This window comes from Triticum dicoccoides, chromosome 1A (assembly GCF_002162155.2).
Source record: "Triticum dicoccoides isolate Atlit2015 ecotype Zavitan chromosome 1A, WEW_v2.0, whole genome shotgun sequence".
NCBI classification, from domain to species: domain Eukaryota; kingdom Viridiplantae; phylum Streptophyta; class Magnoliopsida; order Poales; family Poaceae; genus Triticum; species Triticum dicoccoides.
In genome coordinates, this window is record NC_041380.1 from 508810696 (window position 1) to 508882784 (window position 72089).

General features: G+C 44.0%; 3 protein-coding genes across 5 annotated transcripts; 2 read left to right on the plus strand and 1 right to left on the minus strand.

Moving 5' to 3' along the window:
• The first annotated feature begins 29257 nt into the window (after window positions 1–29257).
• Window positions 29258–32688, plus strand: LOC119283798 (WEB family protein At2g38370-like). 2 transcript variants are annotated; one of them, XM_037563204.1, is made up of 2 exons: window positions 29258–29567; window positions 31036–32688. In XM_037563204.1, the coding sequence occupies exons 1-2, from the start codon at window positions 29397–29399 to the stop codon at window positions 32515–32517; spliced, it is 1653 nt and encodes a 550-aa protein (XP_037419101.1). In that variant the 5' UTR covers window positions 29258–29396; the 3' UTR covers window positions 32518–32688. The 2 variants fall into 2 exon arrangements, with proteins under 2 accessions (XP_037419101.1, XP_037419104.1); XM_037563207.1 differs by lacking the exon at window positions 29258–29567 and adding an exon at window positions 29611–30181.
• A 1805-nt stretch (window positions 32689–34493) lies between these two features.
• On the plus strand, window positions 34494–40152 carry LOC119283817 (DNA replication licensing factor MCM3-like). Its single transcript, XM_037563212.1, has 16 exons — window positions 34494–34658; window positions 34742–34854; window positions 34946–35154; window positions 35725–35855; window positions 35945–36183; window positions 36272–36508; window positions 36591–36745; window positions 36818–37026; window positions 37117–37279; window positions 37374–37579; window positions 38099–38158; window positions 38231–38323; window positions 38528–38721; window positions 39326–39397; window positions 39498–39639; window positions 39735–40152. The coding sequence occupies exons 1-16, from the start codon at window positions 34593–34595 to the stop codon at window positions 39789–39791; spliced, it is 2346 nt and encodes a 781-aa protein (XP_037419109.1). The 5' UTR covers window positions 34494–34592; the 3' UTR covers window positions 39792–40152.
• A 1541-nt stretch (window positions 40153–41693) lies between these two features.
• LOC119283828 (CBL-interacting protein kinase 28-like) lies at window positions 41694–44387 on the minus strand. Of its 2 annotated transcripts, XM_037563225.1 has the most exons (3): window positions 43840–44093; window positions 43641–43665; window positions 41694–43392 (listed from the first exon to the last, which is right to left on the minus strand). In XM_037563225.1, the coding sequence occupies exons 1-3, from the start codon at window positions 43888–43890 to the stop codon at window positions 41975–41977; spliced, it is 1494 nt and encodes a 497-aa protein (XP_037419122.1). In that variant the 5' UTR covers window positions 43891–44093; the 3' UTR covers window positions 41694–41974. The 2 variants fall into 2 exon arrangements, with proteins under 2 accessions (XP_037419122.1, XP_037419119.1); XM_037563222.1 differs by lacking the exon at window positions 43840–44093 and adding an exon at window positions 44102–44387 and having other exon boundaries at window positions 41694–43665.
• Window positions 44388–72089: the final 27702 nt, after the last annotated feature.

A 72089-nucleotide genomic window follows, 5' to 3' on the forward strand; every position in this document is an offset into this window, starting at 1 on the left:
CAGGAGAGCCTCGCCGCCGCCGTCGGCGCCCGCGACGGCAGGGGTAGGTTAGCGATCTGAGGTGTCTAGGACCGGCTGCTAGGGTGGCCTCTGGAGTCACCCTAGAGCGACCCGGGAGGCGTGGGCGGTTAATCTCTTCCCCCGACCATGTTCTACATACTACATAAGTTGAAAATAAAGAACCCTCGTAACTAACAAACGTTTGCTGGGAGAGATGACAATTGCAAACCATTTTCATGGCAATTTGTGTAGTCCGTGGATGGCAAGTTTAGCTGGCAAGCTTGGCCAATTCGTCTAGTTTATTTATTTTATTCTTTTTCCCAGAATTTGCCGTGCTTCCTAACTAAATTTGTCATCCTTGTGGCAACTAAAATTGCCACCATGCCCTGCAAGGAATGTCAGCACACTAACATTTCTCAAAATAAAAATGTCAGCACAGTAACATTTCTAAAAAAAACAAGTCTTGACCAGCTGCAACCATCCAATAACATGGGACCAGGCAGCTCAGACTCATACAACTACAGTCTGCAGCAGTTTAAGGCAGCTTCGGCAGAAGGCAAACGACCAGCGCCACACCCGTCCTGCTGCTTCTCTTTTCACTCCAGTCTCCAATCGCGTGATCACCCTAGCCCAACCATGCGTTCTACTGAAGGGTTCAGTTCCAGCAGTTCAGTTCTGCACACACGAGCTACAGAAATACGATTACACCCTCATTTGGCTCAGAAAAAGAAGTCGATAAAAGCCTCCAATAGAACGGCCATCCCGTTTTTCCTTCGAAAGGAAAAAAATGGCCTTCCTGATTTTCCTTTGACATAGTCCCGCCACGCGCATGCATGAACTAGTCCGCCTGGCAAATACTGTACTGCAGCCTGCAGGAACGTGCTGAAACATGCATGCACGCTCGACAGAGCTAGGCGGGCACGAAACCCTCGGCATCATCCGGAAAACATCAGCAAATTATCCCTCCATCTCTGCACCACTAGAACTGGAAGAGCACCTCAGCGGACAGCGATCGAGCGAAAGCCCGAGGCCACGCCCCATTTGCACGGTCCTGCGAACTCACTCGCCCCCACAAATTCAACTACGTGATCAATCTGTTGACAAACCGTTGAACCGGAGGACATCCATGCCGGCGGCCGCGAGAACGAATCTTACTCCGTTCCTACCACCATCTTTGCTATATTTTCGTCTAATAAAAGTAATCAAGCATGTGTCACGCCAATCATCCTGAGTATATATACTACGTGCCTGTAGAACCACTTCATTATTAGCCGCGGACAGAGTTTCACGTGTTAAAAAACAGAGATACAGGTACAGAATTTCTGCCTCTCGACGATCTTGAGCTTTGACCATCACATTTCGGATCTCGCTGTGCCTCCGTCTTTCGCATGCACGTGCGTACCGCATAGTCGTTGACAAACACATGCTTCACAGCACACGCGGGGTAATGACGGGCCTCACGGCGCAAGTGAATTGCCATCACGGTATGCAACTTGCACCTCATTTGGGAGCACATTCGATTTATTTTTCTGCAAAAAACTGACATGCTACATAATAATGGGCGCACAAGAACTTGTGCTAAAAGGTGACTTTTTTGTGTGTGCACAATTTATTATCTATAAATCTATCCACCAGTCGACTGGTGGTTTGCATCAGGCGCGTACGAAGCGATAGCCGTTCGATCCGCATCCAACGCCCCGCGTCGTCCCTGTTGCACGCAGCGCGCGTGGCGCTAGCTGTTACGCTTGTGCTGAGTCGATGACAGGTGGGCCCCTCCGAAACCGCCCGTCTCGCCCAATGCGCACGATCCCCACTCGCCCCCTCTCCCTCTTCGCCCACATTTATTTCTTCCTCCTCTGCTGCTGCGGTTTCCATTCCAGTCCCCTCTCGCTCCCCCTCCCCCTCGTCCGCGACGGTTCCTGGTGGTGGCGCGTTCCGGTTCGCGGCGGACGGCGTCTGAATCTGCGGTGAGGAACACATTCCCCACCTCTGTTTCCTTCCTGTTTTGCTCTGCCGCCGGTCCGCCATTGATTTAGGGTGCACGGAGCCTTCAAAACCGGTGGTTTGTTGTTCCCATTAGGTTAGATTAAGGCCGACTTCTAGTTTCTGAGTTGGCGTTGAGCAGCGCATCCCCCCTCCCCCCACCCACACACCCGCCCCGCTCTGTATTTCCTGTTGCTCCGCCTTCATGCTCCGCCGTTGATTTTTGGTGCTCGGATCCTTCGATTCTGGCCGTTGTTGTTGCTATTAGGTTAGATTAGGTCGCCTTCTATTTCCAGTTCAATATGGCCCGGACATCTCGTTTAATTTGTGGTAAGCGTGGGTGTGGATACGTGTTAGTGGTGGCAAGCGTGGTCGGTTCTAATAAGGATTTTGGTCTGGTGTTAGTGTTGTGGATGTGGATGTTTAGGAGATCCAATAGTGTTTGGTGTTTATGGATTTCAAGTTGTGCATCAGTGGCTGAGTATTTGAAAAGTAACCCTAAGTTTTTTCACATAATGTTGTTTTATGTTGGTTTTTATTTGATGCGGTGTGTCTATTGATTAGGCTTTGTGGTGCTCCAATTAGCATGTTTACAATGCTTGATTTTCTTGTGATGTCTTGTTATGTTCAAATATCATGATGTTTATATTGAACTTGCCAATGACATTTGCACTTAAATTACCAGATGCTGAATCACTGCTATTTATCGGTGGTGTCTTGTTATTGTTAAATTATCATGATGATTGTATTACACTTACCACTGTCATGTTACTGTAGTTATCAGTAGTTTACAATGCTTGATTTTCTTGTGATCTCTTGTTATGTTCAAATATCATGATGTTTATATTGAACTTGCCAATGACATTGCACTCAAATTACCAGATGCTGAAACACTGCTATTTATCGGTGGTGTCTTTGTTATGGTTAAATTATCATGATGATTGTATTACACTTACCACTGTCATGTTACTGTAGTTACCAGTAGTTTTCTAGTTTAACTACATGCAGCACAATGCTCATTTCTCATTCATTTGTCTGGTTGTTTTATTAATGAACATGTGCGAATGCTATTTTTTATCAGTGGTAATTTGGTTGTAACTTGCCAATTGCATTGTGCCTCAATTATCAGTCACACATGCTTTTGTATACCTGTGTCATCTGTTTTAATTTTTTTTAGCAGGTGTGATGAATCAATTGCAGTTTGCTTGTTTTCTTTTATCAGCTGTATTATTGCTTTGTCAAACACCAGTTTTATAAATGTTGCAGTTAAATGTGTTATCAGTGTTTCAAAGTCATCTAATGGTTTCATTCGCTTTCTTTTTTTCCCTATGTGTCAGGGAGACAATGCCGAGGAAGCGCAAAGGAGATGGTGACGGAATCGATGAAGTTCCTCCGAAAAAGGCGAAACACCCTCCTCCGCGGAACAGAGCCTCACCCAGTTCGCTTCTTCTAGCATGCAAGGACATGAATGATGACAGGAAGGCTGCCATTGATGATATGGATTTAACTAGCCTTCGGAATATCCAATGTGACCATCTATTCAACAATCTCATTGTGTGGCTTGCTGATCTCTACGAACCCAATTCGCGTGAGGTGGTCGTACCAGGCCGAGGTAGGCTTCCGGTCAATGAGGAATATGTGCATCGTGTTATGGGCGTGCCACGTGGAGGGAAGGATGTTCCTTACAACCTCCCTACTGAAGCTGATATTGAGTTAGGGCTTGAGTTGTTTGGTGAGCTTGGATATGCCCCTAAAATGACTAATCTCGTTGATCTCATAAAGGGTTCTGAAAATTCTGATGATACTTTCAAGCGTATGTGGCTTCTGCTTGCGGGGAATACAGTCATTGCCCCTACCACCTCCAACAAAATTAGCCCCCGATGGTATGCTGTGCTGGTAAGTTTTTTTGTAATCATGTCATTTTCTTTCTTGTGTGCCTGATAACTTTACTATATGTCAGTGTGGTAACTTTCATATTTTTTTGTGGTGCATTCGGTGAACTTCAGTTTCTTTTTGTTTTTTAACTTGCAGCGGGACATCGATGGTATTAAAAACCTCAATTGGTCCAAATTTATTGCTGATGAACTACACAAGGCGCTACTGAAACGCAAGCCTACCAGGGGTTGCCTTCTCTTCTACAATGTAAGTGACAATGCTTTCCTCTTACTTTCTCTTTTGTCATTTGTCATTTCTTTGTCATATTGTGTCTGATTTTTGTTTGTGTTTACCATGACGCTTGTATTTTTCTTATCAGCTACTGTACATTCATGTGATTGATCTTTCTGGACTTGGCATCGTATTGCCTGATGGTCCTTTTCCCATCAATGCCTGGACAAAGAAGCTGATAACACTTGTCCTCAACAAGGATGCTCAAGCTGACAAAGTTTCTTTCGGGAAACTACCGGTAATCTATATCTATGTTTTTCAGTTCACACACTGCTTTGCAACTGCATTTTCTTTTCATTGTTTTTTGTTGTTACTTATCTGACATGTCGCTACATTTTTTCCAGTTGAAGCCTGAGTTTGGCATGAATTTCTGTCTGTTTGGTGGTCTGGAAGGTCTTGACAAGTTTATGCATGTTCATACTGCCCCAAGCTGCAGTCATGAGGTGAGCATGTATCCTAGTTTCTTGATTTTTTTCCTGCTATTTTATGTTCTTTCATTGGCTAATAACTTATTTGTTGCACTAAATGTGGTGACCCTCTTTTGATGCCAACTTGACACTCTTTACTAATTTGTTTGTTTCCAATGTGGCATATCCTCTATAAAGGATAATAATTATGATGCAACCATGTGATAATTCTTAGTGTAATGCCTTGATAATTTTGTTGCATTCCTGTGATAACTTGATATCATGATAACTTTGGTTGCATTTCTTTGTGATGATTCTTAGATAACTTAAGTTTTTTTGCTGATATCTAACTGTGATGTTTTAGCTTTCTCGTATATTGATCTTCATTTTCATGGTGACTGAATTTTTGCTAAATCATGAATACATTCATTTGTTTACTGCAACAACACCACACGTTTGTTTTTGGTATTGTTCTTTTGTGTGTGCTTTTTTATTAACTCACGGTAACTTTTGTTGCATTTTGGTGATAACTTACTAGTTATTTCTATTTTTTGTATTTTTATGCTGAACAAAAATTTGCCAAATCAACTCAAATAGTTGCTCGGTTCACGTCCGCCATGGCTGGCATCATAGGTAATCTTGTGCAATCATTCACCGCTTTAGATGATGAGGGCCATTCAGATGCATCTCGTCAGCTAGACGCTGGATTGAACGTTCTCTCTTCTGCCGCCCGTACGACGTCAAGGACTACGCGCTCATCGCAAAGCAAGCGGCCAGAAAGCCCTGGAAAGAATGTTGCTGAAGATTCTGACAATGATGACGAGTATCACGGAGGCAATGATTCTGATTCTGACACTGACTCCGATGATGATGATGATGATGATGATATGGACTATCTGGTTGTTCGTCGTCGCAGTAAAGATCCTTTTGTTGCTTCGGGAAGTGGTACCCTGGATGTAGATACGGGCAGCGGTCTAGCTGATGATGACACCACACATCTAGATGGTGCAACTGTCAAAGCTCATGATGGCACAGGACCAGATGTTGAAGACACGCCTGTCCGCCCTGTCGATGATAACCTCAATGAGTCTCGGATCATACTCACTAGCACATCTCATGCAGCATCCATCGAATCAGGTGATGGAGGGCTTAGCCAGCAAGGTCTGACAGATACGCAAGCTGAGGCGGCCACTGAATCTTCTGTCAAGCGGTGTGGTACTCAGCTTGTGAAAAATTTGGCTTATCAGAGGCGCAAGAAACTGAGGCTGACATCACCGTCCCGTTCAGCTTCACCAACTGTGCCATCACCCCCCCCCTCCGTCCAACTTCACCAGTTGTGCCTCCCAGCCCATCGCAAAGGCCGTCTTCACCAATTGCACTGTCAGCATCTGAGATTCATTTAGATGTGAAGAAAGTTGTGGTCCAGGAGCTTGGTATACCTGTGGCTGAAAAGGGAACCGGTGTATCCGTCCCAATATCCATCGTGCGGAAGGAGGCCCCACGCAGGTGAATGATTATTTCCATGGACTTTTTTATCAATTATGTGCCTGAAACAACATGGTAAATACAATTGTTTGAGTAAGGTAGTTTGGGTAATTTCATGCTGGTAATTAACTTGCTTTTTTTCCTTTGCAGGGCACCCCGCAAACAATCTGTTGCTGCTAAGGATTCAGGGATTGAACCAGTGAAAAGGTATTCACATTCTTACTTTCGTTTATGTCCAGTAGTTCTTTTCTAATTTTCTATACTGTTCTCATGTGCATTGAAACTATATTTTTGTTTTACACATACCAGCAAGATGGTTATTTTGTTATTGTTGTCTGATAACTTATTTTGATGAACATTGATAACTCAACTTTGCCCCCCGATAATTTAGAGTTACCAATCTTTATAGGTGTATGTGCTTGTAACATTTGGTTATTTTTTTCATTCAATGCACCTATGAAACAAGTTGCTGTTGCAAAGGGTTCACCAAGTGTATCAGGAAAAAGGTGTTCACATACCTTTCTAGTTTGCAGTTATTCAAAACTAATTGCTGGTTTTTTGTTCATATCATTTGATAACTTTATATTTATAGTCCTTGATAACTCTGTAATTTTTTCCCTGGATGCTACTTATACATGAAGTATGTGACATCTTTTTTTGTTTGAAACATGTGGTAACTTAGGTTTGACAACATGTGTAATCTCACTACTACCCTTGTGTACCCATTTTTTCAGTCGTTCAAAAGATAAAACTGCTGTGAAAAAGGTGAAATTTGCCAAGACCAGATCCTCTCCATGACTAAGGGCAACATTGTCGCAGACAACATCATCGGAGACAACAGAAGTTATCCATCTTGATGAATCACCCATGGCGACATCTCCGTCTGAAAAAGCAGCAGGATCTAGCAAGGGTGCATCTGATGCTGTTGCGGCGACATCGGCTGGTGTTTCTGATGATGCTATTTTTCAGCTTGCTGCAGCGGCAACTGTTACTGCTGTTGTTGAAGATATCACCAGCGTGGCTGTGGCTGTTGAATGTCAAAATGAAGTCGTCCCAAATATAGTGCATGATGGAGGTGAAGGTATTTCTGTTAGCCATCGCCTTTGTTTTTTTGTTTCTTGTATTTTATGATGTTTTATGTTGACGATGTGTTGAATCTTTTTCCGCTGTAGCCGTTCGTGACACTGAGAAAGTTGTGGGAGGTACCCCAGTTAATATGCCTATTGATACGGCTACAGCTGGAGGTCAAGAGAATGATGCCCATAATCCTGTTGGCACAGGTTGGTAACTTAACTTTCTTATGTTGATAACTTGTCTATTTAATCCTTGATAACTCAAGTTAATGTTCTGGCACTAACAAATACAATGTCCTCTACATGTTTTCCTGATGCATTTTTTCCTTATTTGTGTGTTACTTGTGGTGTTTGAAGCAGTAGCTGACCCTACGTTGGAGTCGAGCACCCCTGGAGCTCGAGAATACAATGGTAATTTTATGCCACCCAGCTGCTCTATTGGGCTTGATGCCATCTTTGGTGCGAGTCCACAAGTGCCACCATCTACTAAAGCAACTCCAACGGCTCAAGCTGCACCAGCATTGGCTCAAGTACCACCTGCAGCACCACAAGCATCGGCGGCGGTGCCATCTGTTCAAGTACCATCTGCAGCACCAGAAGCACCTGCGGCGGCGCCATCTGCTCAAGTACCACCTGCAGCACCAGAAGCACCTGCGGCGGTGCCATCGGCTCAAGTACCATCTGCAGCATCAGAAGCACCTCCGGCGGCGCCATCGACTCAAGTACCACATGCAGCACCAGCTACTGGCCTTGTCGCCGTTCTAGGGCTCGCATCTCCTGTTGATGCTGGCTCGAAGGACAAGGCAGTGGTGAAAGTTACCAAGGCGCAACCGGTTGCTTGAGCTCCGCCACCCAACTCTGGTAAGTGAAGACCTTGTGTCTTCGCTTTTATGCAGCAAGAGTGATGGATTGAGATATGTCAGCGTACATCGTATTGTTCGTGCCTTGGTGTGCTCTTTTTATTTATGTGTTTGGAACTTGCTATCATTCCGTGTGTATGGATGAATGTAATACTACTTCTATGCTTTTTTGTGATGTAATTTAACACATGTGCTTTCAGTACCCGGAATGTATAATTCTGTTGTGCCCGCTACAATTTTTTGTACGATGCTAGCATAGACGATAACCCCATCCTCTTTCCCCCTGGTAACTTTGTCAGTTCCGAAAGCCAATGTTATCCGTTACTGACTTTTAGTAGGCGCATGATACGTACATCTCCTATCATTGCCTATTTATTTTCCTTAATTGATTGTCATGCTTACAAAACAATACTTCACTTTTAGTAGCAGGTGTGTACTCTTATTCTGATAAGTCTATATGACACTATCTTGGTAACTCAAATGTTCAAATCCTGACAATTTACGAACCATTGACACCATAACTCCAGCCACATATGCATTCTTTACCAATTATGGGCCATATAATTCTTTTTGGTCTTCTTTTTACATGTTATGATGATTTGTTGATATCAGAGTTGTTCCTCGTTGTGCACCAGTGATATCTAATTTGTTCCTTAAAAGGCCCATACATGTGTACTGGTAATCCACATTGAAATTACCTGGTACCTTCTATATTGTGTTCCTGATAACTTTGTGTATCTTGTCTCAATTTTCAATACTTGTTTTTTTTGCAACAATTTATCTTGTTTATCACTACTGTTTATGTCCTCATCGCTCTTTTTTATTTAAGTAACACCGGAAGCTGGTCGTGTGCAAGTGTATGATGTTGAGATTGACGATGATGAGGTTCTCATGTGGTGGGAAGAATTTGAGCATGGCAATCCAGCATTAAAAGGGAAATCTAATGTTTAAATAGGTGTTTTTTTCCTGCTCCATGAACATTGCAACCCTTGCACAAACCCCTTTCTTTATTTTTCAACTATGGACCACCACTTGATAATCAAAACATGTGGCAGTTGATAAGCTTTGACCCATCACTTGATAATTCCTTGCCCCATCTGCTGATAACTCATGTTTTTCATTGTTTTTTTGACTTTTTGTTTTAGTCATGTGCTTGTTACATTATACAGCTTAGTTATGTTTTTTCTGTTTTTACCAGACAACCCTCAAAGTCCAACATTTGTTACACCAGAGTTACCACCTCGCACAGAGCATTTAGTACGCAATTCAACCCCCAAATCCTTTATTCGGAAATTTAGGGTCACCCACCCGTCCAAATACCTGCTCCCGCCTTTTGCCACCCTCACACCGAGCGAGGAGGAAGAGTATGTTTACAATGAAGTTATCAAGCATACTACTGATTCCAACTCTAAGATTAAAGAGTATGTTTCCATCCTTTTTCTCATTTTTTAACACAAATCATTACTTGTGTGCCATTTTTTGAAATGTATTTTTTTAATCTTTTTTTTGTTTTTTTGTAGTGTTAGGGTTATCGACATTGATGGTAGGTGGGTCACCCTCGGTGAGCTTGCCAATTGTGTGAAGGGAGTTGGGCAACTATCAACCAGCATTGCCGAGTTACATGTTCGCATTCTCCAGTATAAGGAAACGCCAAACAGGCTCATCTTCCCTTGGCTGCTATTTGTGTATCTGTCGATAGGAGACTTCAAATCCAAGTGTGTATTGAAGTATTTTCGATGGAACAAGTCTTACATTCTTAGTCACCAGGATCAGGTATATTATGTTTGCTGGATCTGGTAACTTTACAGTTAGTGTCTTTGGAACTTCTTGTTAATATCATGTAACTTATTGTTATCTGGGGATATTGTTTTGTTCTTCATGTCATGATAACCTCTTTCATGCACACTGACAACTTTGACCTTTCTGCCCTGATAATTTCTTTTTCTAGTTGCCTCCCATGTGAATTTCATGACCATTTGTTATCTTGGTAATTTTGTTTCTTTTCCAACTCCTTCTATGCTTACTGCCTTTTAATTTTTTGCAGCTGCTATTCCCTGCTTTGCAAAAGTTGGGCCTCTGTCCAGATGACAGGCATTGGTATGTGTTGTCACTAAATCTTAGGGCGAGGCGGTTTGAAGTTCTTGATTCATTGCGTGAACAAGATAGTCCTTCTCTTCTTGAGCATGCGACAAAATACATGAACGCTATAAAGAAGGCTTGGTTGATAAATTACATGGACTCGCATAAGCAGATTCAGGACTATGAACTTGTGTACATTAATGTGTTCAAACAGGATAATGGGTTAGTTGTGTATTATTCACTCTCTTTTTAACATCCCACTATATGTTTCTCATCCCTGTTTATTGACCTGGTCGCAAACTCCAATTAAACTGATTTTGTGTTGTTTTTTATCACAAATGTTTCAGCATTGATTGCGGATTTTTTGCCTGCACGTACCTTGAGGTGTGGGATGGCAAAAGTGTTCCAGCCTTAACTCAGGAACAAATTCCAGCTCTCCGGAAAATTATGACATTCAGGTGGTTAGATCATTATCAAAACAAATGCAAACAGTGGCGTTATCATCTGTTCGGCAGCGGGTGATGAGGTGATATTTTTTTACTACTGTGTGATAACTTCTACCAAAATGTGTTGATAACTTTTTTATATGAATCTGTCATCGACAATGCCATGGAGCAAAGGGTGATGAGGTGATATTTTTTTACTACTGTGTGATAACTTCTACCAAAATGTGTTGATAACTTTTTTATATGAATCTGTCATCGACAATGCCATGGAGCAAAATGTTGACATGCTGTTTTACTATAGTATACACAGTCCGAAGTCACTAACTATATGATAAATTCACTACTGTGATTATATTTTGTTAATAAGCAATTTTTAGAAGTGCAAGCAGGCCTAATTTTTTGTTCATAAGTAATACAATGCAGTGCTGATAGCCTTTAAAAAATGTAGATATAAAAATATTGGATTTACAAATCCATGTCAATTTCATCATACATTGCTGGTAACTGGCATAATAGGGTACTGATAGCTTGCTTAAATTATATATATACACTTTTTGCATTACAAAGCAATTATAAATCCATGATACAATGCTGATAACTGGAATGTTATTGGGGCTTGTAGCTTGCACATTATGGTCCATGAAAAAATTGTAGCCACCACCTTTCCTTTTAATAGCACCTTCTTCATTTTTATCTTGCTAGGGGAGATTTGCATGTGCGTTTGTCATGTTCCAGACTCCCGCACACACCACATTTCCTTTTTGGCTTGGGTTTTGCAATCTCAAAACCTGACTGCTTTTTTTGACTTTGGCCGCCCCTTTGTTGTAGTCTTGGGAGGGTCTAGTATCAACTTTGTGTTTGAGGACGGAGCTGCATCAGGATGTGGGGGCTGGATGAAAAAAGCATGATTGTTTTTGCTAGCATGTATCGTCACACGCACACTTTCTTGCTGTGTGGCAGGGTTACCCTCTCGCTGCACATTAGTAGCACTTTCTTGTTGTGTGGCGGGGTTCTCCTGTCGCTGCACATTAGTGGCACTTGTTTGTTGTGTGGCTGGTTTCTCTGGATGTCTTGCATGGGGGGAGTTTTGGTGCTGTGTGACGGGGTTGTCTTCATTCATCCGCCCCACAGGTATCGAGCAGGGATCTGGCTATCCTTGAAACGATCCTTTTGCTTCTTCCTTTTCCTTTCTTGCTTTTTAAAGTTGATTGTTCTTCAGGGTTTCAAGATCCTCCTTGAAATTATACAGGTGTTTTCTTGCCAATCTGGTCCCGTCATCTGTTAGGCAAGCGTCTTTGGCCGATGCCTTAAATTCTTTAAGAATTGACGTGTATCGCATGTCGCTTTTCCCCTCCTCTGGCATCGACTTCTTAACTGTTGGCTGTTCGAAATCAGGTTGAATAAGATCCTCCTCTGGATCCCAGGTCCACCTCTTTAGGATGTACTTTTCAGGTATCTCGTATACCCCAATTTGGTCCATAACTCGTAGTACGTGCGCGCATAGTAGATCGTCACGATCAAACTTGCAGCAACTACACGAGTATGTCTCTTCAACCATGTTTGCTTGCACATGGTAGTCCCTGTCTCCATATTTTGGTATTATCCCCCGCACTGAGCTGACCTTAAAAGTACCATCATCCAATGCATCGCATCTGTATGCTGATTTCACCTTCATCTCCACCTGGAATTTGCAAAACAAGTTATGTGTGTACATCCCTCGCACCTGCATCTCTAGCGGGTTAATCGAGTACATTTCGGTTTCTTTGTACACTGTTTCCAACTGCTCTTTTGACACGCTAGCCATCACCTTATCCTGTATCGCAATGTACTGTCGTGCGAATTCGACCAGTGAGTTGTTTGGGTTGACATACTTCTTGAGCACAGAGTTAAAACCCTCGCTTCTTGCCGTGGTCTGCAAGAATGGGAAAAAATCGTGCATATAGTATACCGGGACCCAACACTTCTTGTTCTCCCACAACCATTGGAAATGCTCGTTGTCGGTCTGGCCACACGCTTCCATCATCACCCACCACTTGTGTTCAAACTCCTCAACTACATTCATAACATAAACATGGTAACATCAAGTATTTGAAGGATGGTAACATTGGTTCAAACATATTTGGTAACTAGGGAACACCACTATTGCTGATAATTCTGTCACACACACCTGGTTACTTTAGTTCAAGCATCATGGTAAGTACTTTGCACACAGGATAAGTTTTTTTTCCAAAGCGATTACCACTCTGTGTGTGTAGTAGAAGCATCATTTTTAACTAGCAACAAAAAGATACTCATATCAATCAGCACTAGCTGGTGATTGAAAAGTTTTTGTTGTAAGTAGTGGGGTGAACAACTGAAATGTGTACATCAAACATGAACATGATAGGGGTAGTACAGAAAGCAATTAATGTAGGTAATTTTGCTATAATCCTCTGGTAACTTGTCACCTTATTAGATGGTAACTGTTGTTATCATGCATCTAAACCCATTTTCTATGTGCCCATTTTTCTGTGTTTTAAGTTAGTGAGGGGTGGGAAGTAAAATACCAGCCAGGCTGTTGTCAACACAATCCTTGAATGCATTATTTAGTGGCTCATTGTCAGCCATCAGCTTCCCAAGCTTCTCTTGTACTTTTTTCATTATATGCCAGCGGCAATTCCTGTGTACTATCCCGATGAACACCTCATCAATAGCACTCCTCATTGCAAAATCTTGATCTGTTATTATGTTCTTTGGCGCAATTCCACCCATTGCATGCAAGAATGCATTAAACAGCCACACAAAGTTACCAGATAGTTTGTTTCGAACAAACCCACAACCAAATTGGATTGACTGCCCATGGTTATTAATGCCAATGAAGGGCGCACAGGGCATTTTGTACATGTTTGTCATGTATGTTGTGTCAAATGAGATGACATCATTGTATCTAGCATATGCCCTGCGCGACGCACCATCTATCCAGAATAAATTTTCCACTCTGTCCTCATCATCAAGCTTTATTCTCCAATAAAAATCTGGATCTTGTGCCTTCATATCTTGGAAGTACGAGATTGTGCTCCCCACATCAGCATTGCGGTACTCCATCCGGAATTTAGCTCGCTGGTTTGCGATGTCCTTTATTGTGTATGGTACATCTTTAGGATTCCCGTAGAACCATTGCATTAGTTGCATCTGTCTTGCTGTCTCTATGTTGCATCCGTGCAATATCTTCAAGAAGTCCTGCTCATCTTTTGGAATGTTCCTATGTGTTGATAGGAACTTTGTCAAGGACGGCTTTCTTATTAGAGGGTGGTTGTGTTCGTCGTTGAAGCGTTTGACTTTCCACCACGCATCCGTGTGGGTGATGTAAAGGTGGGCCGGACATCCCGGCCTCACAACCTTCCCTCTTTTCCTCTTCTTCACGATTCCTTTTGGGTCCTACACATCCTCTGTCTCCTTGTTTGTTTTTGGCTTGCCGTATTTCCCACAAACCAAGAGGACTCTGCTTACAGTATTGTCTTTAATTGTTTTTCTGTATTCCAGTCTCATTCCAAACCCATGTCTCAGTGCATATTGCATGTAGTGTTCATAAGCTTCCTCAAAAGTATCAAACTTCATTGTTTCATCAGGAGGTTTTGGTGTGGAGTATGCCTCGGTATTTTTGTCTCCCTATTCATCATTCTCTCCTCCTATTTCTGGACTCGCCGGCTCGCTGACTGAATGATCAAAGAAGCTTTCTCTCCCCCCTATGCTGCTAGTAGTCGGTTCTTTGCTTGTCTCTCGAACCACCGGGTTGCTTCTAGATGTAGCACCTGTAATGTGATTGAAAGTTGTTAATTTGTGTTATATTTTCTGCACGCCAAAACTAGTGGTATCTTGTACTCCAGTTGCTTGGTAAAGTTTGCATGCATTAAGATGTTTTTTGTAGCTGTAAAGTGAAAGCATGTAATTCCAATTGCAATACAGATTGCATGATAATTCGTATGCAGTAAGTGTGGTAATTGTACCTAAATTCATGGTAACCTGTGCGCATCAAGCTACGTGATTGATGAACTGTTTCATGGTGAATGTGATAGTTGTAAATAACATAGGGTGGTAGTTGCAATTCAAGTACGATGGTAACAAGTTTGTGTACAAAAATGTGGTGGCATGGTAAATATTTTACCTTCATCTGTTTTGGCAGAACCAAAGCTTGCCGTGTGTGCATATTCACACTCTTGGTTTGTCCCCACACCACTCATAATGATATCCACATTATCCCCGTTGTCATGCGCCATTTTCTTGTGTTGCAGCACCTGCTAGCACATATGATTGCATCCTTTAATTTTCCACACTTACAAGCAATTTTGATTATTTTTTCACAACAACTATATTTTTTTCCTTTTACTGCACTCATTACTTCTTTTTTATAACAGGTATCGTTTTGGCAGTAACCAGCATATGGGAGTATGACAACAATAGTTTCTACCAACCTCATTTCATGAACATCATTTCTTATCAAAAAAGTCTGGTGGCAACAATGTAAATCAACACATGGTATTCTTGTAGTGTTTTTAGCACCTTTGGTTCTGAGTTTTCCTGGTAATTTGTAATGAATTAGCATGGTAACTTGTTCTGACATGGGTTTGTTCGATATAAAAAGGAAGAAAAGGATCTTTTTTTATGTTGAATAAATCTTAAAGGATGCTGATTACTCAATGCACACATTCTGGTAATCTATATTCATTCGAGATGGTATGTCTGTTTTAATGAGAAAATTCATACATGTATTTCTAACATGCTCCAAAAAAGATAGCTTGACAGATTGATGATGATAACCTATATGTGTTTATGTTGGTAACTTAATGATGAGGTAAATCAATGATGTAATCTGTAGGTAGGAACATGGACCAATTTTACCAACTTTTTGGTTGTAAAAGAGGAAAATTTTAGTCAATCTTTTTGTTTGGTAACCTGACTGAATTTGAGTGGTAACTCAAATTACAACCGAGGAATTTGATTTTATTGGTATGAAATGCAAATGCAGCAGGTGTATAGAGGTTGAATCACTTACCTCCTTTCTTTTTTTCCTGATTATGACGAGATTGAGACGAACTGATGTAACCCCTATGATGTTGTTGTGGTAAACCGGGGCCCTCCCTCAAATCCTTGTGTTTTGGTGATGTTTTTCGCGGTTTCCTTTTTTTGGTGGATCAGATCTGGGGCGGAGGTCGCCAATGATGGAGGCGCGTCGGGGAGAGAGGAGAGAACTGATCGGGGCAGGTGGATGTTTCTTGCGATGGAGGTAAGAAACTAGGTTTTGGGGTGGTAAGTCACGTGCAGGAGGGGGGAGGTGGGCCAAAGGGGTTGTGTTAACAGTCTTGGGCCTTAATGCATTGCGCGCGGTGGGCCTCGCGAGAGAATGTTGGGTCGTGGGTGGCGCGAGAGAATGTTGGGTCGTGGGTGGCGCTGCCAAAGTGGGTCACGCGCGGGAAGGGACGCAGGTTTTCGATCGTGCGGATTTGTCGCTAACCACCAGTCGACTGGTGGTTAGTCGCATCCATTTATTATTACAGTTCACATATTTTTTTTGAAAAAGGAGATTGAACCCCGGACCTCTACATTCAAGGATGCACATAATCATCTTTATTATATTACTATATAATTATCTGTGTTACAACAGGAGCATAAACATTCTAATAGATTGACATGTGACTGCAGATCTATTATTACTTTGATGCGCTAAATTCTTATCAAGTTTTTTTTATGCGATCATCATGATTGACTTGCAAGAAACATATTTTGGTAACTCAATAAGACGTAGGACAATTAAGTTTCTTTTAGTGGAAAGTGTGGGAGAAAAAAAAGTCATAAAAAGAAAGGGGCATATATAGAGAGGTTGGACGAAGGAAAGGATGAAACGAGAACCATATGCTCTTTTGAAGTAAAATAAAATAGACATCTTTTTGAGTTGTTTGTATTGCTTACCACATGTGTCACGTGGTAAAATAGACATCTAGTAGAGCCTAACAAAACAAATACATTGATCAATCCAAAGCCTCTTTGCTGGAGACCTCTATCGCTACAACTATAAACTTGATGATGTGGCATGACCTCGCACCAATATACACCATCTAAATCGGTGGTCTCGTCAAGTCGCCCCAGATCGAGCGGATAACACCAACCGATCTAGCAAACACTCGCACACACACACTACATGTGCACGCTCTAGAATCCGCCATCACCATCTTTCGTCCTCCCATCTTTTGGAGGGCTCAACGCATTGACCTTATCAGGCCCAACTGTCGTCGACGTCAAATAGCGCCACCACCCCGCGTGCGTCCATCCACACACGTCCATCACCGAGACACCATTGTGCCACGCCACCGAGACCCGCCGTCATTGTTGTGGTAGATGCAACGCCGCTCCACCTCTTGGCCCTTCCAGCTGGCACCGGCTCCAAAATAGTGTCCTTAGGAGGGCGAACGACACCAATGTTGGAAATATACCCTAGAGGCAATAATAAAAGTGTTATTATTATATTTCTTTGTTCATGATAATAGTCTTTTATTCATGCTATAACTGTATTATCCGGAAATCGTAATACACGTGTGAATACATAGACCACAATATGTCCCTAGTGAGCCTCTAGTTGACTAGCTCGTTGTGATCAACAGATAGTCATGGTTTCCTGGCTATGGACATTGGATGTCGTTGATAACGGGATCACATCATTAAGAGAATGATGTGATGGACAAGACCCAATCCTAAGCATAGCACAAGGATCGTGTAGTTCGTTTGCTAGAGCTTTGCCAATGTCAAGTATCTCTTCCTTTGACCATGAGATCGTGTAACTCCTGGATACCGTAGGAGTGCTTTGGGTGTATCAAACGTCACAACGTAACTGGGTGACTATAAAGGTGCACTACAGGTATCTCCGAAAGTATCTATTGTTTTATGCGGATCGAGACTGGGATTTGTCACTCCGTGTAAACGGAGAGGTATCTCTGGGCCCACTCGGTAGGACATCATCATATGCGCAATGTGACCAAGGAGTTGATCACGGGATGATGTGTTACGGAACGAGTAAAGTGACTTGCCGGTAACGAGATTGAACAAGGTATTGGATACCGACGATCGAATCTCGGGCAAGTAAAATACCGCTAGACAAAGGGAATTGAATACGGGATTGATTAAGTCCTTGACATCGTGGTTCATCCGATGAGATCATCGTGGAACATGTGGGAGCCAACATGGGTATCCAGATCCCGCTGTTGGTTATTGACCGGAGAACGTCTCGGTCATGTCTACATGTCTCCCGAACCCGTAGGGTCTACACACTTAAGGTTCGATGACGCTAGGGTTATAAAGGAAGCTTGTATGTGGTTACCGAATGTTGTTCGGAGTCCCGGATGAGATCCCGGACGTCACGAGGAGTTCCGGAATGGTCCGGAGGTAAAGATTTATATATGGGAAGTCCTGTTTTGGTCACCGGAAAAGTTTCGGGCGATATCGGTATTGTACCGGGACCACCGGGAGGGTCCCGGGGTCCACCAAGTGGGGCCACCTGCCCCATAAGGCTGCGTAGGCCAAGTGTGGGAGGGGACCAGCCCCTAGGAGGGCTGGTGCGCCCCCCACAAGGAGTCCAAGGCGCAAGAGAGAGTGGGAGGGGGCAAACCCTAGTCCAGATGGGCCTTAAGGCCCATATTGGTGCGCCTCCCTCTCCTCTCCCCCCCTTGGCCGCCTCCCCTTTGCCATCTAGGGCTGGCCGCACCCCTTGGGGGTGGGAAACCCTAAAGGGGGCGCAGCCCCCCCTTCCCCCTATATATAGATGAGTTTTGGGGCTGCCATACACATGAGTTCTCTCCCTCTTGGTGCAGCCCTACCTCTCTCCCTACTCCTCCTCTCCCATGGTGCTTGGCGAAGCCCTGCGGGATTGCCACGCTCCTCCACCACCACCACGCCGTTGTGCTGCTGTTGGATGGAGTCTTCCTCAACCTCTCCCTCTCTCCTTGCTGGATCAAGGCGTGGGAGACGTCACCGGGCTGTACGTGTGTTGAACGCGGAGGTGCCGTGCGTTCGGCACTTGATCATCGGTGATTTGAATCACGACGAGTACGACTCCATCAACCCCGTTCACTTGAACGCTTCCGCTTAGCGATCTACAAGGGTATGTAGATGCACTCTCCTTCTACTCATAGCTGGTTTCTCCATAGATAGATCTTGGTGACACGTAGGAAATTTTTGAATTTCTGCTACGTTCCCCAACAGTGGCATCATGAGCTAGGTCTATTGCGTAGATTCTTTGCACGAGTAGAACACAAAGTAGTTGTGGGCGTTGATGTTGTTCAATATGCTTACCGTTACTAGTCCAATCTTGTTTCGGCGGTATTGTGGGATGAAGCGGCCCGGACCGACCTTACACGTACTCTTACGTGAGACAGGTTCCACCGATTGACATGCACTTGGTGCATAAGGTGGCTAGCGGGTGCCAGTCTCTCCCACTTTAGTCGGAACGGATTCGATGAAAAGGGTCCTTATGAAGGGTAAATAGCAATTGGCATATCACGTTGTGGTTTTGCGTAGGTAAGAAACGTTCTTGCTAGAAACCCATAGCAGCCACGTAAAACATGCAACAACAATTAGAGGACGTCTAACTTGTTTTTGCAAGGTATGCTATGTGATGTGATATGGCCAAAAGGATGTGATGAATGATATATATGTGATGTATGAGATTGATCATGTTCTTGTAATAGGATTCACGACTTGCATGTCGATGAGTATGACAACCGGCAGGAGCCATAGGAGTTGTCTTTATTTTTTGTATGACCTGTGCGTCATTGAAGAACGCCATGTAACTTACTTTACTTTATTGCTAAACGCGTTAGTCATAGAAGTAGAAGTAGTCGTTGGCGTGACAACTTCATGAAGACACGATGATGGAGATCATGATGATGTAGATCATGGTGTCATGCCGGTGACGATGATGATCATGGAGCCCCGAAGATGAAGATCAAAAGGAGCAAAATGATATTGGCCATATCATGTCACTATTTGATTGCATGTGATGTTTATCATGTTTATGCATCTTGTTTACTTAGGACGACGGTAGTAAATAAGATGATCCCTTACAAAATTTCAAGAAGTGTTCTCCCCTAACTGTGCACCGTTGCTACAGTTCGTCGCTTCTAAGCACCACGTGATGATCGGGTGTGATGGATTCTTACGTTCACATACAACGGGTGTAAGACAGTTTTACACAGCGAAAACACTTAGGGTTAACTTGACGAGCCTAGCATGTACAGACATGGCCTCGGAACACGGAGACCGAAAGGTCGAGCATGAGTCGTATAGTAGATACGATCAACATGAAGATGTTCACCGATGATGACTAGTCCGTCTCACGTGATGATCGGACACGGGCTAGTTGAATCGGATCATGTAATCACTTAGATGACTAGAGGGATGTCTATCTGAGTGGGAGTTCATAAGATGAGCTTAATTATCCTGAACATAGTCAAAAGACCTTTTGCAAATTATGTCGTAGCTCGCGCTATAGTTCTACTGTTTAGATATGTTCCTAGAGAAAATTATAGTTGAAAGTTGATAGTAGCGATTATGCGATCAGTAGAAAGCTTATGTCCTTAATGCACCGCTTAGTGTGCTGAACCCCAAACGTCGTTTGTGGATGTTGTGAACATCGGACATACACGTCTTGATAACTACGTGATAGTTCAGTTAAACGGTTTAGAGTTGAGGCACGAAAGACGTTTTCGAAACATCGCGAAACATATGAGATGCTTCGAGGGCTGAAATTGGGATTTCAGGCTCGTGCCCATGTCAAGAGGTATGAAACCTCCGACAATTTTCTTAGCCTACAAACTAAGGGAGAAAAGCTCAATCGTTGAGCTTGTGCTCAGATTGTCTGAGTGCAACAATCACTTGAATCGAGTGGGAGTTGATCTTCCAAATGAGATAGTGATGTTTCCCCAAAGTCATTGCCACCAAGCTGCTAGAGCTTCGTGATGAACTATAACATATCAGGGATAGATATGATGATCCTTGAGGTATTCGCGATGTTTGACACCGCGAAAGTAGAAATCAAGAAGGAGCATCAATTGTTGATGGTTGGTGAAACCACTAGTTTCAAGAAGGGCAAGTGCAAGAAGGGATACTTCATGAAACGGCAAATCAGCTGCTGCACCAGTGAAGAAGCCCGAGGTTGAACCCAAACCCGAGACTAAGTGCTTCTGTAATAAGGGGAACAACCACTGGAGCAGCATTACCCTAGATACTTGGTAGATGAGAAGGCTGGCAAGGTCGATAGAAGTATATTGGATATACATTATGTTAATGTGTACTTTACTAGTACTCCTAGTAGCACCAGGGGATTGGATACCGGTTCGGTTGCTAAGTATTAGTAACTCGAAATAAAAGCTACGGAATAAACGGAGACTAGCTAAAGGTGAGCTGACGATATATGTTGGAAGTGTTTCCAAGGTTGATATGATCAAGCATCGCACGCTCCCTCTACCACCGAGATTGGTGTTTGCGTTGAGCATAGACATGATTGGATTATGTCTATCGCAATACGGTTATTCATTTAAGGAGAATAATGGTTACTCTGTTTATTTGAATAATACCTTCAATGGTCTTACACCTAAAATGAATGGTTTATTGAATCTCGATCGTAGTGATACACATTTTCATGCCAAAAGATATAAGATAGTAATGATAGTACCACTTACTTGTGGCACTGCTGTGTAAGTCATATTGGTATAAAACGCATGAAGAAGCTCCATGTTGATGGATCTTTGGACTCACTCGTTTTGAAAAGTTTGAGACATGCGAACCATGTCTATTGGTGTATATGCATGAAGAAACTCCATGCAAATGGACCGTTCGGACTCACTTGATTTTGAATCACTTGAGATATGCAAATCATACCACATAGGCAAGATGACTGAAAAGCCTCGGTTTCAATAAGATGGAACAAGATAGCAACTTGTTGGAAGTAACATATTTTGATGTGTGCAGTCCAATAAGTGCTGAGGCATGCAGTGAATATCGTTATGCTCTTACTTCACAGATGATTCGAGTAGATGTTGAGAATATTTACTTGATGAAACACAAGTTTGAATTATTGAATGGTTCAAGTAATTTCAGAGTGAAGTAGAAGATCATTGTGACAAGAGGATAAAATGTCTATGATACGATCATAGAGATGAATATCTGAGTTACGAGTTTTGGCACACAATTAAGACATTGTGGAAAATGTTTCACAATTAATACCGCCTGGAACACCATAGTGTGATGGTGTGTCCGAACATCATAGTTGCACCCTATTGGATATGGTGCGTACCATGATGTCTCTTATCGAATTACCACTATCGTTCATGGGTTAGGCATTAGAGACAACCACATTCACTTTAAATAGGGCACCACATAATTCCGTTGAGATGACACCGTATGAATTATGGTTTAGAGAAACCTAAGTTGTCGTTTCTTGAAAGTTTGGGGCTGCGACGCTTATGTGGAAAAGTTTCAGGATTGATAAGCTCGAACCCAAAGCGGATAAAATGCATCTTCATAGGACACCCAAAACAGTTGGGTATACCTCCTGTCTCAGATCCGAAAGCAATAAGGGATTGTTTCGAGAATCAGGTCCTTTCTCGAGGAAAAGTTTCTCTCGAAAGAATTGAGTGGGAGGATGGTGGAAACTTGATGAGGTTATTGAACTGTCTCTTCAACTAGTGTGTGGCAGGGCACAGGAAGTTGTTCCTGTGGCACCTACACCAATTGAAGTGGAAGCTTATGATAGTGATCATGAAGCTTCGGATCAAGTCACTACCGAACCTCGTAGGACGACAAGGACACGTACTACTTCGGAGTGGTAAGGTGATCCTGTCTTGAAGGTCATGTTGCTAGACAACAATGAACCTACGAGCTATGGAGAAGCGATGGTGGGCCCGAATTCCGACAAATGGTTAGAAGCCATGAAATCCGAGATAGTATCCATATATCAGAACAAAGCATGGACTTTGATGGACTTGCCCGATGATCGGCAATCCATTGAGATAAATGGATCTTTTAAGAAGAAGACGGACGTGGATGGTAATGTCACCATCTATGAAGCTCGACTTGTGGCGAAGTGTTTTCCGACAAGTTCAAGGAGTTGACTACGATGAGATTTTCTCACTCGTAGCGATGCTTAAAGTCCGTCGGAATCATGTTAGCATTAGCTGCATTTATGAAATCCGGCAGATGGATGTCAAGACAAGTTTCCTTACTAGTTTTCGTAAGGAAAGGTTGTATGCAATACAATCAGAAAAGTTTTGTCGATCCTAAGGATGCTAAAAGGTATGCTAGCTCCAGCGATCCTTCTAAGGACTGGAGTAAGCATCTCGGAGTTGGAATGTACGCTTTGATGAGATGATCAAAGATTTTGGATTTATACAAAGTTTATGAGAAACTTGTATTTCCAAAGAAGTGAGTGGGAGCACTATAGAATTTCTGATGAGTATATGTTGTTGACATATTGATGATCAGAGATGATGTAGAATTTCTAGAAAGCATATAGGGTTATTTGAAAGGTGTTTTTCAATAGAAAACCTGGATTAAGCTACTTGAACATTGAGCATCAAGATCTATAAGGATAGATCAAAATGCTTAATAATACTTTCAAATGAGCACATACCTTGACATGATCTTGAAGGTGTTCAAGATGGACCAGTCAAAGAAGGAGTTCTTGCCTGAGTTGTAAGGTACGAAGTTAAGACTTAAAGCTCGACCACGGCAGAAAAGAGAGAAAGGACGAAGGTCGTCCCCTATGCTTTAGACGTAGGCTCTACAGTATGCTATGTTGTGTACCACACCGAAAGTGTGCCTTGCCATGAGTCAGTCAAGGGGTACAAGAGTGATCCATGAATGGATCATAGGACAGCGGTCAAAGTTATCCTTAGTAACTAGTGGACTAAGGAATTTTCTCGATTATGGAGGTGGTAAAAGAGTTCGTCGTAAAGGTTACGACGATGCAAGCTTGACACCTATCCGGATAGCTCTGAGTAGAGAGACCGGATACATATAATGGAGCAATAATTTAGAATAGCTCCAAGTAGAACAGTTGTTTGGAATAGCTCCAAATAGAGCGTGGTAGCTGCATCTAGGAGATGACATGGAGATTTGTAAAGCACACACGGATCTGAAAGGTTCAGACCCGTTGACTAAAACCTCTCTCACAAGCAACATTATCAAACATAAAACTCATTGAGTGTTAATCACATAGTGATGTGAACTAGACTACTGACTCTAGTAAACTCTTGGGTATTAGTCACATGGCGATGTGACCTGTGAGTGTTAATCACATGGCGATGTGAACTAGATTATTGACTCTAGTGCAAGTGGGAGACTGTTGGAAATATGCCCTAGAGGCAATAATAAAAGTGTTATTATTATATTTCTTTGTTCATGATAATAGTCTTTTATTCATGCTATAACTGTATTATCCGGAAATCGTAATACACGTGTGAATACATAGACCACAATATGTCCCTAGTGAGCCTCTAGTTGACTAGCTCGTTGTGATCAACAGATAGTCATGGTTTCCTGGCTATGGACATTGGATGTCATTGATAACGGGATCACATCATTAGGAGAATGATGTGATGGACAAGACCCAATCCTAAGCCTAGCACAAAGATCGTGTAGTTCGTATGCTAAAGCTTTTCTAATGTCAAGTATCATTTCCTTAGACCATGAGATTGTGCAACTCCCGGATACCGTAGGAATGCTTTGGGTGTACCAAACGTCACAACGTAACTGGGTGGCTATAAAGGTGCATTACAGGTATCTCCGAAAGTGTCTGTTGGGTTGGCACGAATCGAGACTGGGATTTGTCACTCCGTGTAAACGGAGAGGTATCTCTGGGCCCACTCGGTAGGACATCATCATATGCGCAATGTGACCAAGGAGTTGATCACGGGATGATGTGTTATGGAACGAGTAAAGTGACTTGCCGGTAACGAGATTGAACAAGGTATTGGATACCGACGATCGAATCTCGGGCAAGTAAAATACCGCTAGACAAAGGGAATTGAATACGGGATTGATTAAGTCCTTGACATCGTGGTTCATCCGATGAGATCATCGTGGAACATGTGGGAGCCAACATGGGTATCCAGATCCCGCTGTTGGTTATTGACCGGAGAACGTCTCGGTCATGTCTACATGTCTCCCGAACCCGTAGGGTCTACACACTTAAGGTTCGATGACGCTAGGGTTATAAAGGAAGCTTGTATGTGGTTACCGAATGTTGTTCGGAGTCCCGGATGAGATCCCGGACGTCACGAGGAGTTCCGGAATGGTCCGGAGGTAAAGATTTATATATGGGAAGTCCTGTTTTGGTCACCGAAAAAGTTTCGGGCGATATCGGTATTGTACCGGGACCACCGGGAGGGTCCCGGGGTCCACCAAGTGGGGCCACCTGCCCCAGAAGGCTGCGTAGGCCAAGTGTGGGAGGGGACCAGCCCCTAGGAGGGCTGGTGCGCCCCCCACAAGGAGTCCAAGGCGCAAGAGAGAGTGGGAGGGGGCAAACCCTAGTCCAGATGGGCCTTAAGGCCCATATTGGTGCGCCTCCCTCTCCTCTCCCCCCCTTGGCCGCCTCCCCTTTGCCATCTAGGGCTGGCCGCACCCCTTGGGGGTGGGAAACCCTAAAGGGGGCGTAGCCCCCCCTTCCCCCTATATATAGATGAGTTTTGGGGCTGCCATACACATGAGTTCTCTCCCTCTTGGTGCAACCCTACCTCTCTCCCTACTCCTCCTCTCCCATGGTGCTTGGCGAAGCCCTGCGAGATTGCCACGCTCCTCCACCACCACCACGCCATTGTGCTGCTGTTGGATGGAGTCTTCCTCAACCTCTCCCTCTCTCCTTGCTGGATCAAGGCGTGGGAGACGTCACCGGGCTGTACGTGTGTTGAACGCGGAGGTGCCGTGCGTTCGGCACTTGATCATCGGTGATTTGAATCACGACGAGTACGACTCCATCAACCCCGTTCACTTGAACGCTTCCGCTTAGCGATCTACAAGGGTATGTAGATGCACTCTCCTTCTACTCGTAGCTGGTTTCTCCATAGATAGATCTTGGTGACACGTAGGAAATTTTTGAATTTCTGCTATGTTCCCCAACAACCAAAGGCGCCGACATCATCAAATCCAGAAGACCCAAATGTAGGGTTTCCATCGGAGCAACCCCAGCGTTGTGACACAGACTACAACGACGATGCCTCGACAAGAAAACGTCGTCAAAGATGCCATCATCGTCTGCCATGACCGAAGTCAACACGACTTTCACCAGAACTCGCGCCACCCCGACTCCGCAACTGACTAGATTCGCGAGACCGCGTTGTGAAGATGCACGCAACCGCCTGTGACCTCCAGCCACCCCTCATTGACCCCTCCACTTGCCGCCAGCCAGCCAAGGGCCACACCACAACCGATCTGAACAGGGATCAGATGCACGACCGCCGCCACCATTCATCGCCTGAGAGCACGCCAGAGGCCGACCTCCACTGACCCTTTGGCCATGGAGGCGATCACCGCCACCGCCTGACCAGGGAACTCCGCCCTGGGCGCCGCGCTCGGTGGCTCAACGACCGCCACCCGCCTCCGCAGAGAGGATCCCCCGTTGATGGCCCAAGAGACCGTTGGGGATCAGATCCCCGCCGCCCCCATCGCGGGCACCGCTCGACCTTGTTCGACAGTGGCCTACGGGAGAGGTGAGGAGAGAGCGAGAGATAGGGAGGAGGAGGGTTGCGGGAGCAGAAGGAGATCAGGACGGTGACAACAGTCGGTTAGGGTCGCGGGAGGAGGAGGGTTGCGGGAGCAAAAGGAGATCAGGACGGTGACAACGGTCGGTTAGGGTCGCGGGAGGAGGAGGGTTGCGGGAGGAACTCAGACTAGGTTGCCACAGTTCATAGATGACCACGCATTTTGCTAAATAATGGGCGCATAGATTGCCGTGTATAGCCATACAATAGCCACTGCAAGAATATATGCTATATACCCGTACTGGTGTGCACCTACGATTGATCTACCGAAAATGATTTCCCGAAGTGGAAATTGCACAAACCACCAATGGTGTTGATTTTGCACATAACACCTACCATACGACTTTGTTGCATAGAACATCATATATTGGTGCCTATTCACTGCAGATAGGTCTATCTAGTGTGTAGATACATTGATGTGATTTCTGACATGTGGGTTCCACCGGTAAGTGCACGCGTGGTGCAGAAAACCACAGTAGTCGGTCAACTAATATGCCAATATCTCCAAAACCTTTGGTCCAATTGAGATGAATTTTCCTGGATTAGTATCGAGTACGTGTACGGTTTACTTTTTTAAAATGTTTTAGAAAATCATAAAATTTCAAACAAAAAATTGAATGAACGAACTAAAATTGTCAATATCTTCTAAACTTTTACTCCAATGAGTTCAGATTTTTCCCGATCAATGTCACATACATTTATGGTTTACTATACCTATAGGGTTTTTTTTTCTGGAAAAGATGAATTTGAACCAAAATTTGAATTAAACAACTAAAACTCTCAATATCTTCCAAACTTCTACTCCCAATGAGTTGAGATTTCCCAGATCAACGTTGGATACATTTATGGTTTACTAGTTATAGTTTCTTTTCAAAATGTTGAATTTTGAACCAAAATTTTAATTAAACAACTAAAACTTTCAATATCTTCCAAACCTTTGGTCGGAATGAGCTAGATTTTTTCAAGAACAATACTGGGTATATGTTTGTGTTACTAGAATTTTATTTTGTAAGAAAATGTTGAATTTTGTGTTAGTTTTTTGAATAGGCCAATTAAAACTGCAATCTGAAGTCCTCGGTTTTGACCGATGTGCCCAGATTTCTTCGCCACACATGCACTTATGGGTGGGACCCACCCGTCAAAAATCACATCAATCTATCTGAACACCGGATTTGACCTATTTGCAACGAATGGCATCAACATGTGGTGTTTTGTGCAACAAAACGGTAAAGTAAATATTATGTGCAAAATTGACACCAACTTTGATGGTTTGTGCAATTTCCTCGTTTTCCCGAAATACACGGTGCGGTCAAAGCCCGCACGTGTTTTGCTAGACTTGATTAGGCCCAACTGTCATTTGGTTTTTGCTAGGCTTGATTGGGCCCAACTAAGTGCATACGACTAAAAATAGTAGTATACTATCTAGGCCCGACCCGTTTCCTGGCAGCCCATTTCTGGCCTTGAAAAATTTCCGCTTTGGATGCTGCTGCATTCGGCACGATCCATGGGCCCCCATCATCCAAGCCAGAAGACAAGACAGACCCCCGGTAAACACGGTGCCCCCGAGCGACAGAAAAATTACACGAACGCGTATAGCAGCGTGCTTTGCTCAAAACAATAACAACAAGAAGAAGCATATACTACACCGCCCGTACATCGAACGGTGAGTAGATCTGCTTTTCATTTGCCATGATTCCACGGCACGCCTCTCTGTACTGCACAACGTAGTTTCTCTATTCCGACCGTCTCGAAATCTACACGGGAAGCACAAGGTCAGAGTTTAGGCATTGGTCCGAGTGAGCGGCTAACTGGCTTAAATATAAGTGTTTTTAGATATTTCAATACGGATCATATACAGAGCAAAATAAGTGAACTTATACTTTAAAATATGCCTATGTACATCCGTATGTAGTTAATATCAAGGGTGTAAGTGGGTGTTTCGTTATACTCTAAAATATGTCTTATACTCTAAAATATGCCTATATACTCAGTGTAAGTGGGTGTTTCGTTAGGGACGAATACAAACCGGGCTCCGAATCAGGCAGGATATACTAGCAATACTAGTACACTGTATAAACTAGGTCACAACGTCTATGTGGTTCTTACTTTTTACTACTCCGTTGTTTCGCTCTTATACTACACTATAGCAAGGATAGGAGAGAGGAGGAAGAGGTTAGCGCTCAAATCACATGATGAACCTGCAAAGCCATAGTGGAAACTGCCAAATCCACAGAGCCCGAGCCTGCCACCGACATTGTACGTAAACATATGCATGGCACTAGATTCCAAGAACCCGGCCTCTGGCCCCTTCTCTCAATCATGTGGCGTTGTCTGTCGGGTGGGGCCTCGGCTTTCAGAGGTGCGGTGGGCCCCACCTCAGGGTCTGGGCCTCATAGCAGCACCCGACTTTCCGATTATAAGTTGGGCGTAAGCACGCGGGCGTAGGAGATGAACGGCGTGCATGACACGTCCCTCTCACGAGAGCGCGCTGTTCAAACGGTGGATCTCATCATTTACATTAGCGGCGGCCGGCATGCAGCTTTATATTATCACGGAATCGGTCTAAAAATAATCCATCGACCTGCAGCCGTCAGTGTTAACCGGCCCGTAACACGTCGCGTTCACATCACAGCCAGAAGTAGAACCACTGTTTTACTACGCCGGGCAAGGCAGGAATCTCACGGAGGAGTGAGTTCAGATTGACAGATCACTGTGAAATGCTAAACGGCGCGATACACAGGGATCTTCCTCCCGTGGGCGTGGGCCCTACCTGCATGTCGTACTCCGGCGTACACAACCGTAGCAGTGGCCGGCCGGCCCGGTGCCCCCACCGGCCCCATCCAACGATCTTTTCATCCCCGGCTCACCGGCGCAATTACTCGCGCACTACCACCGGCATCTGCTAATCACGCCTCCCCGTGCCGCGCTAAAAAGGCTTTATCCCATAGGCGCTACCGGACACAGCGAGCCAAAGGAAACACTGCCACAAAACCCGCGGCCGCGGGGTTCACGGGCGGGCACCCCCACGCCCTCATTCACACCAGAGTCTCCGCTCCACTCCACTCCCGCTGGGCTACCGTCTCACTCTCACCCACGGCCGCCTACCGCCGGGGCCATGGCGGAAGTAGCGGCGCACGCGCTGGCGGCAATGCGGGGGCGCGGCGAGGTGGACACGTCGTCCCAGTTCGAGTCTGTGCGCCAGGCCGTCGACCGCTTCGGCGGCGGCGCCGTCTCCCCGTGGCGCCAGCCGCCGTCGCCGCCGCCGCCGCTCCAGCTCCGGCCGGAGGTCAGTCTCGCCCACCCACCCTCCCACCTCCCCGCCCGCATCTATTATCCCGCCTTTCTCTTTCGCGCAGGTGGTGGCGACGCTCTGCTGGTGGCCGTCACATCTGCTTTCCCTCTCAAAGCGCTTTCTCATTTCTGCGTTTTATAACCCTCGCTTTCCTCGCGTTCCCCGGGCCATCTGCTTCGAAATCTCGCCGCCGCAAATCGCAATCTCAAACATACCCGGTCTCCTCTTCGGTTGAGTGATTCGAGCGAGCGGCGGTTGTTGCGGGAGACCGTGACATGACGCCGTGGGGGCTCCGGGGATCCATTTCATAATGGCGTTTAGCACCAGCAGGTAGCCTGGCCGGCCCGACACTGCAAATTTTGCATCTAGTACTAAAGCTCGACTATTGGATCTTGAGGCTGATTGGTTACGGACATCCGGTGGAATAGGTTGTCACTTTCCCTGTTGCGAAGTAAAATTACATTAATCCTGGAAGAAATTGAGGGATAGCTGAGCGGTGAGTAGCATTTCATGGTTGGTATGCTGCGGAGGAACTGCAAGATCATGCCAGTGATGCTAGCCTAGTGGTGTAATTGCTTGGGCATCACGAGGAGGATGCGTTGTGCACTGTAAGTATACATTAACAGAGCAAGTGAAGTACTCCCTCCGTTCCTTAATATTTGTCTTTCTAGAGATTTCAACAAGTGACCACATACGGAACAAAATGAGTGAATCTACACTCTAAAATATGTCTATATACATCCGTATGTGGTAGTCCATTTGAAACTCTAAAAAGACAAATATTTAGGAACGGAGGGAGTACTACATTACTCTGCTAGTGTGTGTCCTTGACAGTCCTTCTATGTACATTTGTACGTGTTGGGCACTAATATTTCCCCAAAGATACTATGTATGGTGGATTGTGTAGTGAGGACGCTTTGGTATGAAATTTGGCGACATTGTTTTTGGCTCGAAGTCTCGAACACTGTTCTCACAGCTAGTAAATGCTCCCTCCGTTCACAAATATAAGATGTTCTAACTTTTTTTGTGAATGGGATGTATATAGACATGTTTTAGTGTGTATGTTCACTCATTTCAGTCTGTATGTAGTCCATATTGAAATGTTCAAAACATCTTATACTCCCTCCGTATCAAAATATAAGACGTTCTTTGGTACAGAGGTAGTATTTATGAATGGAGTAAACTAGTCACAAATACTAGCTTTGCAGCGGCTCATCCTGCCTTTTTGCTGCTTGATTGGTTATTGACTTCCTCACCATTTTAGAAAGAAGGCTCTTGAACTGCATATACACATCACGTGTTCTTTTATTTGATAACCAGGTCATATTTTGTTGAAGATATTGTTCATGTTCCTTATTCCATTGTCGATTTCAGCTTAGGAGTTGAAGTCATGTTCCTGCTATAAATCTTTATTGTCGAATAAATAAATTGATTTTGTTTTCTATGGTGCCATTTCTTCCAGGAGGTAGAACTCATGAAAGTTGAGGAACAAACCGTGAAGGTCGAGATGGGGCTCTTTGTTAAGGAAAGCGAAACATTCAAGGTGCTGAAAGAGTTGGAGTCAACAAAGCAGGTTATTGATGACTTGAAGTTGCAGATAGAGAAGGCAACATCAGAGTGTGGAAATGCAGCAACAGATCATGCTGATACCATGAAGATACATCCACCTCCTGATATAGAACGGAAAGTGGACGACCATGCCGAGCCACTGATCCAGAGCATAAATGCCATACAGTCTCCACTAGCCACACTGATGAAGCTGAATCAGGCAAAAGCATTCCTGAACATGGACACTGTCAAGATGTTCAAGTGCCAGATAGAGGAGGAGAAAGCATCCCTCGAGAGAACCCGTGAGAGGGTGCAGTTGAATATAGAGAAAGCTTCAGCATTGGAAGCAGAGTTGAGCAAAACTGCCGCGCAGCTACAAGCAGCAAAAGACCCGAAACCTGTGCTGGAACCTTATGACATATGGCTGCAGATGAAGCAGTTGAATGCCGAAAAAGACAAGCACAGGAAGATGGTCGAGGACTCGAAGCTCGAGATTGGTGAATTGACTTCCACAATTGAGCACACAAGATCTAAGGCGAAGACTCTTCAGTTCAGGATCGTCATGGCCGATAAATTGAAGGAAGCCTCAAGGCGGGGAGAAGCTTTCGCCCTCGCGGCGATGGGAAAAAGAAGCAACGTGGAGGACCCGGAGAGCGCTACATCCGACGTCACACTTTCTGTTGAAGAACACTCCAAGCTCCTGCGCGAGGCGGAAGAATCAGAGGTTGCCTCTAGGAACAGAATAGACGCGGCAATGCAGGAGCTGGATCAGGCAAAGCAGGGCAGGGTAGAACTTCTGGAAAGAGTGGACGAGGCAATGGCCGCCGTCGAGTCCAGCAGGAAGGTTCTGGAGGAGGCCCTGAAGAGGGAGGAGTCCGCAAACAAAGCTAAGCTCGCAGCCGAAGATGCTCTCCGGAGGCTGCGGTCCGACCAAATAATTCTGAACTGGCGACCGACCGGTAACAGTAACAGCAGAAATAATTCTGTGAAGTTCAAGACCTCGGCAACGCCAGCAACACCCCGAAAGGTGGGCACGGGGATCTACGACGTGAACGGCCTGAGCCTGGTGGCCACCACGCCGAAGAGCACCAAGGCCATGTCCATCGGGCAGATCCTGAGCATGAAGCTCGACTGTGAGTTTGAGACTGCCACTGGGAAGACTACTGGTAAGACGGCGAGTTCAGCGAAGAAGAAGAAGGTGTCTCTGGGGCAGATGCTCAGCCAGAAGTACGAGATGTACTCGCCGATGAGGATAGATCATGATGGCGCGTCCCGCAAGCAGTTCCAGCCCAGGCGGCGCAGGCTGGGGTTCGTGGTGTACGCGCTGCTCCTGGCCAGGCAGAAGCACAGGAAGAGGCAGCAAGCCCGGGCATCCTCCTGCACCAAGGTCGTGTAGCATAGTGTAGTTAGTATCTTTCCAGACCGTAGTACTTTACTAAGCTGTGTTTTTACAACCGGAATAAATGGTGCTCCTGGTTCAGCCCACAATTTACAACCGGAGTACTAGTAGTAGTACATGTGTAATTAGTTGGTATATGCTATATGATCAAGGTGGATGTTTAGCAGCTGTTCCTGGTTCCCAAAATTTTGGTGTGATAACCTGTAAATCTTCTCTACCGGGACTCACTGAGGGCATTTGGCATTTCTAACCGATCCCAATAACCGGTTAGAGGAGTAAAACCCGGTTAGTACAGAATAAATTATCCTCAGCCACACCGCCGCCGCCCCTATATTTACTCCACCGTCGAAGGCCGAGTAAAAAAAAGATCCACTTCGCCTCCTCTTCCTCTTCTCCTCCCCATCCCCCGCCGCTGGCGACTCCTCCCAACCCCCGGGTCTTTCTCCATCGCCAGCGCTCCTCACCGTCGATCCACAGCGTGGATCCGTGCCGCCACGCTCATGGTTCGTCTTCAAGCGGCGCGTCCTCAAGCAGCCGTCGCCCCTCTGATGCGGCCACCGCCCGCCGCATCGCCGACTTCCCCGAGCTCCTTCCGCCGCGGAACCGTAGAGGAAATACCTCGGTGTCTGCCAGCGAGCGTGGGGGACTTGGGTTGCGGAGATCACCGACTGCGAGACCCACACCAAAAAGTGGACCGGGTCATTCTACACGGCGGAGCTCGTCGCGCTCGATACGACCGGTGGCAAGTTCGGCTCCATGGCGCGGCGGCGCGGCTCGACTTCCCGTTTGGGACGGCGCGGGTCCACCTCGTCCCGTCGGCGTCGGGTGTGGTGACCTCGGCGATGGCTCGGGAGGACCAGGAGGCGAGGAAGAACGTCGCGTCAGAGGCCGCCGATGAGGAATACATGGCAGACCTTCGCTGCCAGTACCCCGAGCTCGTGGAGGCGGAGCGGGCCATCTTCGCGGAGCAGGCTGTCAACGGCGAGGTCATCGTCATATCTGACGACGAGAAGCAAGGCAGCGGCGACGACGATGGCACGGAGAAGGAGTTCGACGCCTAGGAGTGGCGGCGCATCTTCCCCGACTTCGGCGACGACAACATTGGCCTGAACCCAATGGGCGGTGGCATGTCGAGGCAAGACTAGCCTCTACAATGGCAAGGATGATGATGATGAGTAGTCTAGATTAGGGTATAGTGTAGTTTAAGTTTGAATTTATGTTTGAAGTTCGGTTGTCAAGACAATGTGTTCGACTAGGTTAAACTTATGTTTAAATTTATTCAAATTTCGGTCAAAACTAGGTTGAACTATGCATATTTGATTTTTACTCTGTTATATAGAGGATCGGTTAGGTCCGGCTAAATCTTACTGTTAAGAGTTTCCTCGGCCGGATCCTCGGTAGGATCAGTTAGAAATGCCCAGTACTTACCCAGGTTTATTTGTGGTTTGAAGCGTGGATGCGCCGCCGTGTTGCGTCCTCTTCCCTGCGTCGGTGGAGAGCCCTGGATCCCTCGCCGGTAATGGCCGTGGCGGCCTCGTTCCGAGTCGACGCCCTGGCCTCGCCTCTCCGGTACGTCGCTCAATCCTGGGAGTCTCGCAATACAACTCGCTCAATCCCGGCGCCGGCGTTGACAAAACTGGCCGGTTGGAGCTTGGCAGAGTTGGGGGGGATCGCCACTCTTCCAGGCCGTGGTGTTCTGGGCCGAATGTGGCAAACGGCTGTCGATGGGTCGCACCCGCAGCAAAATAGCAGCGGCCCAGATCCACGTGGCCCAAGTCCTGGCGAGCGAGAGAGGATCCGCCCAGTAGGACAGTTACATTTCCGGCCCATGAATCGATCCGTGGGGCCCACACGTGGTCCAGTCGGTGGCCGCTGCAGAGCGCGCGAAAACGCACCCTTCCCGCCAACATCTCCCGCCTCCTCCCGCCTAAAACGCGCCCCCCTTTTGTCCCCAAATCCAAACCCACCCCCAGACCCCGCCGCCACATTCCCCACTCGCATCTCTCCCCCTCTCCCTCCCGCTCCCCCCTCCCACCCCCGAAGCACCGGCGGCGGCGGCGGCGGCGGCAGCCATGGACGTCAACGAGGAGGCCATGGCGGCCAACAAGCGCGCCTTCCTCGACTTCCTCGACCAAGACGTAAGCGCGCATCTCCCCTCCGCCCCTTGCCCCCTCCTCCCCCGGCTCCTGTATGACGTTTTGTCTCTCCGTCGCCTCCGCAGGTCGGGAAGGGAGTGTACATGCAGGCCGTGCGCGACATGGTGCAGAGCAAGCGCCACCGGCTCACCATCGGCATGGACGACCTCCGCAACCACAACCTCGACCTCGCCCGCAGGTCAGTCCCCTCCGCCTCCCTTTCTCCCCTATCACGCACCGCCGATTTGCCTGGTCGATTCGGTGGTTACCCCCTTTTGTTGCATCTGTAGGGTGATACGGAGCCCCGGGGAGTTCATGCAGCCGGCGTCGGACGCCGTGACGGAGGTGGCCAGGAACCTGGATCCCAAGTTCCTCAAGGAAGGGGAGCGCGTGCTCGTGGGCTTCACCGGCCCGTTCGGCTTCCACAGGGTCACGCCCAGGGACCTCATGTCCTCCTTCATCGGCACCATGGTCTGCGTCGAGGGCATCGTCACCAAATGTAATTGAATCCCTTTCTCCCCACCATAATCTTGTTTTATGCCGTTCGGTTTATGTGATTCATGATGTTAATCTTGTATTAGTATTACACTGGCCAGAAGTTATCTGAAAAGTTCCCGTCGTATACTAGTATTTCTCTTTCTCGCGGAGAATAGATCTAGTGTTGAAATCGTGGAACAGCCAAATAAATCAAAAAGAGATAAACTGTCGCCAGTATTTGGTTTAAGGCAGTACGGATATACCACCAAAACGAGAATATTAATAAACTAGACACTTGATTAGTACATTAAACATCTACTCCCTTTTTATCAAAGTATAAGACACCTTTTGGCACTATCATAGTGTCAAAAAATGTCTTATATTTTGATACAGAGGGAGTAGTTTTGCACTTGTGGTGTTAGTGCAGCCAATTTAGCTCTTGATACTGTGTGTAGCTAACTAGGTATGTCCTTGTCCTGGGCCAGCATCTGCATAATTCATGAGCATTTTATTTTTATGAAGATGCCATAATTTTTTTAGTGCCTTTTACTCCCTGAGGCTAATGTTCTTTTAATGTCTAAAAAAATTTCAGGCTCACTGGTGAGGCCGAAGGTTGTTAAGAGTGTGCACTACTGCCCTGCCACTGCGGCTTTTATGTCTCGTGAATACAGGGACATTACATCTTTTGTAGGCTTACCTACTGGTTCAGTTTATCCAACAAGGGTATGCTTTTATGTTCTATTTCCATTTATTATGATTCAAGGAAGCCTCTTCCATGTTATGCTTGCAATGCTAAAATCTGAATTGCTTAGGATGAAAATGGCAATTTGTTGGTCACCGAGTATGGGATGTGTCAATACAAGGATCACCAGACATTGTCCATGCAAGAGGTTCCTGAAAATGCTGCCCCTGGACAGCTCCCAAGAACTGTGGATGTTATTGTAGAAGATGATCTTGTAGATTGTTGCAAGCCAGGTGACCGTGTCTCAATTGTTGGTCTATACAAGGCTCTTCCAGGGAAAAGCAAGGGCAGTGTTAGTGGTGTCTTCAGGTTAGTCTATCTACTGCCTTCACAGAAGTCAAATTTAAAATATCTAGTTGGTGTGATCTGATGTGGTTTTGTATTTCTATACCTACAGGACTGTCCTTATTGCTAATAATGTTTCACTTCTGAACAAAGAGGCAAATGCGCCTGTCTATACTCGGGAAGATCTGAAGCGAATGAAAGAAATATCAAGGAGAAATGATACATTTGACTTGCTGGGGAATTCACTTGCTCCATCAATTTATGGCCATATCTGGATAAAGAAGGCAGTTGTACTCTTAATGCTTGGTGGTGTTGAGAAGAATTTGAAAAATGGAACTCACTTGAGAGGGTTAGTGTTTATACACCAGATAATTGCTGCTGCTATATGTTTTCATTGGTTGTAATGCTCATCATGTATCTTTCATATGCAGAGATATTAACATGATGATGGTGGGAGATCCTTCTGTTGCCAAGTCCCAGCTTCTGAGAGCTGTTATGAACATAGCCCCATTGGCTATATCAACAACTGGAAGGGGTTCATCTGGTGTTGGTTTGACTGCTGCTGTCACTTCTGACCAAGAGACTGGTAAGTTGCTGCAGTTGTCCATACACTTGTGTTTGGTTTTTGTACAAGTGCTAACCAAATGCCTGTGTCCAGGGGAAAGAAGGCTTGAGGCTGGTGCCATGGTTCTTGCTGATCGTGGCGTTGTCTGCATTGATGAATTTGATAAGATGAATGATCAAGACCGAGTTGCTATACATGAAGTTATGGAACAGCAAACTGTGACCATTGCCAAGGCAGGAATACATGCATCGCTAAATGCAAGATGTAGTGTAATTGCTGCAGCAAATCCAATATATGGATCTGTAAGTTCTTGCAGTTTCTTTTCTGTGCTGTTAATGGCATTCTACTGGTAAAATTTATGTTTCTGATGATAATTTCTGGTGGCATAACAGTATGATCGTTCAATAACACCAACAAAGAACATTGGGCTTCCAGATTCACTGCTCTCTCGTTTTGATTTGCTTTTTATTGTTCTGGATCAAATGGATGCTGAGATCGATCGCCAGATTTCAGAACATGTTGCACGGATGCATAGATACTGTGCTGATGATGGAGGTAATTTTGTGGTTTACACGGCAATGAGATTTATTTCAGGGGATTCCATTTCTTTCCAAGTGCTTAATTGAATAAAATAAACTGTTAACTGCAGGAGCAAGGTCTTTTGATAAAGCAGGATATGCTGAAGAAGAAGATGGTGATGCCAATGCAGCCATATTTGTTAAATATGATAGAATGCTCCATGGGCAGGATAGAAGGCGGGGCAAGAAGGCCAAACAGGACAGGCTGACTATCAAATTCCTGAAGAAATATATACATTATGCGAAGAACCTTATTCAGCCTAGGCTCACTGATGAGGTAACTTTGCATATGAGATGAGATATTCTTCTAGTCTATCAGCTCCATTTGTTTTACTAATGTGTATAACTAGTAGTAGTACCCACTGCCTCCATCATTGAGTACAATCTCTGATTACAATTATGCTGTGTAGAATACTACTTTCTGTTTTTGGCATTGTCAGTAGCCTTTAACATTGCATGTGAACAATTTTTTCATGTGTTAACATAATACACCCATCATTCCATAAGATAAGGAATGTAAGTTTATGGTATTTATGAAAGCGTAAGGATTTAGCATGTAAGAATGGGTATTGTTCTATTTATCCTGCAAAACACTTTGAGTGTCGGTTTTTCACTTATTTCTTAAGCATTTTATAAGTTAAATTTTAGTCAATGTCCTGCATTGGAAACTGTTAAGTCAACTGTGCCTTATATTTTGAAATCTGGAGAGTCGCCTGCCATAGGATATAAGGAAAACAATAATGTGTAGAAAAATGATTCATTAGCTATAGAATCTAAATGTTTTGTGCTCTTCCAGGCATCTGACCACATTGCAACTACATATGCTGAGCTCAGAGATGGTAGTGCAAATGCAAAGGTGAGCATGGGTCCTTTCTTGTTTATGGTATGTGTTTATAGTTGTCAGTGCCTCATACTTATGTTTTTATAGGCTGGTGGAGGTACCCTTCCAATTACTGCGAGGACACTGGAAACAATAATTCGTCTATCTACTGCCCATGCAAAGATGAAACTGAGACATGAGGTATTTTGCTCCATACAGATCCAATTACCAAAGCAAGTTACCTGCAACAACTATCTAGACAAGCAAGTGCTTGTGATGCTTGTTTATAAAATTATGCTACCGTTCTATTTTTGGAATAGCTTCATTCATTATTTTGAAGGATAGCAGGCACAGGATATTTTTTCCTTGAAAAAGTATAATGACATCACATGTATCTTGTTGCAGGTTCTTAAAACTGATGTCGAGGCTGCACTGCAAGTTCTGAATTTTGCAATATTCCATAAGGAATTGACTGACATGGAAGACCGTGAGCAGAGGGAGACTGAAAAACAACAAACTGAACAAGATGCAGGTGCAGGTGGTGATAATGTAGATGGGCCTGGAGGTGCAAGCGGTGGCAATGCAGACGTGCATGGAAGGTGAGTTTACAGCTTTATGCAGTGTCAAGTGTTCTACTCCCTCCATCCCAAAATAAGTGTCTCAACTTTAGTACAAAAGTTGAGACTTATTAATTAAGAACTAAGTCATCCTTTTTAACATTGAAATGGCCCCTCTTGGTTGGTCTTTCCCAGAAAATAGCCTGTCTCTATTTAACTGTTGTCCTGAGAGTGAGTTATTTTGTTAGAGAATTTAACTCCATCCATCCCCTTTATGTTAAATGGAGATAAGAGATGCTGCCTATTAGGATTTTTTTTCGTTGACATGCAATCCAATCAGAACATAGAAGATAGAACATGAACTCCACTTTACAGAGCTATAGTTTTCACTGAAGTACTCTACTTTTTGATAAAGAGAGCTTTATTGAATACTCAGAAGCAGTAAACAATCATGGCTAACCATTGTCTTCACACAAATTAGTATGCCAAAACACTGCACTTCCCACATATAACACATTTAGCTAGGCGTGCAAGCTCATGAAAACAATTTACTGTTTTGCTGCAAATTGAAAAGATCACAAATAATTGTTTGCAATCTTAAATACTATATCCTCATGTGTTTTTTCTGTACTCTTCCTCTTCCCAGCTCTGACGACCCAATGGATGTGGATGGAGGCTCAGGCAATGCATCAAATGATCAGGATGTTTCTTCACAGAGGTCACTGCTTTGCCTGAAATTTACAAAATTTGAACCTTCTTGTTTGATTCTTCTTTGTGGCTGAATTGTTTTGTTTCCCTTGTGAATTTGTAATGTGCAGAATGGAAGCATTTGAGGCGATTCTTGGACAGCATGTGCTGGCAAACCATGTTGATCAAATGTCCATTGATGAAGTTGAGCAAACAGTCAACAGAGATGCAGCTGTTGCTTACACTAGGGGCCAAGTAGAGTTCATCCTGGAGGTATGGTTTCATTCAGGGTTTTCTTCAGTGAGATACCTATACACTTTGCTTCTTTAGATCTGGTATATTAAAATTCATTTCTCTGCGTTTTTCAGAGGATGCAAGATGCAAACAGGATAATGATAAGGGATGGCGTTGTTCGCATCATCTAATCACAACATGGATTGGCGTTGGACAAGCTGATTGTGGCATGCGTTGTCCTGATCTGTTCTCCGCTTTCTCTGAATTCCTGGAGAGGCTTTGCTGAAACTCTGCATGTGTGGCCGAGCTGTCTGTTGATGTACTTTGTATCTTGATTTTTATCAGTGAGGTTTAAATTGATGGTACTATTTATTCATGTAATGTACTGTCTGACCTAGTGCTATTTAGTCTCTGATTATGTCTGGTCTGCATGGTTAAATGCATTTAAACTAGTTGTACCGGGCATATATGACAGCCATTGTCACAAGAAATGGCTTGATCTGTTGGTGCCCAAATTTGCCCTACCAATAGTGCTATAATACTTCGGCTTTCGCTTGCTTGTTTGCCAAATTCTTGTTGCCTGTGTAATCTTGCCAGCGCCTCACAATCCTTGCACAGATCTTGCCATTTTATTACTGAAAAAGGCTTTCCTTGAATTTGAAAAGGAGGGCCAAGTGGATATTAAAATTTCTATGGTTTTTTTTGAAAGTGACACTAAAGGAAAAAATTCTACATTTTTCTCTTCTCCATTTCTTTGAATGAAATACATGAATAGTAGCATCATATGAAACTTTACAATTCTTGTCCTCGTACAAATGCATGCACCCACAACACACATAGGCGTTGAGCGCAGCAACACCATCCCTAGCACTGCAAGAGCGGCCAGGGTGACAGCCTCAACACCATCCCTAGCACTGCAAGAGCGGCCAGGGTGACAGCCTTGAACATGCCATCCCCTAGGCGCCCCCCGGTGTCGAGACCCAATAGGCCGGCTGAAACTGGCCTCCATCGACCCGTCCTGCGGCATCGCGCGTGAGACGAGCATGGTCTTGCTGTCGGGTGCGAGACGAGCTCGGTCCTGCTACCAGACACGAGGCAAGGTCAGTTCTGCTACTAGATGCGAGACGAGCGATAGTCCTGCTACTAGATGCGAGACGAGCGATGGACCGCAGCCGGGAGATGGCCGACCTTTTGACGAAAGTAGCACACAGGCGACGAGGAAAAGGGTCGAAGGCCGACATGAACCGCCGCGCCTACAAACGGGCCGATGCTGGAAGAAGCCAACCGCCGCCACAGCTGATCTGCCACCACCACAGCACCAATGCCTCCACGCCTTGGCTAGATCCGTCCGGAGCAACGCCACTCTGCACCGGAGCAGCGAGAACACCAGCAGCATCACCACCACCACATCAGGGCCGCCGGCCACCCCTGCCATCGCCTACCATCACCATCCACCGGATTTGGGCAGGGATGCCCAGATCCGTTGCCCCCGCCAACCACCACCATCCAGGACAGAGCAGGAGGCCAGATCCGCCGCCAGTCGACCCCTAGGTACTGGAGCCCCTAGATGCGCTGGAGGGAGGGGAGGAGGCGGCGCCGGCAGCCACATGATGCCGGTAGGAGGGAGAGGGCCGGAGCAGGGCCGACCCGACGCCACCAAGAAAAGGGGGCGATGCCACCAGCTACGCACGGGAGGGAGCCGCCCCGCCGCCGCCAACGCCACGCGGCCTTAGGCCGGCGACGCCCCCGGCGCGGCGAGGGAGGGGGGCGGAGAGGCAACGCTAGGGTTTCCTCCTGGGGACGCCCTCGGGAGCGCCTCGGGAAGGGAGGGGGAAGCGTTTTCTTCCTCGTCTTTTTTGTTTCGGGTTCTTCCCTTTCAACAAGCCTTCTTGCCATTTTATTTCCTCTAGCCAATTTTGTTTGGCTGGTTAATGGTTCATGAAAAATGGTAGGGCATGAGGCAAAGGCCAACATCTTACTGTTTCCTCCTGGTTGCCACAGAGCATGCTAACAAACGCTGATAGTTTCTTAAGTATCAGTTCACAAATCGCAACAGTCATATATTATCAGAAGGAGATGTATTTCTCAAATAATAAAACAACCCAATAGGAGAATCCTACAGAACTTAAATGCAACCATCATTATACCCCAAAATTACAAATCACTGTTTTCTGCAGCGATAACAATCTGAAGAGGCACCATTTCTGTATATTCAAAAACAATTTTACAGAAATGGGGAAAAGCCGAGCCTTCATTTCCAACAATGGTAGACATCTACGTGAGAACTGCAAGCACATTTACTAATCTAATAGGCAAATATGGTTCTGGGTCTCACCATGAAATATGTGTGTGTTCGATAGTGATTTCAGTTAGATTATTGTGGCGGTGGGGCATTTGCAGCTAAATGTTCTAACCGCTGTGGTGGGAGCGGCGGCGGCCACTGTCGATCCTGAGGTTGCTGTGCCTGCTGCGGTGGTGGCCACTGTGGATCCTGAGGTAGCTGCGCCTGCTGCTGAACATCGCCATGCCATGACCAAACAATGTCCTTGAGTGACGGCCTAATGTCTTCTTTCAACAGTTTCTGGTACTCCATAGTGTCACCATTGGTCTTCTTCAACTCGACTAAGAGAAAAGACGACGCGAGCTCATAGATTTCTGCTTCAAACTCAAGAGTACCCTTCTTTCCTTCCCTCGGCGCGGCCAATTTCATCGCTCCATTGTCTTTCTTTGTAACTTTAAGCTTCATGCGTTGGGCAAGTTCCTCCAGCTTCACAAATACAGCTGCTGGCGGCTCATTGGAAGCAAATCGTGCCTCCCTTTGGCTATATCTTTCATCGAACAAACCAGATAGATCGAACCCAGGAGTGAGGGAAATGATATTAAATGCATTCATGCTCGCCGGTCCATCGGAACTCTTGCGACATGGAAGGCCAGACGCAGCAGCTTCGCTCGCATAAGTCTTGTCTTTTCTCAGTGGTGTTCTCTCAACCGGCTTCCTATACCAAGGACTTCTCTTTATCCTTGCGATGGACATTCTAGTATTAGGATCTGGATCAAGGATCCCACTAAGGAGCTCCTTCAGGTCAGTGGAAAAATAACGAGGGCATCTGTACTCAGCCTTAGCAATCTTTCTATACAACTCCATAAGGTTTCTTTCATGGAAAGGAAGATAACCGGCAACAAGAACAAACAGAATCACTCCACAAGACCATACATCTGCCTTTGCACCATTGTAGCCTTTCCTGCTGAGCACTTCCGGAGCAACATAAGCCGGAGTTCCACATGCGGTGTGGAGCAGACCATCTCGCCACTTTGACTTGGTTAGCGCACTTAAACCAAAATCAGAGACCCTAAGGGTCCCATACTCATCCACTAGTAGATTTTCAGGCTTCAAGTCACGATGGTAAACACCTCTACTGTGGCAATAATCTATAGCAGAGATCAACTGGTGAAAATATGTCCTTGCCCCCTCCTCACTAAGCTTCCCCTTGGCTAATTTGTTGAAAAGCTCACCGCCTTTAGCGTACTCCAGAACGAAGTAAATCTTGCTCCTGGTAGCCATTACCTCAAAAAGCTGCAGAACATTCGGATGCCTTACAATTCTCATTATCGAGATCTCCCTCTTTATCTGATCCACCAGACCAACCTTCAAGATCTTGTCCTTATCGAGTATTTTTATGGCAACAGACTGACCATTTGCTAGATTGCGAGCATAGTATACCTTTGCAAAGGTGCCTTGTCCTAATTGCCTCCCGATTTCATAACGCTGGGTCAAAACACTCCTCTCTTCCATTATATAAGCACAAAGCCTGAATCTTTATGATGGTCTATCTACAGACTGGTTCAGACTTCAGAGAGGAATGTTAGAGAAGACAGAGTCCTTCTCTCCATCAGGCTTCGGAAATCGGAACACAGAGGAGTGGAATGAAACCAGTCTGCAACCCACCACTCTCATCAGAACCGAGCAAATGAACCTGGGACGACGCAGTGGTGACTTTGTCACTAGACAATTGCCTCTTCCAACACGAGCTCAAGTGAATCACTCACCAGCCTGACAAATTCTACCTGCGAAAAATAATAAACTAGATTAGAATACACGTGCAAGTGTATGACACATACATCAGGGAATGAAGGTGGCATTTTTACAGCATCTATTTATTTGTGATGAATCGAACATCCAACCCACATTTCCATAAGAACAACGCAGAAATATATTATCTAGGGATCCCATATGTCTACCAGGGCAAATTCTGAGATCTGAAATGGTAAAATTGGGACATTAAACAGCATGACCAATATTCCACAAAACTGGGTGTCCTCTGCAAGATTTACTACAAGTGTAATAATTCCAACATTGTGCAATCGGATTACCGAACAGGAGCGTTAAACTCCTAGAATTGAGGCGACAAACTAAAGAAAGCAAAATTGCTCGCAGATTCCAATCAGATCGAGCGAAACCAAGAACCGCACCCCAATTCAGGGGCCAGGCTATTAACCTCACCTGATCTGAAGACGAATGGAATTCCCAAGTCCCACAAACGGATGGATTCGATTGGATTATACCGCGACGCAGACGGAGGTTGGCACCTTCGGGACATTCGTGATTCCTATTGCGGCATTGCACGGCAGCTCGCTGGCGGCGAGGAGGCTGGCTGGGCTTCTCCGGCTCCCTTCCTCCTACGTGTGGTGGAGCGGTCGACACGGTGCGTTAGGCAGGCGGTGGGCGGCGATGTGGGGACCGAAGTTATTTTTTCCTGTTTTTGCCCTTGGTTCTTGCGAGTTTCTGTGGGACGGACGGTCAGCGGGCTCACCTGCACTGGCCAAACGGCGATAACATTATCTATTTTTTTAGGGAATAACATTACTTTTTTTTCTTGCGGGCATAACATTACCTATTATGCCGTTATAAAGAACATCTTTTTTTTTACGGGAAAAACTTTCAATCTATTCATCTTCAATCATGGTAGTACAACGAACACTAGAATAATAAAAATTACATCCAGATCCGTAGACCACCTAGCAACGACTACAAGCACTGAAGCGAGCCGAAGGCGGGCCGCTGTCATCGCCCCTCCATCGCCGGAGCCGGGCAAACCTTGTTGTAGTAGACAGTCGGGAAGTCGTCGTGCTAAGGCCCCGTAGAACCAACACACTAGAATAGCAACCGCCGCGGATGAAGAGTGTAGATCAAAAGGATCCAATCTGAAAACACACGAACGAAGACGAACGACGAACAGATCCGAGCAAATCCACCAAAGGCAGATCCGCCGGAGACACAACTCCATACGCCCACCAACGATGCAAGACGCTCACCGAAACGGGGGCTAGGCGGGGAGACCTTTATTCCATCTTCAGGGAGCCGCCACCGTCTCGTCTTCCTGAGCAGGACACAAACCTTAACAAAGCTCGAAAAAGATCTAAAAACGGAGCCCTCCCACGGGCAAGGGCCGAGATCCACTCCGCCTCCATGGCCATAGGGCCACCGTAGACGGGATGGACCGGCGCTGGCGCCGGCGCCGGTGGGAGGCAGAAAGCTAGGGTTTTTGGAGGCGGCGGCCTTAGCCACGGGTTGAGGCCGTCTATTCCGGGTCGGATGTTTGCCTTATTGTCTATATACTACTCCTACTTTTGTACACTGATACCTGGATTATATTTTTATTCAAGAATAACAAAGATCAAGGATTCCATAGCAAATCTGACGTCAAATTTTTAACCATGACAAACAGAATATTTTTTATGGCAAATTATGTTCTCCGATGATGGAAAATTTAGTTGGCGAGCATAGCAAGCCCGTCACAGTTCATTTTTGTCTGAAAATTGCCGTGCTTTCAAACCATATTTGTCATAATCACCCAAATATACATTGCCATAAAAAATGTTAGATTTGCCATGCCTAAAAATTTGACGTCAAGATTTTTAGTATTTCGGAAGATCATATATTAAAGTTGACCAACCCTTACAACTCCATTTGTACAAAATTAACAAATTACACACCGGCCATTGGGGAAACTCCTCTCCAACTCGCTATCGGCGCATCATGAGGGAAGCTCGATGCCACCTCCGAACCATTGAAACACTGTCAGAGCCAAGGAAACTTTGTTGATGCAGCGGCCGAGAAGTCCAGTTATAGTTAGAAGATACCGACGACAACGGTCTGGAAAATAGATTGTCACCCTGAAGAAGGCGACACCGAAGGGGGTGGGATGAGCAACCTAGATACAACCAGATAAACCTAGGGTGACATAACCTCACAAGCCTTCCCGTGGATGCCCAAGCTGGTCTAAAGTCGTAAGTCACGACAGGAACTAGAGTACGAGATACGAAGCGACGGTATCTACTCCGTCTAAAGACACCTTCGACGATTACCTGCATAACAATAGAAACAACTAGATCCAGCACTCCAGAAGAGATTTCCCGACCTCCTCTACGGCGCTGATGAGCTGGCAAAAAGCCATTGAAACCTTACTTATTAAAACAAAGGAGTAGTATTCAAGCAAGCATATCAGATTTCATACATATCATGCATTGCCACCTTATTTAGAAAAGTGGGAAAGACCCTCAGCCTCTTAATCGAGTAGTATCAAGTTGCCGCCTAGGATCACTCGTGAAGAGGTTGCGTAAAATCAACAAAAACATCGACAATATTCGTTTTAGAATAGCTTTATAACTCAAAACTAATGGCTTGTTTCCCGCAAAAAATCTAATGGGCCCTTTAATTCAAAGGAATTTTGGAGGAATATAATCTGTAGGATTTTTCCCTAAATTGTTTGTTTGATTCATATGATTGAATCATGTGGGCATTTTTCCTAATTAAGGAGTCTTTTGCACTACATTTCATAGTAAATTTAGAATCCACTCCAACCTTTTGGAAATAATTCTTCATTTTTTCTATGATACAATAAAATATATGAGAATCTTGCAGGATTCAAACGACATTACATTATAATCCTATGTTTTTCCATCCGCCAAAAAATCCTATGTTTTTCTATTCATATGTTTTTAGAATCCCGCGAATCAAAGAAACCATTTTAGTAGAGCTCATTCGGCCAGCTAGTCTAGAATTATTCTCATGATATGTAAACGGAAGTGTTATTTTCTTATTGTGGGAAACTAAGGTCTCCTTTGGTTCATAGGATATGAATATTGTAGGAATAGAAACTTCATAGGAAGTGAGATGACATGCATCTCAATTCCTATAAACACGTCTGAAACACGTCTCCAACAGATCAATAATTTATGAAGTATTCATGCTATATTTAAATAAGTTCAAAATAATTTTGTTGCACCTTTATATTATTTTTATGGACTAACATATTAATCCAGTGCTCAGTACCGATTGTTGCTTTCTGCTTATTTTTGGTTTTTACAGAAAAACCATACCTTCATGGTAGATAGGCCATTTTGTGAAGGTTTTTTTCAAACTTGTTTTACTACAAGTCTATGATTTTTCCCAGTAACTAGTTCACACAAAAGGGCTCCATGCATAAGGATTTTATTTTTTGAGGCTTTTTCATTTTCTTTGATTTTTTCAGAATGTGGTCAAACTTGCAAGGTTGACGAATCCTAGCAGATGGTTGGGAATTTCAATTTTGGTAGTGCCCAGTGCCTACACCACCAATTCACAAGCTAAACATGATTTTTTTTCATTTTTCAGGACTAAGATACATGACACTTGTAATTCAAATCTGACCAATTTCTGATAAATCTCTAGAAATTCAGTAAATGGATGAAAGATAGAAATAAAATTAGATAATTCATGAAACTTGGGCAGTGTGCATCCAATGCGGTCTAGTTTGGATGAAAAATGGCTAGACCCAATTTCATAACTTATTTCTGGCACTTACTTCATAGAAAAAACACTTGAAAATGGAAAAATAAGTTTCTCTTCCAAAAAAATATAATTGCCATGCAAACATTGTCCGCCATGGTAACAACCATGGGTGTGCCAAATTTGGACATGTAATTATGAACTATGCCATGGATGTGGCCATGACCATGGGCATATGCCTTAAAATCCATACAAGTTCATAGTAGATAGGCCATTTTGTGAAGTTTTTTTCAAACTTTTTTCATGGCAAGTATATGATTTTTTACCAGTAACTAGTTCACACCAAAGGGCTCCATGCACAAAGATTTCATTTTTGAGGCTTTTTCATTTTTCTTTGATTTTTTATATTATGGTCAAACGTGCAATGTTGACCAATCATGGCAGATGGTTGGGAATTTCAACTTTGGTTGTGCCTAGTGCCTACACCACCAATTCAAAAGGTAAAAATGATTTTTTTTCCAATTTTCTGGACCAAGATACATGACACCGTGAGTTCAAATTTGACCAAGTTCCCATAAATCTCTAGAAAGTTAGTAAATGGATGACATATAGAAATAAAACAAGATAATTCATGAAATTGGGCAGTGTGCATCAAATGTGGTCTAATTAGAATGAAAAATGGCAAGACCCAATTTTATAATTTATTTCAGGCACTTACTTCACAAAAAAGTCATTTCGAGCACTAGAAAAATGCAAAAGTAAGTTTTTATTCCAAAAAATATATTTGCTATGCAAACATTGTCCACCATGATAACACCCATGGGTGGGCCAAGTTTGGCCATGTCATTATGAACTATGCCATGAATGTGGCCATGACCACGGGCATATGCCTTGAAATCCATACAAATTCATAGTAGATAGGCTATTTTTTGAAAGTTTTTCTTTCAAACTTGTTTTATTGCAAGCCTATGATTTTTCCTAGTAACTAGTTCACACAAAAGGGCTCCATGCACATGGATTTCATTTTTTGAGTTTTTTCATTTTCTTTGTTTTTTTTCAAAATGTGGTCAAACTTACAAGGTTGACCAATCCTAGAAGAAGGTTGGGAATTTCAAATTTTGTTGTGACCTGTGCTTACACCAAAATTCAAAAGCTAAACATCATTGTTTTCCAATTTTCAGGACCAAGATACATGATACCTGTAGTTCAAATCTGACCAAGTTCTGATAAATCTCTAGAAATTCAGGAAATGGATGAAATGTAGAAATAAAACTAGATAATTCATGAAACCTGGCTAGTGTGCTGTTGGAAATATGCCCTAGAGGCAATAATAAATTTGTTATTATTATATTTCATTGTTCATGATAACCGTTTATTATCCATGCTAGAATTGTATTGATAGGAAACTCAGATACATGTGTGGATACATAGACAACACCATGTCCCTAGTAAGCCTCTAGTTGACTAACTCGTTGATCAATAAGATGGTTACGGTTTCCTGACCATGGACATTGGATGTTGTTGATAATGGGATCACATCATTAGGAGAATGATGTGATGGACAAGACCCAATCCTAAGCCTAGCACAAAGATCGTGTAGTTCGTATGCTAAAGCTTTTCTAATGTCAAGTATCATTTCCTTAGACCATGAGATTGTGCAACTCCCGGATACCGTAGGAGTGCTTTGGGTGTGCCAAACGTCACACGTAACTGGGTGGCTATAAAGGTTCACTACAGGTATCTCCGAAAGTGTCTGTTGGGTTGGCACGAATCGAGACTGGGATTTGTCACTCCGTGTAACGGAGAGGTATCTCTGGGCCCATTCGGTAGGACATCATCATAATGTGCACAATGTGACCAAGGAGTTGATCACGGGATGATGTGTTACGGAACGAGTAAAGAGACTTGCCGGTAACGAGATTGAACAAGGTATCGGGATACCGACGATCGAATCTCGGGCAAGTACAATACCACTGGACAAAGGGAATTGAATACGGGATTGATTGAATCCTCGACATCGTGGTTCATCCGATGAGATCATCGTGGAACATATGGGAGCCAACATGGGTATCCAGATCCGGCTGTTGGTTATTGGCCGGAGAGTTGTCTCGGTCATGTCTGCATGGTTCCCGAACCCGTAGGGTCTACACACTTAAGGTTCGATGACGCTAGGGTTATTAGGAAGACTTGTATGTGATTACCGAATATTGTTAGGAGTCCCAGATGAGATCCCGGACGTCACGAGGAGTTCCGGAATGGTCCGGAGGTAAAGATTTATATATGGAAAGTCGTTGTTCGGGTTCCAGGAAAAGTTCGGTTTTTTCGGTATTGTACCGGGAAGCTTCCGGAAGGTTCCGGAGGATTCCGGAGGGGTCCGGAGGTCCGGAAAATGTTCCACCACGTCCAATACAGCAACATGGGCTGTAGGGGGGCGCCCTAACCTTAATGGGCCAAGGGCACCAGCCCCCCCAAGGCCCATGCACATGGGAGAGGGGAAACCCTAAGGGGGAGGGCCTACACTTGACTTGGGAGGCACTCCTCCCCCCCTTGGCCGCCGCCCCCAACCCTAGATGGGATCTAGGGGGGCGGGCCCCCTCTCTCTCCACCTATAAATAGTGGAGGGGTGGGAGGGCGGCCACACGCTTGAACCTGGCGCAGCCCCTCCCCTCCAATACCTCTCCTCCTCCGCGTGAGCTTGGCGAAGCCCTGCCGAAGAACTGCCACTCCATCACCACCATGCCGTCGTGCTGCTGTTGGACTCTCTTCCTCAACCTCTCCCTCCTCCTTGCTGGATCAAGGCGTGGGATACGTCTCCGTTCCGTACGTGTGTTGAACGCGGAGGTGCCGTCCGTTCGGCGCTAGGATCATCGGTGATTTGGATCACGACGAGTACGACTCCATCAACCCCGTTCACTTGAACACTTCCGCTAAGCGATCTACAAGGGTATGTAGATGCACTCTCCTTCCCCTTGTTGCTAGATTACTCCATAGCTTGATCTTGGTGATGCATAGAAAATCTTAAATTTCTGCTACGATCCCCAACAGTGGCATCATGAGCTAGGTTTATGCGTAGTTTCTATGCACGAGTAGAACACAAAGCAGTTGTGGGCGTCGATATTGTCAATTTACTTGCCGTTACTAGTCTTATCTTGATTCGGCGGCATCGTGGGATGAAGCGGCCCGGACCGACCTTACACATACTCTTACGTGAGACTGGTTCCACCGACTGACATGCACTAGTTGCATAAGGTGGCTAGCGGGTGTCTGTCTCTCCCACTTTAGTCGGATCGGATTCGATGAAAAGGGTCCTTATGAAGGGTAAATAGAAATTGGCATATCACGTTGTGGTTTTGGTGTAGGTAAGAAACGTTCTTGCTAGAAACCTATAGCAGCCACGTAAAAAACTTGCAACAACAATTAGAGGACGTCTAACTTGTTTTTGCAGCATATGCCTTGTGATGTGATATGGCCAAAAGGATGTGATGAATGATATATGTGATGTATGAGATTGATCATGTTCTTGTAATAGGAATCACGACTTGCATGTCGATGAGTATGACAACCGGCAGGAGCCATAGGAGTTGTCTTAATTTATTTATGACCTGCGTGTCAACATAAATGTCATGTAATTACTTTACTTTATTGCTAAAGCATTAGCCATAGTAGTAGAAGTAATAGATGACGAGACAACTTCAAGAAGACACGATGATGGAGATCATGGTGTCATGCCGGTAACAATGATGATCATGGAGCCCCGAAGATGGAGATCAAAAGGAGCAAAATGATATTGGCCATATCATGTCACTATTTGATTGCATATGATGCTTATCATGTTTTACATCTTATTTGCTTAGAACGACGGTAGCTTAAATAAGATGATCCCTCTCTAAAATTTCAAGAAAAGTGTTCCCCCTAACTGTGCACCATTGCGAAGGTTCGTTGTTTCGAAGCACCACGTGACGATCGGGTGTGATAGATTCTAACGTTCGAATACAACGGGTGTTGACGAGCCTAGCATGTACAGACACGGCCTTGGGACACATGCGAAACACTTAGGTTGACTTGACGAGCCTAGCATGTACATACATGGCCTCGGAACACGGAAGACCGAAAGGTCGAACATGAGTCGTATAGAAGATACGATCAACATGAGATGTTCACCGTTGATGACTAGTCCGTCTCACATGATGATCGGACACGGCCTAGTCGATTCAGATCATGTTTCACTTAGATGACTAGAGGGATGTCTATCTGAGTGGGAGTTCATTAAATTAATTTGATTAGATGAACTCAATTATCATGAACATAGTCTAAATTGTCTTCGCAAATATGTTGTAGATAAATAGCTCACGTTGTAGCTCCCTGTTTCAATACGTTCCTAGAGAAAGATTAAGTTGAAAGATATTGTAAGCAATGATGCGGACTAAGTCCGTAGTCCGAGGAGTGTCCCCACTGCTACACAAAAGGCTTACGTCTTTGATGCACCGCTTGATGTGCAAACCCCTACAACATCGTTTGTGGATGTTGTGAACACCTGACAGACACATCCTGATGACTACTTGATAGTTTAGTGCACCATACTTTACGGCTTAGAATCGGGATTCCAATGACGTTTTGAACGACATAGAACATATGAGATGTTCCAAGACCTGAAATTGGGATTTCAGGCTCATGCCCGTGTTGAGAGGTGTGAGACCTCTGACAAGTTCTTTTGCCAACAAGATGGAGGAGAATAGCTCAGCTAGTGAGCATGTGCTCAGAATGTCTGGGTGCTACAATCACTTAAATCAAGTGGGAGTTAAACTTCCAGATAAGATAGTGATTGATAGAGTTCTCTAGCCACTATCACTAAGCTACTAGATCTTTGTGATGAACTATGACATGCAAGGGATGGAGTTGATCCCGGAGCTGTTCGCGGTGCTTAAGACCGCAAAAGGTAGAAATCAAGAAGGAGCATCAAGTGTTGATGGTTTGACAAAGACCACTGGTTTCAAGAAGGGCAAGGGCTAGAAGGGAAACTTCATGGATGGCAAACCAGTTGCCGCTCCAGTGAAGGAACCCAAGGTTGAACCCAAACCCGAGACTAAATGCTTCTATTGTAAGGGGAACGGTCACCGGTAGCGGAATTACCCAAAATACATGGTACATAAGAAGGCTGGCAACTTCAACAAAGTATATACGTGTTATTAATGTGTACCTCACTAGTACTCCTGGTAGCACCTGGGTATTGGATACCGGTTCAGTTGCTATTATTGGTGACTTGAAGCAAAAGCTACGGACTAAACGGAGACTGGCTAAGGGCGAGGTGACAATGTGTGTTGGAAGTTTTTCCAAAGTTGATGAGATCACCATCGCACGCTCCATCTGCCTTCGGGATTAGTATTGAACCTAGATAAATGTTATCAGGTGTCTACGTTGAGCATGAATATGATTAGATCATGTTCATTGCAATATGGTTATTCATTTAAGTTAGAGAATACTAGTTATTCTGTTTACATGAATAATACCTTTCATGGTCATGCACCCTATGTGAATGGTTCATTGAATCTCGGTCATGGTAATACACATGTTCACGTCAAAAGATGTAGAGTTAATAATGATAGTACCACTTTCTCGTGGCACTGCCGCTTAGGTCATATTGGCGTAAGATGCATGAAGAAACTCCATGTCGATGGATGTTTGGAGTCACTTGATTTTGAATCACTTGACACATGCGAGCCATGCCTCATGGGAAGGATGACTAAGACCCCGTTTTCAGGTACAATGAAACGGGAAAGTGACTTGTTGGAAATCATGCATACCGATGCGTGTGATCCAATGAGAATTGAAGTGTGCGGTGGATATCGCTATTTTCTCATCTTCACTGATGATTTGAGTAGATATAGGTATATTTGCTTAATGAAGCACAAGTCTGAAATGTTTGAAAAGTTCAAGCGATTTCAGAGTGAAGTTAAGAACCATCATAACAAGAAGATCAAATTCCTACGATCTGATCGATGAGAATTTCTGAGTTATGAGTTTGGCAATCACTTAAGACATTGTGGAATTGTTTCACAGTTGAAGCCACCTGGAACACCACAGGGTAATGGTGTGTCCGGACGTCGTAATCGAACCTTATGAGATATGGTGCGATCTATGATGTCTCTTACTGATCTACCGTTTTCATTTTGAGGTTATGCGTTAGAGACAGCTGCATTCACTTTATATAGGACACCATCTAAGTCCGTTGAGATGACGTTGTGTAAACATTGGTTTGGCAAGAAACCAAAGTTTTCGTTTCTTAATGTTTGGGCTGCGATGCTTAAGGCTTCAGCTGGAGAAGCTCGAACCCAAAAGCGGACAAACACATCTTCATAGAATACCCAAAGGTGACAGTTGGGTATACCTTCTATCTCAGATCTGAGGGCAAATTGTTTGTCGCTAAGAACGGGTCCTTTCTCGAGAAGGAGTTTCTCTCGAAAGAATTGAGTGGGAGGAAGATAGAACTTGATGAGGTTGTCGAACCTTTACTTTAACTAGAGAGTGATGCAACACAGAAATATGTTTTCTGTGGCGCCTACGTCTGTTGAAGAGGAAGTTAATGATAGTGATCATGAAGCTTCGGATCAAGTTGCTATCGAACCTCGTAGGTCGACAAGGATATGTACTACTCCTGAGTGGTACGGTAATCCTGTCTTAGATATCATGTTGTTAGACAACAATGAACCTACAATCTATGGAGAAGCGATGGTGGGCCCGTATTCTGACAAATGGTTAGAAGCCCTGAAATCCGAGATAGGATCCATATATCAGAACAAAGTATGGACTTTGGTGGACTTGCCAGATGATCGGCAAGCCATTGAGATAAATGGATCTTTAAGAAGAAGACGAACGTGGGCGGTAATGTTACCGTCTATGAAGCTCGACTGGTGGTAAAGAGTCTTTTCACAAGTTCAAGGAGTTGACTACGATGAGAATTTCTCACCCGTAGCGATGCTTAAGTCTGTCGGAATCATGTTAGCATTAGCTGTATTTTTCGATTATGAAATCTGACAGATGGATGTCAAAACAAGTTTTCTTACCAGTTTTCGTAAGAAAAAGTTGTATGTGATACAATCAAAGGTTTTGTCGATCCTAAGGATGCTAAAAGGTATGCTAGCTCCAGCGATCCTTCTATGGACTAGAGCAAGCATCTCGGAGTCAGAATATGTGCTTTGATGGAGTGATCAAAGATTTTAGGTTTATACAATGTTTGTTAGAAACTTGTATTTACAAGAAAGTGAGTGGGAGCACTACAACATTTCTGATAAGTATATGTGGATGACATATTGTTGATCCGGAATAATGTAGAATTTCTGGAAAGCATAAAAGGTCATTTGAAGGGTGTTTTTCAAAGGAAGACCTGGATAAAGCTGCTTACAAATTGGGCATCAAGATCTATAAAGATAGATCAAAAACGCCTGATGATACTTTCAAAGAACGCACACCTTGACATGTTTTTGAGGGAGTTCAAAATAGATCAGTCAAAGAAGGGGTTCTTACCTGAGTTGTAAGGTGTGAAGTTGAGTAAGACTTGAAGATTGACCACGACAGAAGAAAGAGGAAGGACGAAGGTCGTCCCCTATGCTTTTGTCATAGGCTCTATACAGTATGCCATGCTGAGTACCGCACCAGATGTGTGCCTTGCCACATGTCTGGCAAGAGGGTACAAAGGTGATCTAGGAGTGGATCACCAGATAGCAGTCAAAATTATCCTTAGAGGAATAAGGAAATGTTTCTCAGTTATGGAGGTGATAAAGAGTTCGACATAAAGAGTTACGTCGATGCAAGCTTAACACCTATCCGGATAGCTCTGAGTAGAGATACCGGATACATATAATGGATCAATAATTTGGAATAGCTCCAAGTGGAACGTGGTAGCAGCATCTACGATATAAAGTTTTGCGAAATACATAGGGATCTGAATATGGCAAGACCCGTTGACTACAACCTCTCTCACAAGCATAACATGATCAAACCCAGAACTCTTTGAGTGTTTATCACATAGTGATGTGAACTAGATCATTGAGTCTAGTAGACTCTTGGATGTTGGTCACATGGCGATGTGACCTGTGAGTGTTAATCACATGGCGATGTGAACTAGATTATTGACTCTAGTGCAAGTGGGAGACTGTTGGAAATATGCCCTAGAGGCAATAATAAATTGGTTATTATTATATTTCATTGTTCATGATAACCGTTTATTATCCATGCTAGAATTGTATTGATAGGAAACTCAGATACATGTGTGGATACATAGACAACACCATGTCCCTAGTAAGCCTCTAGTTGACTAGCTCGTTGATCAATAAGATGGTTACGGTTTCCTGACCATGGACATTGGATGTCATTGATAACGGGATCACATCATTAGGAGAATGATGTGATGGACAAGACCCAATCCTAAGCCTAGCACAAAGATCGTGTAGTTCGTATGCTAAAGCTTTTCTAATGTCAAGTATCATTTCCTTAGACCATGAGATTGTGCAACTCCCGGATACCGTAGGAGTTCTTTGGGTGTGCCAAACATCACAACGTAACTGGGTGGCTATAAAGGTTCACTACAGGTATCTCCGAAAGTGTCTGTTGGGTTGGCACGAATCGAGACTGGGATTTGTCACTCCGTGTAACGGAGAGGTATCTCTGGACCCACTCGGTAGGACATCATCATAATGTGCACAATGTGACCAAGGAGTTGATCACGGGATGATGTATTACGGAACGAGTAAAGAGACTTGCCGATAACGAGATTGAACAAGGTATCGGGATACCGGCGATCGAATCTCGGGCAAGTACAATACTGCTGGACAAAGGGAATTGAATACGGGATTGATTGAATCCTCGACATTGTGGTTCATCCGATGAGATCATCGTGGAACATGTCGGAGCCAACATGGGTATCCATATCCCGCTGTTGGTTATTGGCCGGAGAGTTGTCTCGGTCATGTCTGCATGGTTCCCGAACCCGTAGGGTCTACACACTTAAGGTTCGATGACGCTAGGGTTATTAGGAAGACTTGTATGTGATTACCGAATGTTGTTCGGAGTCCCGGATGAGATCCTGGATGTCACGAGGAGTTCCGGAATGGTCCGGAGGTAAAGATTTATATATGGAAAGTTGTTGTTCGGGTTCCGGGAAAAGTTCAATTTTTTCCGGTATTGTACCGGGAAGCTTCCGAAGGATTCCGGAGGGGTCCGGAGGTCTGGAAAATGTTCCACCACGTCCAATACAGCAGCATGGTCTGTAGGGGGGGCTCCCTAACCTTAATGGGCCAAGGGCACTAGCCCCCCCAAGGCCCATGCGCATGGGAGAGGGGAAACCCTAAGGGGGAGGGCCTCCACTTGACTTGGGAGGCACTCCTCCCCCCTTGGCCACCGCCCCCAACCCTAGATGGGATCTAGGGGGGCCGGCCCCCTCTCTCCCCACCTATAAATAGTGGAGGGGTGGGAGGGCGGCCACACGCTTGAACCTGGCGCAGCCCCTCCCCTCCAATACCTCTCCTCCTCCGCGTGAGCTTGGCGAAGCCCTGCCGGAGAACTGCCACTCCATCACCACCACGCCGTCGTGCTGCTGTTGGACTCTCTTCCTCAACCTATCCCTCGTCCTTGCTGGATCAAGGAGTGGGAGACGTCTCCGTTCCGTACGTGTGTTGAACGCGGAGGTGCCGTCCGTTTGGCGCTAGGATCATCGGTGATTTGGATCACGACGAGTACGACTCCATCAACCCCGTTCACTTGAACGCTTCCGCTAAGCGATCTACAAGGGTATGTAGATGCACTCTCCTTCCCCTCGTTGCTAGATTACTCCATAGATTGATCTTGGTGATGCATAGAAAATTTTAAATTTCTACTATGATCCCCAACATGTGCATCCAATGTGGTCTACTTTGGATGAAAAATGTCAAGACCCAATTTTATAACTTATTTCAGACACTAACTTCACAAAAAAGACATCTCTAACATATGAAAAATGGAAAAAATAGGTTTTTATTCCAAAAATATATAATTGCTATGCAAAAGTTGATTTTCCATCATGGTAACACCCACGGGTGTGCCAAATTTGGACATGTTATTATGAAATATGCCATGGAAGTGGCCATGACCATGGGCGCCTTGAAATCCATACAAGTTCATGGTAGATATGCCATTTTGTGATTTTTTCAAACTTGTTTTATTGCAAGTCTATGAATTTTCCTAGTAACTAGTTCACACAAAAGGGCTCCATGCAGAAGGATTTCATTTTTTGAGGCTTTTTTCATTGTCTTTGTTTTTTTAAATATGGTCAAACTTGCAGGGTTGACGAATCCTAGCAGATGGTTGGGAATTTCAACTTTGGTTGTGCCTAGTGTCTACACCACAAATTCACAAGCTAAACATGTTTTTTTCTTTCAATTTTCAAGACTAAAATACATGACACCTATAGTTTAAATTTGACCAAGTTTTGATAAATCTCTAGAAATTCAGTAAATGTATGAAATTTAGAAATAAAACTAGATAATTCATGAAACTTGGGCAATGTGCATCCAATGTGGTCTAATTTGGATGAAAAATGCCAAGATCCAATTTTATAACTTATTTCTGCACTTACTTCACAGAAAAAGACATTTCTAGCACTTGAAAAAAGGAAAAATAATTTTTTATTCCAAAAAAATATACAATTTCTATGCAAACATTATCCGCCATGGTAGCACCGATGGGTGTGCCAAATTTGGACATGTTATTATGAACTATGCCATGGATGTGGCCATTGATACGTCTCCAACGTATCTACTTTTCCTAACGCTTTTCGTCTTGTTTTGGACTCTAATTTGCATGATTGAATGAAACTAACCCCGGACTGACACTGCTTTCAGCAGAACTACCATGGTGTTATTTTTGTGCAGAAATAAAAGTTCTCGGAATGGAACAAAACTTTGCGAGGAATTTCTAAGCCAAGACCTACCGGAGAGGGGCACCTGGGTGGGCACAACCCACCAGGGCGCGCCCCCTCTCCTGGCATGCCCAGGTGGGTTGTCCCCACTTGGTGGCCCCATAGACCCTGATTCCGACGCTATAAAATCCTATTTTTCCAGAAAAAAATCAGAGAGAAATAATTATCACGATCCACGAGACAGAGCCGCCATCACCCCCTGTTCTTCATTGGGAGGCTAGATCTGGAGTCCGTTTGGGGCTCCGGAGAGGGGGATCTTCGTTCTTCATCATCACCAACCCTTCTCCATCGCCAATTCCATGATGCTCCCCACCAGGAGTGAGTAATTCCTTCGTAGGCTCGCTGGTCGGTGAGGAGTTGGATGAGATTCATCATGTAATCAAGTTAGCTTTGTTAGGGCCTGGTCCCTAGTATCCACTATGTTCTGAGATTGATGTTGCTATGACTTTGCCATGCTTAATGCTTGTCACTTTGGGCCCGGGTGCCATGATTTCATATCTGAACCGTTTATGTTATCACCATTATATCCATGTTCTAGATCAGATCTTGCAAGTTATAGTCACCTACTACGTGTTATGACCCGGCAACCCCGGAGTGACAATATTCGGGACCACTCCCGGTGATGATCGTAGTTTGAGGAGTTCATGTATTGATCGTGTGTTAATGCTTTGTTCCAGTTCTCTATTAAAAGGATGCCTTAATATCCCTTAGTTTCCAATTGGACCCCGCTGCCACAGGAGGGTAGGACAAAAGATGTCATGCAAGTTCTTTCCATAAGCACGTATGACTATTTATGGAATACATGCCTACATTATATTTAATAAACTGGAGCTAGTGTCGTATCGCCCTAGGTTATGACTGTCTCATGATGAATATCATCCAACGGATTACCGATCTAGTGCCTACGAATTTCTCTTATATTGTTTCTGCTAAGTTACTACTTCTATCATTACTGCTGCACTTGCTACCAATCTACTTCTATCACTGTTACCGTTACTATTACTGTTGTCACTATTATCAAAACTATCATAGTACTTTGCTACTGATCACTTTGCTGCAGATAATTAATGTCTAGGTGTGGTTGAATTGACAACTCAGCTGCTAATACTTGCAAATATTCTTTGGCTCCCCTTGTGCTGAATCCATAAATTTGGGTTGAATACTCTACCCTCGAAAACTGTTGCGATCCCATATACTTGTGGGTTATCAAGACCTTTTTCTGGCATCGTTGCCGGGGAGCATAGCTATATTTGTTGAGTCACTTGGGATTATTACCAATTTATCACTATGAAGAACCTGAAGGATGCTAAGACTAAGATTTTTCCCTCTAAGATGAGGGGAGGTAAGGAACTGCCATCTAGCTCTGCTTTAGATTCACCTTCTGTTATAAGTAAACTCGCAACACCACCACATGCTATTAATCTTGATATGCCGCAAGTTATTGATGATGCTACTTCAGCTATGAATGATGCTTATGATGATACTAGTACCTTGCATGATGATGATGTGCCACTAGGTAATTTTCTTGATGAACAAATTGCTAGAGTAAGACAACATGATATTGTTGAAACTGATAATGAGCTTGAAACTGAAAATCTCGAAACACCTACTAGAACTAGCTCTCCTAGATATGAATTGCCAAAAGTACCGGAAGGTTATGTTATGAATGAGGAGACAACCGGAGATATTCTTGCTTGTAAGGATAGAGATGATCTAGAGAAATTATTATGCAAGTATAAAGAAAAATCTCTGAATGGTAGAATGGAATATGATCCTAAGCTTGCTACTTCACCTATCTTTATTGATGATCAGGATTATGAATTCTCTATCGACCCATAGTTAATTACTTTGGTTGAATCTGATCCCTTCCATGGTTATGAAACTGAAACTGTTGTGGCACATCTTACTAAGTTAAATGACATAGCCACCCTCTTTGCTCATGATGAGAAAACTCGCTATTACTATATCCTCCAATTATTTCCGTTCTCATTAAAGAGTGATGCTAAAGCTTGGTACAATGCTCTTACTCCTGGTTGTGTGCATAGTCCCCAGGATATGATTTATTACTTCTCTGAAAAATATTTCCCCGCTCATAAGAAACAAGCTGCCTTACAGGAAATATTTAACTTTGTGCAAATTAAAGAATAAAGTCTCCCACAAGCTTGGGGGAGGCTTTGCCAATTGCTTAATGCTTTGCCTGATCATCCTCTTAAGAAAAATGAAATACTTGATATCTTCTATAACAGACTAAGCGATGCTTCTAGGGAATTCCTAGATAGTTGTGTTGGTTGTGTTTTTAGGGAACGGACTATTGGGAAAGCTGAAGAATTATTGAGTAACATATTGAAAAATTATGATGATTGGACTCTTCCTGAACCACCTACTAAACCCACTCCGAAGAAGAGGGGTATCTTATATCTCAGTCATGAAGATATGCAAGAGGCAAAGAAATCTATGAAGGAAAAATGTATTAAAGTTGAGGATGTAAAAAATTTACCTCCTATTGAAGAAATACATGGGCTTAATACACCACCACCTAAGGTGGCAGAGATAAATTCTCTAATGAAATTCAATGATAATGATAATCATAACATGCACCCTAGCCAATGCCTTTATGAGTTTGAGAATTACATTAGAAAAAAAGATCATTTCAATGCAAATGTTATGAAACAATTAAAATACAATTCGGATATGATTGCTCGCTTGAGTGACTTGTTATTTAGAATCTCAAATGATGTTAGAGGTGTGGGAAAGCATGCTTCTATTGTTCAAACTCAGTTAGAACAAGTTGCTAAATCTCAAAGAGAGTTGCTAGATGAAATGAACAATAACATACATGACTTTGTTGTTAGAGTAGCAACCAAAGGAGGTAAAATGACTCAGGAACCACTTTATCCTGAGGGACACCCAAAAATAATTGAACAATACTCTTAAAGAGCTAACACTGAAGCACGTAGTCCTTCTAAAAAGAAAAAGAAGAAGAAAAATGATAGGACTATGCTTGCCTCTAGTGAACCTGAAGTAGAAAAACCTCCTCGTAATGATAATGAAGTCTCTATCTCTGATGTTGAAACACAACCTGGTAGTGAGCACTCACCTTCTAATAATGAAAAAGATAATGATGAGGTTCATGAAGAGACTAAACCGAATAATAAAGAACCAAAGAATGGTGTTGAGATAGAACCATCAGTTGATCTTGATAACCCACAGCCCAAGAATACACGATATGATAAAAGAGACTTTATTGCTAGAAAACATGGTAAAGAAAGAGAACCGTGGGTTCAAAAACCAATGCCCTTTCCTCCTAAGTCAACTAAAAAGAAAGATGATGAAGATTTTGAACGCTTTGCTAAAATGCCGAGGCCAGTCTTTTTTGCGTACTTGCTTGACTAGTATCTTAAAAATGCCTCCTTATGCAAAGTATATGAAAGACATCATCACCAATAAGAGGAAAATACCGGAAGCTGAAATGTCCACCATGCTTGCTAATTATACTTTTAAAGATGGAGTACCTAAAAACTTGGAGATCTAGGAATACCAACTATACCTTGCTCCATAAAAAGAAATTATGTGAAAACTGCTTTGTGTGATTTGGGAGCTGGTGTTAGTGTTATTCCTTTCTCTTTATATAAAAGACTTGATTTGAATAAACTCACACCTACTAAAATATGTTTGCAAATGGCTGATAAATCAACTGCCATACATATCGGTATTTGTGAGGATGTGCCCGTTGTTGTTGCTAATGTTACTGTTTTGTCTGACTTTGTTATACTTGAGATGCCCGAGGATGACAACATGTCAATTATCCTTGGTAGACCCTTCTTGAATACTGCAGGGGCTGTTATTGATTGCAATAAAAGCAAGCTCACTTTTTATATCAACAGTAATGAGCATATGGTGCACTTTCCAAAGAAACAATTCCAAGTGAATGGTATTAATGTTATTGAAAAATCTCCGACAATCACTATTGGAAGTTTTCAAATACCTCTACCTATTGTCAAAAAGAAATATGAAATGCTTATTGTTGGGGAGATGCATATCCCCATTGAGGTAACTTAGTGATTTACGAAAGTTCTTCGGTTTCATGCTAATCAAAAGTGATTGTAAATAAGACTTGATCAACCTTATTAATGGATCATTTCTGAGAGGTATGAAGTTGATGAATTTAGTGAGCACTACCTTTTGTCCCTACCTTTCTTTTTTGTTTTATTATTAAATAAAATAAATGCCATGTGTTGCCTGCTTTCTGAATTTCCTGTGGAATAAAAAATGACCTAAAAATAAAAGTTCTCAGAATGCTCTGAATATTTAATACGTTTTTTCCTGATTATTTAAGAATTTTTGGTGCAAATAACATCAGAGAGAGGTGCACCAGGTGGGCAGAACCCACCTGGGCGCGCCAGGACCCCCAGGCGCGCCCTGGTGGGTTGTGGTCCCCATGTGGCCCCCCTCACTTATCTCTTCATACCACTTCATCACCTACCTCCAGAAAAAATCACCATTGCTCTCTCTCTCTCTCTCTCGTGTTCTTGCTCTCAAACCCGCAGATTTCGATCACTTTGCTTGAAGCTCCATTTTCCATACTGTTTTGGGGGATTGTTGCTTGGTATGTGACTCCTCCGTTTGTCCAATTAGTTTTTGTTTTAGTGGTTTATATTTTAAATAATTAGCTACTCTTGGTGCTGCTATAGATGAGCTTGCATGTTGATTTCTTAGAGTTCTTAGTAGTTTGAATGCTTGCTATGGCCTCTATGTATCCCTATGAGTAGTTGCTACCAATATTGTAAAGTTATGTTGAGAAAATTTTGTGGACTAAAAATTTCAGAATTTTTGTTCATAGGAAAAACATGAGTATCTTTAGGGAGTTTGCTTCCAAGAAGAACTCCAAGGGAGTGATTGGGGAGTCATCTGATAGTGATCTCCACAGCCGGAGATTGGTGGAGCTACGACCGTGCGAATGGCCGCATACCCCGTTCATGGAAGGGGTCGGAATCCTTCAAGAGTTTGCACAATATGCTGCTAATGTCGGCCTCACCGACTTCATCACAGCTGAATGCGAACAGTATCATCTCCTCAAAAATTCCTTTGTGCAAATTTTTAATTTTCTTCCTAGGAATAATCCCCCCGAGGTGCATTTTAATCTATATGCTGAACCCCATCAGATACCGCTTACTGGATTTGGTGAAATATGCTTGCTTCCTTCTGATGGTAGTTTGGTAGAGCCTAGGCCCGCAGAGTTTGAAAGCTTTTATCATACTCTAATAGTAGGTGATGAGAGGGGGGTGTCGAGTATCACCGCCGCTGACTTGCATTTTCCCGCTGTTCATTATTTTACTCTTTTCATTGCAAAATGCTTGCTTGCTAGACAGAAGGTGGGTGCACTCAGTTCCCCAAACCTTGCTGTTTTACGTCGTGCACTAGATGGCGAAAACACTTATAGCTTGGGAGCTACTGTGGCACATGGCCTCCACATTAATAAGTCCAAGGGTAAAATACATGGAGGTATTTACGCCACTCCTTTGGCGGCCCGCTTTAATGTTCAAATACGCCTGCATGATTATCCTTTGCCCAAGGTTTACCTAGAATGCACGGCCATGGATTACCACCAGTTTACTACTGTCGGTTATACTAACATTCCTATTCTGTATAACCTGGGTTTTAGTGTGAGAACTCATGATATTATTCTATTGTATGCACCTGCTTTGTTTGATCCTATTGCCAGGTGTGGGTACAGGATTATGCCTGCGGATATCATCGCCTACCGGAACAACCATGCTGCAGTAGAGGAGGAGCCTCAACAGTGGTATCCACAGGTGCCCGCTCCTAAACAGTTCGACATGGGACCCCATGGTTTCTCCGACTACTGACTGATTACCAAGTTAGGCCAGAAGCCTAAGCTTGGGGGAGTACGTGTTTCTCACCGACATTACATTCATTTTCACACATTTCATTCCATTTGTCGGTGTTCACACTTTTTCATTGTATTATCCATGCTTAAATTATTTTCTCGTTTTCTTCTTGTGTGTTTGAAAAACTTTGAGAAAATACAAAAATATTTCCTGCTTCTTTTTGTTTTTTCTTTCTAGAATAGTTAGCTGTAGCACTAAAAAGAAAACCCCAAAAGATTTCCTTGTTCTTCTTTTGCTTGTTGGGAGCTTTCTTGTGTAAATAGTTTTTCTCATTTTTTTGCTTTTCCCGTTTTATTTGCTTGTTCAAGAAAAACAAAAACTCAAAAAAATATTTCAATGTGTTTCTCTGAATTTCTTTTTTTATTGAGTCATATCGAGGAGAAGACCACGCTGAAAATGTTGAGTGGCTCTCATATGCATAATTGTTGATCTAACAAAGAGCCCATATTACCTTGTCTTCTCCTGCTGAATAAAATGTTTGCAGATTCCAGCTTAGTCCACGACACTCTTGCAATATTATTATTTTCACATCGTTCAGTCGTGCAAGTGAAAGGAAATAATGACGACATTTGATGAACTGGCCGTGGCAGAGAGAAACGGGTATGAACTCGACTTGTTCTGTTTTTGTAAATATGTTTAACCCAGTATCCATGATTCAACTCATTATGATTAAACATGTTTGCAATGACAATTAGAGATTATAGTTTCTCATGCCATGCATAAGTAGCTAGGAGTGGATAATGATTTATCTTGGATGTCAACATTGCATTAAAATGATTGTGATGTAGTATGATGATATGGTATCCTCCTCCGAATGTTCGAGTGGCTTGACTTGGCACATGTTCATGCATGTAGTTAAATCAAAACCAACATAGCCTCTATGATATTTATGTTCATGGTGTTCATATCCTACTCATGCTAGTGTCCAATGTTACTTATGCATAATGCATGTTCATGACCGTTGTTGCTCTCTAGATGGCCGCTTCTCAATCTATTTGCTAGCCTTCGCCTGTACTAAGTGGGAACTCCGCTTGTACATCCAAAACCTGAAACCCAAGTTATTCCAGATGAGTCCACCATACCTACTTATATGCGGCATTACCCTGCCGTCCTGAATAAATTCGCATGTGCCATCTCTAAAAAACTTCAAATAAATATCCTTTTTGTGTGCCTGGATTGTTCATGGAACGACAAGAGGTAGTCGATATCTTCCATGCTAAGCGGGTTATTCTCAGGATGAGTGTTTATTCACTCACCATCGCACGAGAAAAGGGCGGTAATAGGGATTCCTAGTCCCAAACTGCAAAAAGAATTGATCTTTCAAATAATCAAACAAAAACTCCTACGGAGTCAAAACCTTTACTTTATCGCTTGGGAATCGCCACTAGCGTGTTTAGCATGGAAGATATTGATAAATGATAGTCGTGAAGTAAACAAGAAGGGTGCATTTCTCAAAATATCATTTACCTCTGTTTTAAAACTTGATCTCCGGCACCTATGCAAATCACCGCTTCCCTCTGCGAAGGGACTATCTATTTACTTTTATGTTGTGTCATCACCTTCTAAAATAAGCGCTAGAACCTGAGAGCACTGTTGTCATGTTGATGCATTGCGTGTAGCTAATGTTGGGTGCATCATGACTTGTAGGATCGAAAGTATGTATAGAGGGGGAGGGGTGATTAGACTAGTTGACCAAATAAAAATCTAGCCTTTTCCCAATTTTAAGTCTTGGCAGATTTTAGCAACTTAGCACAAGTCAAGCAGTCAACCTACACATGCAAGTCTAAGAGTATAGCAGCGAAATGTAAAACATTGCACATGAAGGTAAAGGGAGGACTTTGGAGGGAGCAAACACAATGTAGACATGGAGATTTTTGGCATGGTTCCGATAGGTGGTGCTATCGTACAACCACGTTAATGGAGACTTCAACCCACGAAGGGTAACGGTTGCACGAGTCCACGGAGGGCTCCACCCACGAAGGGTCCACAAAGAAGCAACCTTGTCTATCCCACCATGGCCGTCGCCCACGAAGGACTTGCCTCACTAGGGTAGATCTTCACGAAGTAGGCGATCTCCTTGCCCGTACAAACTCCTTGGTTCAACTCCACAATCTTGACGGAGGCTCCCAAGTGACACCTAACCAATCTAGGAGACACCACTCTCCAAAAGGTAATAGATGGTGTGATGACGATGAAATCCTTGCTCTTGTGCTTCAAATGATAGTCTCCCCAACACTCAACTCTCTCTCATGGATTTGGATTTGGTGGAAAGATGATTTGAGTGGAAAGCAACTTGGGGAAGGCTAGAGATCAAGATTCATATGGTTGGAATGGAATATCTTGGTCTCAACACATAAGTAGGTGGTTATCTCTCAGAAAATGTATACTGGAAGTGTAGGAACGTTCTGATGGATCTCTTCACGAATGAAGAGTGGGTGGAGGGGTATATATAGCCTCCACACAAAATCTAACTGTTACACACAATTTACCAAACTCGGTGGGACCGAATCAGAAAACTCGGTCAGACCGATTCAGTTCAAAATGTGATCGTTAGGCTTTTCGGTGGGACTGACATGTCAACTCGGTGAAACCAATTTCATTAGGGTTAGGGCATAACGTAATCTCGGTGAGACTGATTACACAAACTCGGTAGGACCTACTTTGGCAATAAGCTAATCAGAGAGTTGTTCAGGCAAACTCGGTGGGACCGATTCGCTCATTTCAGTGAGACCGGATTGTTACGAAAGGGAAACAAAGAGTTTGCATTGCGAACTCGGTGGGACCGACCGCTCATCTCGGTTGGACCAAAAAGTTACGAAGGGAAACAGAGAGTTTGCAATCCCATCTCGGTGAGACCGAGATCCCTATCGGTGAGACCAAAGTGACTAGGGTTTCTGGCAGTGGCTACGTCAAGTGAACTCGGTGGCGCCGGATAGAACATTTCGGTGGGGCCAAGTTTGACTTTTGGTTTGGGACATATGTGGATATGAGAAAGTGGTTGAGGGTTTTTGGAGCATATCACTAAGCATTTTGAGCAAGCAAGCCATTAAGCAACACCTCATCCCCTTTTAATAGTATTGGCTTTTCCTATGGACTCAATGTGATCTTGGATCACTAAAATGAAAATGTAGAGTCTTGAGCTTGAGCCAATATGCGTCCTTAGCATTTTGAGGGGTCCACATTCCTAATCCATGCCATGCCAATCATTGAACTTTCTAAAACGATCATCTTGAAATAGCATTAGTTCAATGAGCTATATGTTGTTAGTAATTACCAAAACCACCCAGGGATAGTTGCACTTTCAATCTCCCCCCTTTTTGGTAATTGATGACAACATATAGATCAAAGCTTCGACAAATGATAATAAGATCTAAAGTACATCGCCGCTTTGAGAAGTATGTGATGAGCAGGAGCTCCCCCTAAATTTGTGCATTATTTAAAATTTGCTTTTGAATGCAAATGCACAATCGATTAGGATCATGGGTTACTCTTCCATGTCACATACATCTTGGTGGAGCGCTCAAAATGATAGAAATTAAAACATGCACTCATCACCAAGCAAAGTGAATGATCATATAGGGATATAAGAGATAATATTATCCAAGCAAACATTAAAGTATGATATGATAAAACACATGATCATACAAGTATCACACATAGACATAAAGTATCAAACGAGCACACACAAAAGTTCGACCAAAATAGCAAGAGAGACAAAAACAGCAACACTCTCTCTCGAAGCCTAGCTATGATCTATACATTTATCCCCCTTTGGCAACAAGTTACCAAGAAGTTCAAAAATGCATAGTGCTATGCGTCTCTCAGGCTTGGTCTTCGGGAGGTGGTGTAGAGAGAACTCCAAGGACAAAGGCATCGGTAAATGTTGTTGGAGCTGGTGGAGTAGGTGCTGGAGCTGGCACTGAAGCTGTTGCTGCTAGTGCAGAAGTAGTCGCTCTTGTATCTGGCACTGGCACTACAGCTGACCTCTGACCTCTTGGCACTCACTGAAAAGCATCTATGGTAGCCTTTCCTTTCTCCTCCTCTGCTTCCTCCTGGAGCTGCTCAACAACTGTCTGTATCTCAGTTACTTTCAGATCAAGATCATAAAACTTGGTCTCAATAATCCTCTCCAAGGTCTCCTGATTCTGAGTCAGGGTGGTCAAGCCCTTCTCAATCCTCAGAGTTGCCTGAATCAGATAAGCTAGCCGATCTTGTTTGCTCTTTAAGAACACCTGAGATGCCTCCTCAACACTTGGCATCTTTGCAGCCTTTTCTGCCTTTGCCTTTGCTCTCTTCTCTTGAGCTTGCACTGATGAAGGATCATCCTCATTCATCACAACTGTGTTATCCTCAAATTCTGGGTGCAGAGGTAAATGATCCTTGTCCAACAAGTAGGTGCATGTGCCCATCTTCGAGTTGATGAGCACCTGAATATGTGGAGCATACCCACAAGATCTTTTCTGATCTGCAGCAGTCCTCTTGATTCTCTCAACAATTAGACTCATGGCATTGTATTTTTGAGGGACATCAAATATCTACAGCAGGTTGATTGAGTGGCCTTTGATCATCTTGTGATCTCCAGATTTGGGTAATAGAGTATGCCTCAAGATTGTGTTGATTGTAGGCAGACCAGACAACAAATAATGCACATATCCAAACTTGTGTGTCTCCAAAGCTTTGTCTGGGATCTCCTTGTACATGTTTGCCATAGAGTTGTGGTCTTTCTTCTTGGCATACACATCCAAATCATCCTCATGCTCTTCTGGAGCATTGATCAATTTGGCCCACTCATCAACAGTTGACTGGTACCTGATAACCCACAAGTATAGGGGATCGCAACAGTTTTCGAGGGTAGAGTATTCAACTCAAATTTATTGATTCGACACAAGGGGAGCCAAAGAATACTCTCAAGTATTAGCAGCTGAGTTGTCAATTCAACCACACCTGGAAACTTAATATCTGCAGCAAAGTGTTTAGTAGCAAAGTAATATGATAGTAGTGATAACGGTAGCAAAAGGTAATGATAGCAAACGTAATGTTTTTGGTATTTTGTAGTGATGATAGCAATAGCAACGGAAAAGTAAATAAGCGAGGAACAATATATGGAAAGCTCGTAGGCAATGGATCAGTGATGGAGAATTATGCCGGATGCGGTTCATCATGCAAGAGTCATAACCTAGGGTGACACGGAACTAGCTCTAGTTCATCAATGTAATGTAGGCATGTATTCCGAATATAGTCATACATGCTTATGGAAAAGAACTTGCATGACATATTTTGTCCTACCCTCCCGTGGCAGCGGGGTCCTTACGGAAACTAAGGGATATTAAGGCCTCCTTTTAATAGAGTACCGGAACAAAGCATTAACACATAGTGAATACATGAACTCCTCAAATTACGGTCATCACCGGTAAGTATCCCGATTATTGTCACTTCGGGGTTAATGGATCATAACACATAATAGGTGACTATAGACTTGCAAGATAGGATCAAGAACTCTCATATATTGATGAAAACATAATAGGTTCAAATCTGAAATCATGGCACTCGGGCCCTAGTGACAAGCATTAAGCATAGCAAAGTCATAGCAACATCAATCTCAGAACATAGTGGATACTAGGGACCAAACCCTAACAAAATTAACTCGATTACATGATAGATCCCATCCAACCCATCACCGTCCAGCAAGCCTACGATAGGATTACTCACGCACGGCGGTGAGCATCATGAAATTGGTGATGGAGGATGGTTGATGATGACGATGGCGACGGATTCCCCTCTTTGGAGCCCCGAACGGACTCTAGATCAGCCCTCCCGAGAGGTTTTAGGGCTTGGCGGCGGCTCCGTATCGTAAAACACGATGGATCCTTCTCTCTGATTTTTCTCTCCCCGAAACACAATATATAGAGTTGGAGTTGGAGTCGGAGGAGCTCCAGGGGGCCCATGAGGTAGGGGGGCGTGCCCCCACCCTCATGGATAGGTGGTGGGCCCCCTGGCCTTCATCTTTTGCAGGTATTTTTTATATTTTCCAAAAAGTTGCTCCGTGAAGTTTCAGGTCATTCCGAGAACTTTTGTTTCTGCACATAAATAACATCATGGTAATTCTGCTGAAAACAGCGTCAGTCCGGGTTAGTTCCATTCAAATCATGCAAGTTAGAGTCCAAAACAAGGGCAAAAGTGTTTGGAAAAGTAGATACGCCGGAGACATATCGGTACTTTGTACCTTCAGACATCTAAACAATTCTACCATCTGGATAGAAATGAGCTGTAGAATAGAACTGCATAATGAGCTCATCATTCCATTTGGTAAGCTTCTGTCCCATGAACTCATCAACTCCACAAGCTTTGAAGCTTTCATGTACTCGTAAAAAATAGTCTTCATTCTCATCAATGAATTCTCAATCAACCCATTTCATATCATAGACTATAGGCTTCTTATCAAGCAAAATGGTTTCATAAAAGTCTTGTTGTTCTTTGGTGTGGAACCTATAGTCCACTGCAGTCTTCCTCCTCACAGCATATGGATCAGACTGTCTCCAAAGTCTCAGTGTTGCATCCTTCCTGATGTTCATATCCTCAGGCACTGGGTGAGTGTCATTGTGTTCTAGAATCTTTGGTTTTAGTTTCATCAGCACTTGGGCTTCAGCATCTTCTTCTTCAACTTCAGGCACTGGGGCCGTGTTCTTCTCTTCAGCTGGGATGTTCCTGGTGCTTCTCTTGGGCTTAGAAGGCTTCTGAGCTTGAGCAGCAGCCTTGGGGGCAGTCTTGGGCTTTGAAGTGGCAGCCCCTGACATGATAGCATCCCCCATAAGCTTCTGGGACTTGGGTGCTGGTGCAGCATCCTCTTCCTCTTCATCTTCTTCTGGGTCTCTCATTATAGAGGATCTATCAATGACTCTGGCAGTGGTCTTTTTGACACTCTCTTTCCTTTTCTTTCCCTCTCCAGCGGCCTCTTCAGTTGGTTTAGAAGTTTCAGCAGTTGAGGCCCTGACCTTTAAGGTTGGCACTGTCGTGGATTTGTCACGTTAGATGTCCTCATGTGGGGACTTAGTCGTGGAGCCATCGCACTAGGTTAGCTTAAAGGGGTTACATGAGACAAAGGACACATAAGTTTATACTGGTTCGGCCCCTTGCGATGAAGGTAAAGTCCTAATCCAGTTGGAGGTGGTATTGCTTATGTCTCGATTGCCAGGGAGCGAATAGCTTGACCTAGCTTTCGATCTGTTGTATCTTTCCCTAAACCGCCGCTGGGTCATCCCTTTATATACACAGGTTGACGCCCTGCGGCTTACAGAGTCCCGGTCGGCTCATAACAACGTGTCAGGCTCGGTGACCAAATATACACGCCTTACAATACAAGTCATACATACATGGCGGTTTACACTCATGGGCTTCTAGCCGCCTATGGGCCCTGGGCCTTTAAACGAGTCTTCATAGTGAACCGCCATCTTGATCAGCTTTATGGGCTTCATCTTGATAAACTGCCATGGCTTAACCCGGCCACTCCTGGGCGGGTTAACCCAATAGTTATCTCCCCAACATTAGGCCCCAGGTTGATTTGAACTTGTTCATGTCAATCTTCAGTACTTAGAAAAAAATCCTTCTTCATCTTTTTGCGAGATATTGTAACCCGCCATAATGTCATCTCCTGAGATTGCGGTAATCCTCCATGACGTCACCTGTTATTAATACTAGGTGATACCTCGCGCGTTGCTGCGGGACCTCTTCGCTGGAATTGAAGTAATGTAATGATTTGAATAAAAACCTAAATGTGCTAAAAATCCAAAATAAACAATGTAATAGAAAAGAGAGTAGGCTCTCTGTTGGTAGTAGATTGGGTCTTGTGGATGCATGGATAGACTAT

Coding starts and splice junctions, on each gene's coding strand:
- LOC119283798 (XM_037563204.1), top strand. CDS start 29,397: ATGGCGGAAGTAGCGGCGCACGCGCTGGCGGCAATGCGGGGGCGCGGC. Junction 29,568..31,035: donor CGCTCCAGCTCCGGCCGGAG/GTCAGTCTCGCC, acceptor CATTTCTTCCAG/GAGGTAGAACTCATGAAAGT.
- LOC119283828 (XM_037563225.1), bottom strand. CDS start 43,890: ATGCTGTTTAATGTCCCAATTTTACCATTTCAGATCTCAGAATTTGCC. Junction 43,666..43,839: donor AGATCTCAGAATTTGCCCTG/GTAGACATATGG, acceptor TATTTTTCGCAG/GTAGAATTTGTCAGGCTGGT. Junction 43,393..43,640: donor ATTTGTCAGGCTGGTGAGTG/ATTCACTTGAGC, acceptor GTGCTTATATAA/TGGAAGAGAGGAGTGTTTTG.
- LOC119283817 (XM_037563212.1), top strand. CDS start 34,593: ATGGACGTCAACGAGGAGGCCATGGCGGCCAACAAGCGCGCCTTCCTC. Junction 34,855..34,945: donor AACCTCGACCTCGCCCGCAG/GTCAGTCCCCTC, acceptor TTGCATCTGTAG/GGTGATACGGAGCCCCGGGG. Junction 38,324..38,527: donor AGATGAAACTGAGACATGAG/GTATTTTGCTCC, acceptor ATCTTGTTGCAG/GTTCTTAAAACTGATGTCGA.